A 69663-nucleotide genomic window follows, 5' to 3' on the forward strand; every position below is an offset into this window, starting at 1 on the left:
ACTCTTGCCCTGGCTCTTGCTGCCTTCTCCCCGCACCCACCGTCTGCAACTGTGAGGGGCTTGGAGACGCACGGATCCCCCTGCTCCCCACATTTCCATCTGTCCCCTTTCTTCAACCGCCACCTGGACAAATGCAGGTCCTGTGGCCAAAGCCCGAGGCCTGACTCCAGCCCAGGAGTCCTGAGGGCCTTCAGACACTGAGCTGCAACTCCGGCTCGTGTGGCGGACAGAGCAGCACCGTGGGGACGTGGCCACGGTCGGCCTGGAGACACTCCCCTGCCGATGCCTCTGTCCCCGGGCCTGTGCTCCTTTGTGCCCGCCCAGTCCAGGAGGCCCCCATCACCTCCCAGCCCTGGACAGGGACAGAAATTTTAGCCCAGGACTCTGGGGACACTGGGGCAGCTCCCTTGGGGGGTGAGAGGACAAGGCACCTGTGAACTTGGAGTGTTTGGAACACTGCTCAGGACCTGTGACCTGGTGCTGAGAGACTCGGCTTCCTCAGGCCGGTCCTCAGGACAGTCCGTCCTCAGGACGCCTCCCAGGTAGGAAGGAGATCCTTGAAGGTGGGAGGCACGGGGTTTCTGCAGGTGAGGCTCTGATGGCCGCTCCCTCACTGTCCTGGCTCCTCGTCTGCTGCCTGGTCCCCACCGGGGAGCCCGCTGCCTCTTCCTTCCAGGCTTTTCCATGTGCTGGCCCTCCTCTGAGAAAGGCCCCCACGGGACTCCCGGCTGTCCTGGTCACCGCTGTCCTGGGGCACTGCTCTGGAGATGATGAAAGCAGGCCCTGTGGGACGCGGGGCTCCACGTGACCGGTAACACAGCGTCTGGGGTCCAGGCCTTTCCGTGGCTTCCCGCGCTCAGCTCCCTGAGAATCCGTGTCTGGGCCTCGAACGGCTCAGCAGAGAGACCCCCTCCGGAATGGAGAAGCCCTGCCCCCAGTCCTTTGGTCACCCCCAAATACGGATGACCACCCCACAAGGCTGCTGGGCAGAGAAGGATCTTCCAGGCCAGATTTCCCAGGACTCACTTCCTGTTCCTGGGCGGATCGGCGGCTAATTCCAAGAGGAGAAGGAAGAGGGACGCCGGGAGGTGTTGAGGACTGAGGACACCCACGGGGACGAGACGAGGTGACTGGGGAGCATCGTCCATATGTCTCCACACCTGAGCTGGTAACCAATGACCTCTGTCCTTGTCTTGTCCTTGGCTCGCGTGCCCCACGTATCTGATTTCTGCCATCGATGCCCTCCCCTCACCTAGACCATCCTGGACATCATCTCGTTTCAAGAGTGTCCCCTAGCCCCTGGCCCCTCAGTGTGACCTCCTCTGCTGGAGACTTGCAGAAATGGCTGGGAAAAAACACCCCAGACCTGCTGAGTCAGAATCTGGACTTGAACCGAGCTCCAAAATGGGTCGTGTGCGCTCAGAGTTTGAGAAACCAGGCTCAGAGCAGAGCCAGCTACACGACTTAGGGGCTCAGAGCAAAATAAAACAGCAAGACCCCTCGTTCGAAACGACTTAGACTCTCAAGATAGTGACAGCAGACAGCAAACCGGGAGGGGACCCTTCCGAACACGGGGCTCCGCGGGATTAGTCCTGGTTCTGAGTGTGCGCGCACAAAATATCCTCGTTGGTCCCTTTTCTGGTTTTGAAAAACAACCCGGGGGAAGACTCCCGTTTTTTCCAGCTCACCTACGGGGCTTGCTCCCAAGAGCACGTCATGGCATGTCTGGTGCCCCCTTGGGCCTGAGGCCACTTGGACATCACTGTGAGTAGCAGCCGAGCCAAGCGCGTGCAGAGCCGGGCAGCTGGGAGGGGGTGACAGAAGTGAGGCGGGTGGGGGGACTTTCTCAGCTCTGTCTATGTCTCCTCCCTCCGGCCTTGAGATTTGCTTTGCAAAGCTCTCGTGGAGAACCCCGGGGCCCAAATCTGCATGTCACTTCTCCACTACCACGTCTGTCCTTCGCCCCTGCACCGAGACTTGGCTTGCAGATGTGACGGGAGGTCCCTGCCGACGGCACTGAGGGGCCAACTTTATTGACACTTGGGTCTCTGTTACCAAGTGTGCACGCCGTCGGACTTGTGGCCCAGGGACCCTGTCCTTTGGCCATCCTCTAGAACAGGAACTGTCCTGCCCACGGACAAGGCTCAAGTCCAGCTCAAGGATAAATTTTTTTTTCAGTTTTTGAGCACTATTATAGATTGTTTCTGTCCTATCTATGACATAGCTGTTTTTTAAAACTTTTAGGACAATGGGCGGCTTATAGAACCCGGACACAAGTAGACCTTCCCGCCCACGCAGGTTAAAGGTCGCCATCGGTTCCACAGTAAGGAGGAATCTGAGACACAGGATGGAATCACTGAGTATTTTTTAAGTTTATTTGCCTGTTTTGGGAGAGAGCTGAGGAGAGGGAGGGCTTCGGGCTGTCAGCACAGAGCTTGACGCAGGGCTCGAACCCACAAACCACGGGATCATGACCTGAGCTGAAATCAAGACTGGGCCACCTAACCAACTGAGCCGCCCAGATGCCCATCACTGTATATGATTTACGTGTAGGCTGGGATACATATTCGGTATCCCCTAAATTAGATACCGTTCTCAAAACGTCCTTTGAACCCCCAGTGAAGACTCTACAGAAATAATCTACTTGCAAAAATGAACGTAAGGGAAGAAATAATCTTGCTTTCCTTCTGCTTCCTTTTCTCCATCTCTTCCTTCCATACCTCTTACCCCCCAAGAGACAGCGCAGGGGGATTCCTGCAAAACATTCCAGGACCTAAGAGAAGTGGCAGGTGGTGTTAAACAGGGACACGGGTACTACGGACATGGTATGTCTGCTTACGTGATCTTGTTCGGCCGAGGGGTCCTGCTCCCTGAGTTCCTCTGCCCTCCCTCCGGCAGACCCTGGGGTGGCCGGCGGTTGACCCTGGGAGGTCCCCTCTTCTCAGGGGTCTGCCTAGCTCCAGACTGACCACCGGCCTTCCGATCGGCCCCCCCTTTCCAACAGACAGGAAGCAGACAGATGGGCTTTTTCTTAAGTATCGGGAAGTAGAGGGGTGTCTACGCCGCCCAGAAACACGCTGTGCTAAACACACAATTGACTGTGTGTGTTCGTAGTGTGCGTTTATGTGTGTGTGTTGGTACGTGCTTTTGTGTACGTGTTAGCGTGTGCGTGTCTGTGTTTATCTTCTCATAAAAGTAGTATATACCTGTGTGCGTTATCTGTTTGCTGCATAACAAATTATCCCGAACCTGGTGACTTCAAAGACAGAATTTGTTCTCTCCCACAATGTGAGAGTCAGCAACTGCAGGGTCTCGGCTGGGGGGCTGTGGCTCAGGGTCCCTGGGGAGCCATGGTTGAGGTATTGGCTGGGTCTGCATCGGCTGAAGGCTCGACTGTGGCTGGCGAGCCGCTCTTCACGTGGCCGTGAGCGGAAGGCCTCAGTGCCTTACTTTGTGGACATCTCCGTCGGTCCCCGGTGTCCTCAGGATGGCGCTGCCAGCCTCCCCCAGAGCGAGCCATGCAAGAGAAGGCAAGAGGCAGTCATGACACATTTACTGCTAGTCCCACACGGTCACTTCCACCATATCTATCTTTAGACAGAAGTCCCTATGTCCGGTTCGTGCTCAACGTTTCACCTTTCGGAGGGAAGAGTGTGGAAGAATTTGTGGGTGTATTTTAAGCCACTGCCACGGTCACTGGCAAATATCAAGAAGGGTAAAGAAAGAGAACAGAATCCCTCTGTGACCCCACCATGAACGTATCGGTATGTTTTCCTCCAGGCTTTCGGAAGGTGAATGTCTATGCTACCTCTGTGTTTGATGGCCACACTAGTGGCCTCAGAGACCACTCCCCAGGCTTCTGTGAAGTGTTTTCTAAGCACCAGAGACATTTGGAGCCTCCTACCACTGCTTTTCCTCGGATGGGTCATTAATCTGAAGGCTGGCTTTCCCGTCTCTGGGCCTCCACAGCCCAGAACACCATAGCTGGCCTTGGAGTTAGCATCAGCCATGAGCTCATCAGGCTGGAGATCACCTCCCTGAGGTTCTGGATCTGACCCTCATTGATCTTCCCAGCATCACCAGCGTGGCCGTGGGAAACCAGCCCCAGGACATCGGACTGCAGGCAAGTCTTTCTAGAACTTGGGAATGGGCCAAGCTGAAGTTTGGGAGACTTCTAGGTCTCTGCGGGCAGCAGCAGGACTCCTGGTGTGCCTCGCCTGCCCTTGCACTGAGTGGTTGGGGAGGAGACTGGGGTAGCAGTGCCCAGGGCACGGGGCAGAGCTATCAGGGCACAGGTTAGAGGCTATCACTCCCCAACACTCTCCAGTGTGGTTCCATGCCCATCATCATTAAAGCTTCCAATGGCCAGGACGCCTGGGTGGCTCCGTCAGTTAAGCGTCTGACTCTTGATTTTGGCTCAGGTCATGATCTTGCGGTTGGTGAGTTCAAGCCCTGTGTCGGGCTCTGCGCTGACAGCAAGAGCCTGCTTGAGATTCTCTCTCTCCCTCTTTCTCTCTGCCCCTCCCCCACTTGTGCTCTCCTCCTCAAAATAAAGAAATTAACTTACAAATAAAAGCATCCAGCGTCTGATGTGCTCTGGCCCCACTCGCTCATTGGCCACACCCATCACTGTGCCCCACCCCTCATCCACTCCAGCCACACCTGAATCCTCAGTGGTCCTCGAACCTACCAGAAGGTCCTTGTACCTTCTCTTCCCTCTCTCTGAAACGTTCTCCCTGCCCAGCTTTGACGTGGCACGTTCTCTATTTCCCTCGAAGTTCTGACAAATGCCACCTTCTCCGGGATGCCCGATACCCTGGACCTGGTCCTTGTGTCTGTTGTCTACATTACCTCCTGGGGCACAAACCCCTGAGGGATAGTGCCTGTGTGCGTAATAGTGAATCTCCAGACCCTGGAATGGACCTAATGCCCATGAGTGCCCGTAACTGATGCATGACTAGAAGGTGATCTTTATGGGGTCTCTCTCTGCCGGCGGACATTCTGGGGAGCAGTTACCACTCCCCAAGACCCTGTCAAAATGCACGGGAAGATATGTGTTTCACACAGTGGTCTCTACCCCAAGCCTACTTCACCCCCAGGGACGTCGGCAATGGCAACGTCTGAGACATTTATGGTCATTACAACCTGGGAAAGAAGGTTTGCTACTGGCATCCTGTGGGTGGAGACCAGAAATGGAGCTAGATTTTCTATAATGCACCCGAGGGCCCCTGCCACAAAGAACCATCCATCCCAAATTGTCCATGGTGCTGAGGTGGAGAACACTGGATGGTCTGTTCACTCACAGACATCAGACCGCGTGCTACGCATGGGGATAGCAGGGGGAATAAAGACCAACGAGAAGATGCCTTTTAACTGAAGGACGGTTCGCGTTAAAACTCACTTCCCGAAGTCGACTATAACTTTCCTCGGTGAAGTTTTCCCATGGTTAGGACTTAATTTGGCCTGTTTATATTTGTCGTCTTAATCTGACCCCGGCACTTAATTGCTTATATGATGCTAGCTTGTGCTTATGTGATGCAAATTTCCTACTTGTGGCTATGCGGTATTATCTTCTGTGTGCAGCTTAACATAATTTTATGGGACATTATGAGAGCTAAAGCACATGTCAATTGGAGCAACTATTTTATTTCATTATTTTTTTTTAATTTTTTAATGTTTATTTTTATTTGAGAAAGAGAGAGAGAGCACAAGTGGGGGAGGGCCAGAGAGAGAGGGAGACACAGAATCAGAAGCAGGCTCCAGGCTCCGAGCTGTCAGCACAGAGACCAACGCGGGGCTCAAACTCATGAGCCGTGAGATCATGACCTGAGCCGAAGACGCTTCACTGACTGAGACCCCCCCGGGCGCCCCTATAGCAAACTATTTTTAAAAATATGTCCCTAGATGTCAGCCTTTCCTTGTTTGTTTGTATTGTCTGTGGGCAAAAACATTATTGAAATTTGGTGTGTAAGGCTTATCTGCTCATATCTCTCTCTGTCTGCAGATTCTAAGAAATTTTATTGGATTTCTCTAATTTGAGTGACCCCTTCCAAGAACAGACTCCAGAAAAAGTATTTAATATTAGGAATGAGCACATGTAGAGACATTTATTGGCATCAGATCCTATCACAGCAGGCACAGAGCACCTGTGGCTCGGGGACCTCTGCGGGACTGCATGGGGACACAGATGGCACGTGACGTGTCACAAAGGCACCCCTGGGCTTTTGGGGCAAATACAACACGTACACAAACACTGTCCTAGAAGGCATAATCTCAGAAGCATCACAGGAGAGATTTAGAAAAGGAGAGGTCTCGTCTGGCTACAGGAGGCAGAGTCCTCAGGAAAGAAGAAATACCAGTGGTGGGTTAAAAAAAAAAAGTTTAACATTTATTTATTTTTGAGAGAGAGAGAGAGAGCCAGAAAGAGGGAGACAGAGAATCTAAAGCAGTTTCAGTGCAGGGACTTCCCAACGCTCAAACTCAAGAACCGTGAGATCATGACCTGAGCCGAAATCAAGAGTCAGAGGCTTGACCAACTGAGTCACCAGGTACCCCACCAGTGGTGGGTTTTGAAGAAAAGTAGGAAATCAACAGAGAACATAGTAAAGGCAGATGGGCAGGCCTTCCTGTGGAAGGGATTGGCCAAGCCAACGCCCAGGAGCATGAAAACCAGGTCATGGTCTCAGTTACCAGTTTTCCACCATCACACCTGTCTGGCCGTATTGTTGGATGCCCAGAGATGTACTCTTCCTTTGTGTGCTTTTTTTCTTTTTTTTTTTTTTTTTTTTGTCATCAGATCAAGGCACTCATACATCCAGGGGCAACAGACCATCAACTTGGTGGTGGTCCCCTGTAACGTGGACGTTGCCAGCACAGAGGCAGTGAGTGTGGCTCGGGAGGTGGACCCTGATGGAGACAGGGCCAGAGGTAAGAAGAAAGAACCTAACTTCCAGAAGACGGGAAAGAAGGGGGGAGACTTCTTATATATTTAGAAGGTCCCTTAATGCAGCACCGTTAGAGACAAGAGCTCTTCCCAGGAGAAGCTCCATGGGCTCAGGACGCATTCACACCCTGTGGATGGGTATCTCCGCTCACAGGGTTAGAGGTGTGGCCAGAATTTGGGGGTTCCTCACCCTTCTTCCTCTGCCCCTCATTTGCATTCACAAACCATCCTGGATGGGGTGGGGGCGAGAACTACCTTATCTGCTATCCCACAATGGTCTGGAAAGGAGAAAGTGACTGGCCCTTCAGATCTGCCTTGCTACAGGTAAAGTTCTTGGGACCCATTGGTGCATGGAAAGCACCTTTATAAGGTCTCAGCGAACATTCTACTGGGCCAATGTTGGAATATGAGGGTCTGCAGAATGTATATTCAAGCAGAATTCATAGGCAGCTGGGGTCTCCTAAATTTCTTAAAAGAAAAAAAAATAGTTGCCTTGGAAGGCATTACAGGGAACTTGGTTTAAGAGCACACAGTCTCGTTTGAGGCCTTGTTCTACCGCTTTCTGGCTACATATCCTTGGGTAATATATTGAACCTCTCCTGGCCTCGGTCTCCTCATCCATGAAATGGTACTCACAGTAAGTACCTATGTGCTGGCTTGTTGGAAGGATTCCATGAAGAAATACTGTACACGATGGTACTTAGGTCTGTGCACATAGTATTTTCTCAACAAATGGTTGCTGCTATGTTTTTTAATTTGCAATATTACCATTCAACATCCCTTCTCCACCAACTATCCCACCTACCCGTCGAGTTGACCTGCCTGGAACTTTGCAGGTCATTTCCCTTGACTGAACGCACACTTGTCATATAACCGCCTTTCCCGTTTCTTCCCACATAGATGCCTGGTTTTCCAGTAAGGACAGAAATAAACAGTAGGGGCAAACCCCTCAAGTATAACGTTTCACCACGCGCTGGACCATGCTTGCGCCCTGTTAGCTGTTGACTTCTCCAAGCATCGCAAACGCACTGAGCCAGAGAGAACACTCAGGCTTTGGGTCATCAGTCATCGTAGGTCAACCTTCTTTCTCCCCTCTCAATCCTAAGTCGTGAAGGGTGTTTTACTGATGGCCACAGTAGGTAGTATCATCGGTCTGGGAGGGAGATCTATCTGGATATCAAAATCTTTGTAGAAGCGGGGTGGGGTGGGGCACTTGGGACTTAATGGACGAGTACAGGGTTTTAGGTCTGCAAGATGAAAAAAATTCTGGTGGGATGGTCACACAGCAATGAGAGTACAATTTAAAGTGGCTACGGCGGTAACGTGTATGTGATGCCTGTTTTACCACAATTTTTTAAATAGGAAGCTAAATGGATTATCTATACAGTACTTCCAAAAGGGTGAAAACGAACAAATTTGGTGACTAATAGAGTGGTGGTTTATATAATGCCAAGTTACAAAAAGAGCTGTGAGTCAGTATATTTGCAAACTCTCCACCAGACTGGTTCCCCACCTGTCCATTGCTAACTGCACACTGTCTACACAGCCAGCTCCAGCTCGACTCCTGTCGCCACCACGGCACAGCGATGGCACTTGTTAGGGTCACCAGTGCCCTCCATGCTGACAAACATGTGGTCACTTCTCTGTCCCCATCTTTCTCGACCTCAGCCAACATGGCTGACCATATTCCCTCCTTCCTGAAATCTTTCCTTCCTTTGCTGTAACACACAGCCTGCTGGTTTCCAGCTCACCATTCTCCCTCGGTCTCCTCCTTCACTTGCCACTGGAGGTCACATTCTTAGTCTCCTGGTCTGGTTGCTTCTTCAGTTCTCTGATCCCTAAAGTCGGAAAGCCAAAACTTGGCTCTGAGATCCTCCCTCTGTCAACACTCGCTCTTTAGGCAAGCTTATCAGGTGAGCTCATCTCTATCAGCCGGCAACTCCCAGATCTAAATTTGTGACCCTTCCCTTTCCCTAGACTTGACATTTCTAGTTGGATGTCTGTCAAAGGTCTCCAATCTAGTGCGACCAAAACATAGCTCCTGATACCCCACCCTGCCTCAGTCCTCCTCCCTCCCAAGGCTTCTCCCCCTATTCCCAGCACCACATCTGCCTGCCCAGTTCTAGAACTAAATCTAAAAGTCACACTTGATTCCTCCTTCCCCTGCTTCCATTTCTAATTCACCTAGAGTCCAGATGACTCTGTCCCCAAAACCAAGACCACATCTGTCCACCACGCTCCATCACCACGTAGGCCAGGCCCCCTTCCTCTCTTGCCTGGACTACTCAAGCATCCTCCTGCTGGCCTCCTGGCTCTCACCTTGCCCTAAGTACACCCTCCACTGACCTTTGAACAGGTGAATGAAGTCACGCCCTTCCTCCGCTTCTAGCCTAATGCGTCCGCGCCACGTACACGAACCCTGGGCTCCTTTCCTGGACGAGAAACCCTCCTGTGACCTGGCTCTATCCGCCTCTGTGCGCATGGTTCCCTTCCACTCTGCCTTTCCCACCACCCTTCAGTGTAGCTGTGAGCCAGAGGGCCTGGGATGTTCTTTCTCCTTCCTCACAGGGCTGGGTGTGCAGATCTCAGCCCGAACGCTACCCTCCCAGAGGCCTTCTGCCCACTCAGCCCAGCACCGCACCCCCCACCCCCACCTGCACTCATTTGCCGGCACATGACCGGATGTCACTTCTCTGCGTAACGCTTCTCAATAGCGTTACTATCAAGGTACGTTTCTTTATTTCTCGCAAATCACGAGACTAACGTATCTGGCTTTTACCCGCTGGAAGGTGACGGGGTAGTCACACAACGGGACTCTGCAGTCTGGTTCACTGCCACTTCCTCAACTAAAGTAGCGTGCTTAATAAGCATCTTTCAATTCCATATGAATGTGCAAGGTATGCAGGAAGGAGTTAATTTAAAAAGAGAAAAAAAAAACCCTAAAGCATCTAAAAACAGGTGACCGTTCCCTTCTCTGTGGCGCAATGGTTGGGATATTAGATGATGCTTAGAGCCCACTGCAGGGCTCGAACTCCCACAGGGTGAGATCCTGACCTGAGCTGGGATCCGGAGTCTCTGGCTCATCCAACCGAGCCACCCAGGCACCCCCTAGCGTGAATTCTGATAGCAAGTCTCACTCTTTATTATCTTCCCACTTTTTCTCAGGATAAAGGACAGGGATGTAGGCATTCCTGAATGATTGCTGGCTCCCAGGAGGGGCTTGCCCAGGTTTTCTGCCTCCTCTCCCACTGGAGGGTCCTCTCCTTTCCTTTGGGAAGTGCGGGCGTACATTCAGAGATGTGTCGGCTCTGTTAGTAACAGGAAGGACAACTTCTGCCAATAGGAAGGTAAAACAGAGAGACAGACATTCAGCTGCTTAGAGGCCAGGAAGGTTTCAGGAAATGATAGGCCAGATGGCCAGACTTAACCACAAATTAAAAACAAGGACGAAAATAGCAGAAGATGACGTTCGGTTCCCAACATAAACAAACAAACAAACAAACAAACAGAAACATGCAGTGGCCATTTGATGCCCCAGGAATCGAAAGAAATACTCAGAATTCAAAGCTTTCGATCCAACCCAAGTGGGAGGGCATGTGGGGGCAGCGGGGAGACAGGGAGGCCGGGAGGACAATGTCAACGGAGGCACCCACAGGAGGAGGGCAGCGTGAGTCTGTCACAGGAGACACCCGAGAGGGGCACCGACCTTCTGCACAGCAGGGACTGAGCCCTTGCGGGCAATCCGGTGGGCGTCGGTCAGTAATGATGATGCGCGCTGCCTGGTGTCTGGAACCCAGCAGGCGCCCGGGAACGTTTGTTCGATAAATCCCACAAGGCAATTAATGAATTGCATAGCAAAAGAACAAATAAACACGCAGATGAGAGGGGTGGCGATGGAACGCACCGAGAGGGTGTCAGGCACGGGGCCATCGCAACAGAAGGCTTCGCTTGTCCTGGCCAAAGAAGGATCCCAGAGCCTCGCAGCCTTCAAGTATATTTGAGGAGAAAACGGAACATTCCACTGCCTTTCGCTAACCATCTCACAGGAATCCCGACCAAAGCAGATGTAGCGGGCAAGGCACCGAAAAAGTTGTCGTGAGTGTGGTGCGAAATATCATGTCCCGTCTCGAGAAGGGTTACAGGATAGCGACGTGCGGAGCCGGCAGGAGATCAGATCACGAACAAGCTGACGTTGGCAGAGGCAACGAAGGAAGAAATGTTCTTCCAGACACATCGGTATTTCAGGTGACATTCTTCAGGACGGTCCTAGAACAGAACTCCGTGGGAGCCAGCCCTGCCTTCCGGAACCGGCCAAGGTAAGGTTACCAAGTGATAGACATAAAATTATACAAGTTTTATAGTCCCGCCAGGTCTGGGGTGGGGCCCAAGAATTTATGTTTCTATCAAGTTCCCAGATGAGGCCAATGTTACTGGTGCAGGGACCACACTTTGAAAACCACCACTCAAGGTCTTTGGGAAAGTCAAGTCTTGGATGAGCAAATGCATTGAAGTGGTCGATCATCGTGCGTCCGGGTGTAAATCCTGAGGGCCCAGGTGCTGGGGACTCACTGCTGACGTGAGAAGCATTCAGAGCGGTGTCAGAAAAATGAGCCCCAGCGGTCCTCCCTGAGTTCGCGTAAATAACAAATACTCTGCAGCCAGACTGCCTGGTGTGTGGCCCTGGGCGAGCCACGTAACCTCTCTGGGCCTTTACCATCAATCGTTTTCTGATGAAATACATTCACATTTGTAAAGCCCTTAGAATCGTGCCTGTCACTTAGAAAACAGCATGTACATTTTTTAAAATTTAATTTTATTGGGGTAAGAACACTTAACATGGGGTCTACCCTCTTAACAAAAATTGTTTAATATTTATTTATTTTGGGGAGACAGAGTGCAAGCAGGGAAGGGGCAGAGAGAGACAGAGATACAGAATCTGAGGCAGTCACAGAGCCCGACACGGGGCTCGAACCCACAAAGCGCAGGATCATGACCTGGGCTGAAGTCAGACGCTTAACCGACTGGGCCACCCAGGCGCCCCTTAACAAATTTTTAAGTGCGCAATACAGTCTTGTTAACTACAGGCACGATGTTGTATGGCAACGTCTAGACCTATTCATCTTGCATAACTGAAATGTCACACCTATTGATTAGCAACTGCCTGTTTCCCCTCCCCCAACATCTGGCAACCCTCATTCTACCCCCTGGTTGGGTGAATCTGGCTTGTTTAAATGGCTCGCGGAAGTGGGATCGTCCAGTCTTCGTCCTTCTGTAGCTGGCTTATTTCACTCAGCCCAACGTCCTCAAGGTCCATCTATGCTGTCACATGCTGCAGAATCTCCTTCTTTGTAAAAGCCAAATCCTATTCCTTTGTGTGTATTTTCTTTATCCATTCATCCACCTATGGGCACTTAGGTTGTTTCCACATCTTGTGATGGGGCCAGCATCCTCAAAGGAGTGCTAATATCTCATTGGGATCCTGACTTAAACTACTTTGGATAAATACCCAGAAGTGGGATCGCTGGATCCTATGGTAGCTCCATATTTCAATTTTTTGAGGAACATCTCTATGGCTTTCCACGGTAGCTGCGTTATTTTGCATTGCCACCAACAGTGTACAAGGGTTCTAATTTTCCCACGTCCTTGCTCACACTTGTGTGGTTTGTTTTAAATGTTGATATTTATTTATTTTTGAGAGAGGGTCAGGGGCAGAGGGAGCGCGAGAGAGAATCCCAGGCCGGCTCCACACCGTCAGCACAGACCCCAGCGTAGGGCTCGATCCCACGAACCACAAGATCATGACCCATCGGCCATTTGTATGTCTTCTTTGAAGAAATCTCTATTCAAGTATTGGGCCCAGTTTTGATTGGGTTTTTGGGATTTTATTGTTGTCATCGTTGTTAAATTGTGGGAGCTCTTTAAGTATTTTGGAAACTAGCCCCTTATCAGTTATATGGTTTGCACATATCTTCTCCCATTCTGTAGGTTGCTTTTGCCTTTGTTCGTTGTCTCCAGTGCTGTGGAGAAGCTTTTCCACTTCCACTAAGCTGTAGTCCAGCTTATCTGTTTTTGCTTTGGTGGCCAGTGCTTTTGGTATCATATTCATGAAATAATTTCTAAGACCAATATCGTGAAGATTTCGGCCTATGTTTTCTTGTAGGAGTTTTACCATCTCAGGTCTTACATTCAAGCCTTTGATCAATTTTCAGCTGACTTTTGTGTATAGTGTAAGTTGCATTCTTTTGCATGTAAATCTCCAGTTTTCCATCATCATTTGGTGAAGAGACTGTCCTTTCCCCGTGGTGTATTCTTGGACACCCCCCCCGCCCCCGCCCCGCCATGCCATCAAAAACCAGCTAACTGCATGTGTGTGGGTTTATTTCTGGGCTCACTGTTCTGATCCATTGTTTGGGCCCACTCTGTAATTAGCAACTGTCGCCCTAATGCACTACCTGGCTTTTCTGAAGGCATGTGTCATCCTGGGGAGGTAAGCTTACCGACCCCCTTATAAAGCCCAGAATTGGCAAAATGATCACTCACATAGGTTGTTGGCCTTAGAAATAAAATAGTTATTTCTCCAGCAAAAATGAATTTATTTGGGAATGACAGAGAATTGCAATTTGGGGGGTAAAAAGCCATGGCAAAACCATAGGCAAGTCCCACAAACAAAGCAGAAGAATTTTATTTTATACAGAAGAAGGAGAAAGTTGGGTTGTTTTGAACTCAGTCCATCGGAGAAAAGCACGCATTCAGGGTGCTGACGGCTTTTCCCTGGCTGAGCTGCAGGGGTGGTTGGTCGCTTGTAGGGGATGCTGTGCACGTGTCTTCCTGTTGGGGCCTACAGTTGATGATTCCTGTTGAGGAGTCTTCTGCCGGGTCTGTAAGGGACACTTCTTGGACAGTGGTATGGCGGGAGAGCTCCCCCTTCTGGCTTCCCGACTCCCTTGCAGCAAGGTTTCCCTGAGCATTAACACCAGGGTCCCTCGTGAATGCCCTTGTGCTCCGTCTTGTTTCCGAGCTCTCCTGGGAGGAAGGAAAGGCCACGGTGCCCCGTCTGGCAGGAAGACTTACCCATGGGCCCACGTTGCCTTGTCAGTGTGAGTCAACGGGTTGAGTTTCAACGGGTTGAGCTGCAAGTTACAAAAGTTACAGCCTACCCAAGGCACTCCGTCCTGAGGTGGTTGAGACACCCCACTGAGCTGCCCACACAAGCCAAGAAACAAGCACGTTCTGAAAACCAAATCGCTCGTGGCCAGGGGCTCACAGGGGAGCTTCCGAAACTGGAAGTAACAACTGCCTAATGTCGAAACGAAGAGCCGATCAATCTGGGAATCAAGAAGGGAAGGAAGAAAACTATAAACCATTTAGGAGGGCAAAAGGAATGAACACTGACTCAGCAAATGTATCCTTTTGCAACAGGTTCACACTTTGTCGACCTTGACAGTGAAACAGCCAGTTATTTTCCCAGCCTGTCAGACAAAAGCAACGAATTCTTCTGAGCCAGGAAACATGTACTCCCAAGAACATTGAGTTGGAAGAAAGAAGCCAGTGGTTCTCCAACTGCAATGTGCACAAGAATCACCTGTGGGTGACTGGGCGGCTCAGTCAGTTAAGCACCAGTTGATCTGAGTTCGAGCCCCGCGTCGGGCTCTGTGCTGACAGCTCGGAGCCTGGAGCCTGTTTCGGATTCTGTGTCTCCCTCTCTCTCTGCTCCTCCCCTGCTCATGCTCTGTCTCTGTCACTCAAAAATTAGTAAACACTGAAAAAATTTAAAAAAAAGAATCACCTGGAAAGTTTATTTAAATTCAGATTCCTGGGTCCCAATCCAAGTTTCTGGGTCAATAAATCGGGGGGATGAGGGGGCAATGAGTTTGCCCTTCTAACTTCCCAGGTGATTCAGGGAACATACCTTGAGGAACCCCAACTCTAGTGGGATTCCCCTCAGTTCACAGAAGAGGCCTTCGAAAGACGTATCCCTGTCTAAAAGACACAACCTTGTCGAACTGACAAAAACCTTGGTGTTTTGCAAAAAGACGTTGCATTTTTTTTTTTAATTTTTTTTTTCAACGTTTATTTATTTTTGGGACAGAGAGAGACAGAGCATGAGCGGGGGAGGGGCAGAGAGAGAGGGAGACACAGAATCGGAAACAGGCTCCAGGCTCCGAGCCATCAGCCCAGAGCCTGACGCGGGGCTCGAACTCACGGACCGCGAGATCGTGACCTGGCTGAAGTTGGACGCTTAACCGACTGCGCCACCCAGGCGCCCCAAGACGTTGCATTTTGATAGCCGTTTTTGATAGTACATTTCTCAATATTAAATCGTCTACATTCAAACTTTCATTTTACATTTGTGATATTTTAAGTTAATTTTTAAAAATTCATAACGATTATGATAATGATGATTTGAAGGATCAGGAAACAATCTCATACATTTCCGACTATAGATTCAAACTGCCCCTCCCCCCCCAAAGCACCTGTGAGACCTTATGACTTCCTGGTGTCATCCAACGTCGTCCGCATTTTACGAGGCCTCCGTGCGCTAATCCACAAACTGCCTCTAGACCCCAACACACTCCTCCCGCCTGGCTCGGGGACCTCATTCGCCGAGGCAGAGGCTGGGCCCGCTGGGCACTCAGGCATCCGTGTCCACCTGCACGGGCTGCGGAGGCGGTGAACTGGGTGTGCCCTGGGACCCTCCACCACTGACTCGCTCCGTGACGGTATCTGGCAATTAGCCTCTCTGAGCCTTAGATTCCTCTCTTGTAAAACAGAGAAGCAACCAAGCCACGTGCTTTGTCCTGCAGTTGGGGGGGGGGGGGCGCTTAACTGAGATGTGGAGGGTGCTTGGCCCAAAGACAACCCTCTGTGGTGCCTCTCTGTGTCCTTCCTTCTCCTCCCCTTCATTATCATCGCCATCATTGATTGGTTAGGACTGTACCCCGCCTGCCACCAATATCCAGGTCACGTCCCCTACCAAAGCGCCATTTATCAGTTTATAACACTCAAATTATCACTGACAGAGCATTTTCGTAAAGAAAGCTTACGTTATTTTCAAGTGTATTTGTTCTCTAAATACAAAGCGCGAAGCCAAACCCAAGCCCGGCCGCTTCTTGGCACTTCCCCACTCCAGTGACATAACAAAACTGCACACCGGGTCATTCGAGCTGTATTGCATGCAAAGCCATCCTTGGGCTCTTTAACAGGTGTCCATCTTAAACTTAAACATTTTTTACAAATGTTTATTTTTTTTTAATTTTTTTTTCAACATTTTTTATTTATTTTTGGGACAGAGAGAGACAGAGCATGAACGGGGGAGGGGCAGAGAGAGAGGGAGACACAGAATCGGAAACAGGCTCCAGGCTCCGAGCCATCAGCCCAGAGCCCGACGCGGGGCTCGAACTCCCGGACCGCGAGATCGTGACCTGGCTGAAGTCGGACGCTCAACCGACTGCGCCACCCAGGCGCCCCAAACAAATGTTTATTTTGAGACAGAGAGAAGGTGGAGACGAGGGAGAGAGAGAGAGAGAGAGAGAGGGAGAAAGAGAATCCCAAGCAGGCTCCACACTGTCAGTGCAGAGGCCAACACAGGGCTCGATCTCACGAATCCGCGAGATCATAACCTGAGCCCATGTCAAGCATTGGACACTTAACCAGCTGAGCCACCCAGGCGCCACAACAGGGGCCCGTCTTAGCGAACTTCGCACAAAAATGGAAATTCCGGACCCCCTCGAATGCTGTCACAGGGGATTCGGCCCACGTATCGAAGAAATCTGTCGGCCAATTCCATCAAGCTGCGGAGTGTCCTCGTTCGCCATTGTTTTGTTCAGAAATCACTCCCGTCGTTAGAAAAGCAAATAAGGGAGAGCCACCGGAGGGCGACAGAGAGGCCGCACCTGTGTGGAGGCGGCATCCCCAGCAATGAAGCGGATAAAGTGTTCTTTCTGATTCATGAGGATTCCCGGGGACTCCAGGTGACAGGCACAGAAACTGGCTTCTCTGTCACCCGCTCCCTTTAGACGGCCGCATCCTTCCCGGTGGCCCAGCGCATCCTGAGATGGCCCTCCTCGCGTCCCTGCCTGTGGCGTGCTGGCCGCCCCGTTACGCAGGAGCTCCCCTCCGTTTGTCTTGCCTGAGAGATGGGACGGTTGGGTGGCCGATGGGATCCTCTCGCGGCCCCCAGCCCAACACCACACGCTGCTGCCCCAGGCAGGTCCCAGCTCTTTAATGCGGTTACACTCAGATCGATGACTCTCTCTCATTTTCGGAAAAGTAAGGTGTTTAATCAGGACCTCGGAAAGTTAGGAGAAGAAGTCGTAAGGCAGAACGAGACCTGCTTAGACAACAAAATCAGGGAGGAGTTTAAAAACTGGGTTCTCACACTTACAGCCAGTACCCCAAACGGCAAGTCCTAGGACGAGGCTCCGCCTAAACACGGTGTCATGTTTACTTCTGGCACGTACGAAGCGTGCAGACAGATGAACATGCCCACGCAAGAGACCACGCAAGAGACTCCGACTGCTTCCCAGCCACCAACGTGGAGCCCCGCCCGCACCAGGAGACAATTCCACCGCCTCCAACTTTCTCCGGCTTCTTCGTTTTGAGGCTGGACAGTTCGACTGACTTCTCTTCCCTTCTTGTCTCCACCCCTAGTGCACGACCGACCGAAGAGGTCAGTGGTTTCGTGTGTGCTGCCGAAGCGAGCACACGGGTCAGTGGTTTGATAAGAGTGTCCTTGCTTTGCCTGGGGAAGTTCCAACTTTCATTCTGCTACGGCCCTGATGCCAGGAGGGTGTTCGTGTGTGTGTGTGTGTGTGTGTGTGTGCGCGCGCGCGCACGCGTGCATTGTATCTTTGTTTTAGCACGTAATAAAACCAGCACTCTTCGTGTCTGGATGTGTTCTCGGGAGATCTGCAAGTGCTGTAATAATAGGTTTCTGTTTCCATTGAACGAATCCAGTGCTTTCTACGAGTTACAAACACTCAGCTTCTCTCTCAGGGTGAATACCCTCAACTGAAATGTATTTTCATAGAATAACAATTTGGCTTCCTAAACGTCAGTTTTCCTCGGGGCGTCTGGGTGGCTCGGTCAGTTAGGCATCCAACTCTTGATCTCAGCTCAGGTCTTGATCTCAGGGTCGTGAGTTCAAGCCCCACATCGGGCTCCACGCTGGGCACGCAATCTACTTGAAAATTAAAAAAAAAAAAGTCAGTTTTCTTTAAATTAGCATTATCAGATCATAAATTTTTTCTCATTATGAAAAAAACCTCCGTTCGGGGCACCTGGGTGGCTCAGTCCGTTAAGTGTCCGACTTCAGCTCAGGTCATGATCTCATGGTTTGTGGGTTCGAGCCCCGTGTGTTGACAGCTCAGAGCCTGGAGCCTGCTTTGGATTCTGTTTCCCTCTCTCTCTGTCCCTCCCCTGCTCATGCTCTCTCTCTCTCTCTCTCAAAAATAAATAAACATTAAAAATTTTTTTAAAGAAAGAAAAGAAAAAAATCTCCATTTAGAAACATTGCCTTAGGGTACAGTGGGTAAGCCAGACTTAAATTTAAAAAAGTTCCTATCTTTAAAATGTCTGGGGAATTTATAGAATTCACCACGGTGGTTTGTTTGGTATTGCAGTTAGAAATATCATCCACGGGGGCGCCTGGGTGGCTCAGTCGGTTGAGCGTCCGACTTCGGCTCAGGTCATGATCTCCTGGTTCGTGAGTTCGAGCCCCGCGTCAGGCTCTGTGCTGACAGCTCGGGGCCTGGAGCCTGCTTCAGAGGCTGTGTATGTCTCTCTCTCTGCCCCTTACCTGCTCACACTCTGTATCTCTATCTCTCAAAAATAAATAAATATTAAAAAAACATTTTTTTAAACTTGAGGCCAAGGTTATAGCTGCGGGCTTGCTGGGCCGGCCGCTCCAGGAGCACCTGCCGTTTTGCACCTGCTCAGGACTTAGTTCGTGCTCCCCGGGAGAGATGGAAGGAAGCACCCGGCCGAGTTGTCATTTCTGCATTATCTTCTGCAGCACAGGATGACGTAGGCTTGGTGCTGATCCTCTGAATACATGACTGTGCCTGCTGTCTGACCCGTTCTTTGAATCTTTACTACAAAGACAGAATTGTCCACTAGTCCTATTCCAAAATCTTTATAAGTTGGACTTATACTGCCACAGCCGTGTGGGTTCCCCCTTCAACAACTCTGATCCCCCTCTCAGTAATGGGGTGCCAGGGATGTCCAGCTTCCTTCTGCGCTCTAGATAAAAACCCTCTTCTGCCCAGGCCTGGGTCGGTGGGTCTGAATCTCATTCCACAACTCAGGTGAGCAGGAAAAAGGATTTCTGCCATTTTCCCACAACAACTGACTGTCTTTTACCTCTTTGGCCAGTTGGTAAAAATGATACCTGACTTATGACCGCTCCACCGTTCCTAGGGGCTGTGTCTGAGCCCCCGGGTGCCCCACCAGGGGTGGGGGGACAGGCCTGGTCCTGGATCATCATTTCTCCAGGCTGGAGAGGAGGCCCCACGGCCGTGGAGAGGGCAGGACCTGCAAGGGACAGAGGACACGACGGATGAGGACAGCAGCACGGGCTGCCGAGGGCCTTCTTAAAGTCACCATGTAAAATCCCAGGCCTTCTCTGACTTAAATTGTGTTTAATTCCATCTCAACACAATAGTGCCTCCTACGATGTTTAAACAAGGGTGAGAAAAGAAGGAACATGTTTTTTTTTCTTATCCAACCAGGACAAAGTTGAAGACATGAAAACGAAACAAGCAGAGGCAGCAGAAAATCGAGTCCGACTTCAGTTTGGAATATGGAACAGCTGGTTTTGTCAAGACCAGATTTACCTCGTGGTTCTGAACAGAGTCCGGGAAGAGGTTTTTAACCCAGTGGGCAATCCTGTGCGGGACCTTGAGTAGAAACGGTCTTTCTCAAATGATCGGTCTTTGACTTCGCCCATCACTGAGATCGAGTTGTGCTCGAGTGCGTATTTCTTGGTAAGAGTGTAGGTCAGTGCCACGGGTATTTGCCCAGCAGATGCCGGGCACTCTGATTGACAGTTGTGTCACTGAGAGAAGGTGGGAGGGGCCACTACTGTGTATTAAATCCCTTCTGCAGTGATAAATACTCACATATTATCTCAGTTATAGTTTACCAGTAACCCTGTCAAGGGACTTTTAATTAATTCGGGAATCAGGTTTTTATTTTCTTTATTAAAAATTTTTTTAAGTTTATTTATATTTGAGAGAGAGAGCGAGAATGAGAGAGAGCAGGGGAGGGGCAGAGAGAGAGGGAAAGGGAGAGAGATTCGCAAGCAGGCTCTGAGCAGTCAGCACAGAGCCCCACACAGGGGCTTGAACTCACGAACTGTGAGATCGTGGCCTGAGCTGAAGTCTGAAGCTTAACTGACTGAGCCCCCCCAGGTGCCCCGGAATCAGGTTTTTGATGCGGCAAAGCATGTACTCAAAACCAGTTCCAACCGCAGAGTTCTTTATATTTCATGCTATGCATCTATTACCAAGCCACTATTATTGGAATTCAGCAAAATACAACCAGCACTAACTTGACTCGTTATAATTTGGTTTTCCTTGAGGTTCAGAAGGCACTCAGGTCTGGAGCAGCCTCGAACTCACTGAGTCCACAAGACAGGAAGGAAAAACGCTTTCCCTAGATCCCGTAGCCCGGTCACCTCCAAGGTTTCCAACCCTCCGCCCACGCGGGGTGCATAGAACGGAAGGTGGCTTTTAACCCGCAAAGAAGCCCCACTCTGGAAGCCTTTTCTTCATCAGAATAGAAAGTAGTTATCCAGATGTGGGGCCCAGCTGCCAGGCAAACTGGGCATCCCTGTGAAGAGAGGGAACGAGGCGAGCCTTGAAGCACATCCTGATCAGCTCCCAGGAGGGGCCAGGGGATCAAGGGGCCCAGAGGTCTCTCTGGGAGGTGGAGCAGGTGTGGGGGTGGAGGAGGGGGAGGAGCTCCTGTGAAGGCTGGGATGTCCAGAACGTGCTATGGGTTTGCCAGCTTACAGGGTGGGTTCTTAGTGCCAGAGGGAACGCCTGATCCTAGAGTTCGGGGCAGCACAGAGAGCGCCTTGCCGTGGTTGGATGCTGACCACTGGAGTGGGGTGGACGGGACCACCGGGACCTCTCGAGGCAACCATCCACTCATCCGAGAATCCTGAGGCTTCCCTGCAAGCACAGGCCGAGACCCCTCCGGCTGACCCTTCTTCCTCCCTCTTCCAGGAAACCAGCAAACGTCTGGCCAAGCAGATCCCATTCGTAATTCAATATTTCATGCTGCAGCGAACGGGCACTCCCTTACAGAAAGCCACGATGCAGATACTACAGGAGACAGACCACTATTCCCGGCTGCTTCAGGAACCCAGCGACGCCTCCACCGAGAGGAGATTCCTTAAGGAGAAAACTGACCGGCTCAGGCTCTCTGGAAATCATCCAGTTAAAGGGGGCAGATGCACAAAAGGGCAGCAATGCTTCGGGGTGTTTCCCGCCGTGCATTCACCGTGAGATGGCCCACGAAGTGGCTCCGCATCTGGGGCCACACTCTGTCGCCTTCCGTGTCCACCTTCGCTGGATTGCACGCAGCACCAGAGTTTGGGTCTGACAGGCACACACGCCCGGGGCGGTCCCCTCTGTCGGGAGAGATGGCTCTCCGGGCCTTGGGCCCCACAGCCCCCCAGTTACGGGGTTCTCAAATACTGCTCTCTTTCTTTGTTAATTCATCTTCCCCACCATCAGATTATAAGACCCCAGAGCGGGGAGGTCCGTATCATATTCTTCTTTGGTATTTCCGGGATCTTACACGGCACTCGTTACCTAGTAGCTGCTTAATGAATGACATCTTATTGAACAAATGCATGATGAGGGTGACCGGCTGCTATGGCTTAGCTCCAGACTTTGGTCGTTGGAGACGGTGTCCCTGAGCTGGTCACTCTCAGAGGAATCTGGCTGTGCCACCTGCTCCCCACTGTTGACCACGGTCGTGTTTACCACCCCCAGGAGAAACGAGCCGGCGTGATACTGATTGTCATCTGTCCTGTTTCTCTGGCCGCGATGAGCTCCCATTGCTATGTGAAGCCCTGAAGAGAAGTTTTATAAGGAAAAAAATATTTTTTTTAATGTTTACTTACTTTTGAGAGAGACAGAGGGTGAGCAGGGGAGGGGCAGAGAGAGAGGGAGACACGGACTCCGAAGCAGGCTCCAGGCTCCGAGCTGTCAGCACAGAGCCCGACGCGGGGGCTCGAACCCACGAACCGCGAGATCGTGACCTGAGCCCAAGTCGGACGTTCAACCGTCTGAGCCCCCCAGGCGCGCAGAAAAATACACGTTTTAAAAAAATGTCGAGCTTCCTACCAGTGGTCATCTCTAGATTGGAGGATTACGGCTAATTTTATTTTCTTCGTCACGCTAAGCAATAGTTAATTTCAGGGGGATTTTAGGAACATTAAGTGAAACCATTTCTACGAGCTACCTGTCCCCCAAATCCAGCGACTCTTCCCGCTCATCAAACACCTCTCTTCTGTACTCTCTAGGTCCGTAGAGGCTCTGGGGGTTAGCCCTTGAACGTGGCTTCTGAAGAGGTAGCCCACCACACCTGGCTTCCCAGCAGGTCGGAGCATGGGGCTGAGTGCGGGGCCCACGTTCCCATCGGAATAAGCTCACGGCTACCACAAGCACCTCAAGACCTCCGCAGCTTACCACGACCCGGCCGTGCCCCTCGCTCACATCAGGGATGTCCTAGGCCGACTGGCAGGGTTCTGAGCCACACTGTCCCTGGGCCACCGGCATCCTTCTACGTCATGGCCCCACCGTCGCCGGCTCCTTCGAGTCTCCACCAGACCCTCTGCATCTGACCAGCAGGTGAGGAACGGGAGAGTGTAGAGGATTTCTGGAAGTTTCCAGGAGCCAGGCTCGGGAGCTGTGTGCCTCGCTTCCTCCCACATTCCAGAGGCAGGCCTCAGGCCTAGGGCCTCGCCGGACTGCAAGGCAGACTGGGAAATGTGGTCCAGTTGAGCCGACAGAAGCCAGCGGAGACCGGCTTTGCCTGTTGCCACACCCGCCCCTACATCCGTGGGGAACCTTCGTTGCACAAAACACGGGAGTAAAGGAACAGGCGTGTTCTCTGCTCTTCCTTCTTATCCCGGGGTCACTCACTCACTCACACACACAGGCACACATATGCACACACGTACGTCTCCTCCTGCAATGCGCCTGTGGGCTGGCGTTTTGTTCCTAACAAGTGCGGATATAGAGGAAGACCACCGAAGGGGGAAGGAGCAAAGGTATTTAGCGAGAGCTGATGACAACGAGGAGGAGGAGGTCAGCCACCGTCGGTCGCTCGGGGGGTTTGGGCAAAGCCTCACGGGCAGGGAGAAGGCTCCGTGTGAGCCCTGGGTGGGGGCTGAGGGCAGCGAGCTAGAAGCAGACGTCCCCTGTGGCCGGTTAGGCGTATATATTCGGCTTTCTCTGGTGGGTCCTAAATCAGAAATAGGGACACGATTTGAGAGAAGCTGTCAGTTATTCAGCAAACCCTGGTCACCTGGGGGCGAGTCGCTGTAGAGGTTATCGCTTCACTTTCGAGATCGTGGGCAGGAAACAGTCTGCCTTCCGCAAGTCTGACTTCCAGCAGGCTGGCCCCCAGGGCCGGTTACGGCAGAGAACAGATTGTTGCAAGAGCTCTGTTTTTAAGGATGGTCTGGCCGCCGTGTGAGTGTAGTCCATCTCTCAGACTTTTCCCTTCTCTGGCCCTGGTGCTGCAGGACAGCCCCGGCAGGCGACACGTGCTGTAACCCCAGTCTGGGCTGACGGTGCACGGATCCACAACCTCCTCACAGGGGCGGCAGTGAGGGGGGTGGTGTTCCCTTCCATCAGCGCCGCAGTGATGAGGCCGAAGGGTATTCATGAAAAGGTATCAACCCGGTGGGATAAACAAATCCGGATTCCCCATCTTGTTTCTACCCCTGGTTGGGGGGAGGGCCTCCAATGCCCCTTTGGTCATGCTCAGTGACATGGTGTGTGGGTTATCTATTGTTACCTAACAAATTATCCCAAGTTTTACCACCGAAATTTCCTCTCTCGGTTTCTTCGGGTCAGGAATTCACATGGGCCCTGGCAGGTGCCTCTGGCTGTGCGTGGGGGGGGGGGGGGGGATGGGGGGAGGTCTCACAGAGTTGGTCCAGCTTCTATGGTGGGCTGCATAACGGCCCCCCAAATAGCCAGGCTCTAATCCCTGGTGCCGGCGAAAGCGACGTGGGCCCATACAAAATCTCTGCCCATGAGAGGCTCCATGATGAGGCTCCGTTTCACTTTCTAACCAATGAGCTCTCAAACCAGGCCAGCATCTGTAATTGTTTCACAAGCAGCCGTTCATCATATCCTGTAGAACGACTGGCCTTCGACCACAAAACTGCTGATAGAACTTTAGGAAGAGCAAAGAGTTAACTAATGCAGACCAGGAACAGTTTGTGTTGACAGCACCCCACTTTCTAGACTATGAAACACCGATTCATAGTTCAAACACCTGGTTAGCACGGTGGTTAGCACGGAATTAACAGGTTTTCTCTCTTCTCTGGTTTATCTAAATAGGTGATTCTTCTTCTTTCTCACAAAACCCGCCTTGCTTTCCCTACCCAAGCGGGACACTTTTTCTGGTCACTCTGGGATCGGTGCTCTCGCAGGTGTCATTCTGAGACCCCAGATAAGGCTCTTGTTTTCTCTTAGTGTCACCCTCCTTCCTCTGGTGTCAGGTTCTTTAAATGGAGAAAGGGGTCTTTGTAGGTCTGGGGACACTACAGACTGAGACTGGAAGGTGACCCTGGGTTGTCCCCGTGGGCCCCAGACGCCATCACAGGTGTCCTCAAGAGAGGGAGGCAAAGCAAAGAAGGAGCAGATCGGAAGGGACCACCCTGCCGGCTCTGGAGGTGGAGGAAGGGGCCACGAGCTAAAGAGAGCAAGGAACGCAGCTCTCGAAGCTGGACAAGGCGAGCAGAAGGATTCTGTCCAGAGTCTCTTGAGGGAGCATGACCCCGTCAACACCATGACCTTAGCCCCGTGAAACTGGCCTTGGACTTGTGGCCTCAGAATTGTAAGAGAGTTTCTGTTGTTGTAAGCCACCGTGCTTGTGGCAATTTGTTATAGCAACTGCAGGAAACTGATACGGGCTCCAAGCTCACTCTCCTGTCTGTGGACAGGCCTCAGGCCCTGGGTGGCCTTTGGCCAAAGACATCAGTTCTTTGCCGCGTCGCCTGCTGGGACTTTACCACAACAGGGCAACCCACATGGAAGGTCTATAGGATTATCAGGATCAGGATGGCATTTTGTAAATAGAATTGAATGGCTTTTTTTTTAAGGTTGCCCAAGTGAGTGTGAAGACAGGTAGTGTGGCAACAACTCTTCAGTGCACGCGCCTGTTTCCATCATGGCACCTGGGGCACCTGGCACGCGGCAGATGCTGTTTTGAGGCAATGAGTGATGGCTGGCGGGTGACTGCAGTGACAACAGAAAGAACAGGATGGCTCATGAAAGCGTGGAAAGGGATTTCCATTTCTCACTAGCTGTGTGATTTGGGCCAAGAGCCCACCTCTCTGAGCCCCCATTTCCTAGCTGACTGATTTTTTTCTATAGTCCATGTGTGTAAAGAAATTGGCTCGCTATCTTACGGGGCGGGAGGTCAATATCCGGGGAATGCTCCACAGCCACAAGGTGGCATTTTTAACAGAGGTATTGTGTTGGGGGTCTCTCCACTTCCTACACCATATACGGGCCGCCGAAGCAAGCACCCCACTTTCTAGACTATGAAACACTGAGCCTGGTTGCAGGCAGAGGAGGAAGGAGGCGGCCTGGGGTGGAATTTGAGAATTAGGGGGAATTCTCCAGTGGTTGTGCCAATTCCCATAAGCTCCCCGGGAAAGGTCCTGGGAGGGCAGGTCACAGCGCTGTTTCCTCCTTTATCTGAAAGATAAGCTTTCACAGAGCGCTGATCACCAGGCGAATGCCAGAGAAGACAGCTGGCCGTATCCCAGGAAAAGGCTAGGCCACCAGCCTTCCCTTGGCTGCAGGCTGGGTGGGCCGCACGACACCAAGCCGGGGCCCAGGGCGACCAACCAGCTCAGCTTCGCCAGACTTTTCAGTTTCTATCTCTTCTGGCTCGCAGAGGGCCGCGGAGAAGGCAAAATCGGACCCTGGCCTTAAGGACCAAATAAATAGCAACCTTGCAGGCTCCGGGTTCTCACGCTTTAACTGCAAACGAATCATCTGGAGAACCCTCTTGAAACTCAGATGGATTCAGTGATCTTGAGGTGGCCCTCGACCCTGCAGGTCTGACAAGCTTCCAGGTGAAACCAGTGTTGCTGGGCCCTCCTTTGAGAAGCACCGATCCATGGCAAGGGTCGATGGAGGAGAAAACAAAAACGGGGCCAGGGGCAACGTACCCTGGACTCCGCGCTCCGGGCCGCACAGAAGGGACGCCGCTCGGGAGCGCACTGCTCTGCCCCCGGGCAAGGACGGCGTCAGAGGTGGGCGCAGCGACCTCTGCGGTTCGGGGGCCGCCTCACGTGCGCCGCCCCAACCCCAACCTCCTCTCCGTCACCGTCCCCTCCCCATCTCCCTCCCCCCGCACCGCCAGAACCGTGTCCAGGCTGCGCTGGGCCTTCGAGAGGCACCCCGAGGCATCCCAGCCGCAGAGCCTCCACCGGTCCCACCCCGTCCGCCCTTCCGCCCGTCCGCCCCGCCTCGGGCTCGGTTCCCTCCGCCTGCCTCACCGCCCTCACCGCCTGGGTTTCCGCTCCCTCCTGGTCCCTGCTTTCCTCCCCTGGCATCGCCCCTCCGCCTCCGGCACCGCCCCTCCGCCTCAGACTCCGCCCCTTCGCCTCCGGCACCGCGACTCCAGCTCCGCCCCCCAGGCACCGCGCCCCCGGCTCCGCCCCCCAGGCACCGCCCCTCCGCCTCCGGCACCGCCCCTCCGCCTCCGGCACCGCCCACCCCCGCCTCTCTCTCTCTCTCTCTGTCTCTCTCTTTCTAGTTCCTAGAATCTTAGAGTCTCCCTCTTCACTTCCTTTTCTGGGAACCAAGAAGGGGAAAAGAAACTGAAACCGAACCTGAGTTGACTGGGAAACGGAAGATCAGGGAGGAGATGCTCAGGGTAATTCGCCAGAGGTCGTCTGAGGACCGGGTCTGCAAGATCAGAGCCGGTTCTCAGACTCACCATTCATTCGTTTATTAGTTCATTCTAGAAACATCCGTTGAAATGCTATGTGCCACGAACTCTGCTAGGTCCCAAGGACAACAGCAACACTTCGGGCCCGGAGCTGCCCTGTGGACAACCTGGGGGCAGAAATGGGCGTTCACAGAGGTCAAGGCAGTGTGCTGACACTATGCTAGGTGGGTGGGTGCGGGTGGGAGGGAACAGGGGGGCGCCCGGGGAAGCAAGTCCACCGGGTCTGGGGAAGGATGGCCGGAGGCTGTGACCTGGAAAGCAGCCCAGTGTGCAGGGGTAGGAGGAGGAGCACCCCTGAGCCGCAGGAGTTCTGTGTAGTGAGCAAGGTGTTACAAGAAGCAGTGGGGGTGGGGCTGAGCCAGGTGAGGCCAGGTCTGGCACACCAAGCTGAGCAGTTGGGACTACCCCACCCACCCCACCCCTGCGGTGGGCGACCCCGCAGCACTGAAGCAGGGTGCTGTCCGCTCCCCGCAGGGAGTCGAGGACACGCACTGGATTGGAGGTAGGGGGTGATGGCGTGGAAGCTTGCCCGTCACGGCTTTCCATGAGCACCAGCTCTCCTCCGCAGGCCCGGGGCCAGGCTGGCAGCTGGAGAGAGGGCTGGACAAGGACCAGAGGGATCCGGAGCTCGCTGGGCACCCTGGGCTGCGCTGGCAGCAGGGGGTGGGGTCAGTGTGACTGTTTGCCTACTACTGTGCTTCCTTGTGGATGCTGTGTTTTTGCCAGATTATTTTGGGGCACAGGAGACAATAGTAAGAGGGCAGGGCCAGCTGTGCCATGGTGGGAGCCCCAGGAGCTGAGGGCGACCCAGGCTTGAAAGGAGCTCCCAGGGGCAGCTGCATAGACAGAGAACATCACGGTTGGGACTTGGCAGGGCAGGAGAATGTCTCCGGGAGCCTAGGGGGAAGGACAGGCCACCAGAATTGCCGGCCGCGTTTAGGGATGTCTGAGTAGGGTGCTGATCCTGAAGGCGAATTCTCAAAGGCTCAGGGTTTGACACTTACTTCAGAGAATGCAATCAGTGTTTCTTTGGTAGAGAAGGAATCGTCAGCAATTCAGGGGGAAGGCTGTGAGCTTCTGGAGGACAGGAGCTGGATCTTGTTGATTTTAGGATGGTGGGGGAAGATTCTAGAGCACAGGGAGTGAAACCTTAGACTGTGATCTTAGCTCTCCCACTTCCTGGCTGCTTCCTAGTTAGGGGACCCAACGGTGGCCCAATTCCTTGGTCTCTGTCTTCTCATGTGTCACATGGGAGTGATAACCGTACTCCTCTCGTAGGATGGTTGTGAAGGTGACTTATTCTCACAGGCTGACACGTAGCACATACTTCCACGGTGCACATGAGTTATTATTTTATTATTTCCGAATTTCACCCCTAACAAGCCCCTGGGCTCTTCAGGGAAGTTCATATAAGGAGCCAATTAGAAACAGCGAGGTACCAACATCTCAGACCAGGAGTCACTGGAGTCATGAGAGGGAGGCTCCTGGAGCGTCCGGGCGCCAGTGTAAGTAGCCGCTTGCACCACTGAGAGCGAGCGCGCGAGCGGCTCCTTAAATTTGGCACACCAGACACGCCACGCACCTTCGCCTGGCCCTGGCCCTGGCGTTGGCTGCTTCCACTTGGTTTTCGCTTTCGCCCATGGCGCTTTCTGATTTTATTCCTCAACAAGGGGGGCTGGGGAGAGCCTCCTGTGGTTTGAAAAAGTCACATCCCTCCTCGCAGTGAAGTCTTGTGTCTCTGCTTGGCTGCTCTCGCTTTTCCGTGTACGGATGGCACATTCCCTCCTCCATCCCGCTCACAGCCCATCAGGAAAGGGTGTCACTCTTCCTCCTAGTGAGAAAGGCACTGAGGCCCAGAGGTGATGAGTGGCTGGACAAACGTTCCTCGCTAATTATGGGGACAGTATGCGTCTCCCAGCAGGCCACCCTGGATGGGGCTGCCGGGACCCAGCAATGGACCCTGCAGAACAAGGGGACTTCAGCCAGAGAGTTGTATTGTGGGGCCTCCTCCCCTTCTCGGGGTGAGCCACACTGAATTTGTTTCCATCTAGGCTTGCCCGACCCCAGGACTTGGAGCTGGGGTGGGTTCTGGGTCTTTGGATGGAGTGGGGGCGACCCTTCCTAATCACAGTTTTGGGGAGCTTGTTGTCTGGGACTCTGAGCTGAGCTAAGGAGAATGGAGATAGGTGGCCAGCCCCTTCCAAAAGGATATGTCACTCTCCATCTACAGAGGGCCGCTCTGGAGCCTGCTTGACCTCAGCCTCCACTTTCCACCCATTTCTATCCTGGAGAAATCAGGTGAGCCCAACTCCAGAGAGGGCTCCAGGAGGACAAGGAGGAAGTTGGTGTGGGTCCGGCGAAAATGAATAAAGGGAAACTCACGAAAGCGGACTTGGCTGCCAGCTGGGGAGGTTAGGAGGGGGGGCCATCACTCCGGGTCAGTGACAGGAAGAGTCATCAATCACAGACCCAGCGGAAGACTCCCCAGAGGACAGAGCCGTCAGTTGGGGGAGGGCGCCTAGCGGGGAGACACGTGTGCACCGCATCTCCTACTGGAAAGCCCCGCCCCTGCAGCTCAGCCAAGGAGAAACTGCCATCACCCCAATGCCTGCTTTTTTCCAACAGTCTTGCGTCAAAACAACTCCTCCCCGGGCGCCTGGATGTCTCAGTGGGTTGAGCATCAGCACTCGATCTCAGCTCAGGTCATGATCTCACGGTTCATGATTCAAGCCCCACGTTGGGCTCGGCGCTGACAGCAGCAGAGTCTGCTTCAGATTCTCTCTCTCCCCCTCTCTGCTCCTCCTCTGCGCTCTCCCTTTCTCTGTCTCCAAATAAACTTAAAGTAAAGAAATGAACATTGAAAAAACCCCAAACGTCCCAACTTCCTCCAACTTCTCCGTAAAATGACTTGCGTATGTTTTTGCCACAGCTTGCTTGTCCCAATGTGCAATTCTCTACTGTTCCCAAATAAACCCATCTTTTGGTGGTAAAATAACCTTTATTTTTAAGGTTAATAGCTGTCTGCATGGGGAAGGGGAAGTTGGCCATTGGCAGAGCGCTTGGGAATTCCTGCTGGTTCCGGAATGATCCCTGTGAACCGCTAGCAGGAATTTCAGACGCCCAATTATCAGTGCCAATTATCAGAGCGTTGGGAAGGAAGACCAGGCTTAAGGGAATGGGCGTGTCTAGGTTCAAGGCTGCATTCTGCCCCGGATGGCTCAAGGCCAGTAGGGCAGCGGTTCTCAGACTGCTCTCGGAGCGGTGGGGGGCTTCCTGGGCCCTGCGCTTGAGTTTCTGGGTCAGCAGGTCTGGGCCCCAGAATCTGCATTTCCTCCCAGCTTGCAGAGACACGAGCGCGCGGGCCTGGGATGGGGCTGGGCGCGCGGAGCCCCGGGAGAAGTTGAGGCAGCCGACAGGCACAGGGCGGCGGTGGGGGGAGTGGGGAGAGGCGGTGGGGGGTGACGGGTTCGGTTTCCTTCCTGCACCAGGCGGGTCTAGCTCCCTCGCATCCCCTGAGTTTCGTTTCTCCTCGGAGGCGGGGCGACGAGAGCGAGGGGGCGGAGCGGGCGCTGCATAAAAGCCGGGCGGCGGCGGCGGCGGCGGCGGCGGCGGCGGGCCCTGGCAGCTGCGCGGGGACAGGTGAGGGTCGCGTTCCTGGGTAGCAGCACCTTCTTGCAAGCTGGGGGGCTGGGGTGGGAGGGCTGGGTGCGGAGACAAGCTCTCTGGAGGCATGGGGGAGCAGAAGCTGGTCACAGTGAGGACGGTGATGATGGTGATGGTGACAGTGACGATGATGATGGAAATACTGGCTGGGCTCAGAGGCCGCTTGATGCTGCTTCTGACCAACAGGCTGCTAAGACTCCTGGATGACTTATCAGAAACAGCCCCCCCCCCCGCACCTCGAGGACTTTTCTGCTTGAGGAGGTGGGCCGGTGGAGGGGAGGGGGGCCAAGGGGGTCTCCCAGGGGGCCAGTCTCCCAAGGGGGTCTCCCAGGGGTGTGCACTGAGAAAGTTTCACGTTCAGTGCTGGGCGCCCTCCAAGCCCACCCCGAAGGTGGCCCATGGCTTGTATCAGTTTATATTTCCTGCTATCGACCTTAAAAATAAAAGTGTGTTCTTTGATCAGCAAACGTGGGCTTCTTCAGGAATAGCAGCGATCTGGAATCCGGGACGCGCAAGCCATGGCAAAACCATAGGCAAGTCCAACAAACAAAGGACAGGGACAGTGCTTTCTGGAAGGGGCTTGGGGAGGGTTGTTTTGAACCTAGTCCACTGGAGAAATGCAAGAGGTCATGGCGATGGCAGGTTCTTGGCGGCTGAGTGGCAGGGGTGGCGGTTTCCCGTAGGAGATGACGTACCCACCTGTCCCCGTGGGGGGGGGGGGGCTATAATTGATGATTGTCTCCGGTCGGGGTCTGTTACTGACAATTCTTCCTATGATTGAGGAGAAATGGTACAGCCTCCGCCTTCTGGCCTCCCCACTACTTTAGTTATTTTACTGGTTTTCACATTGCTGGGGAGTGAAAACCAGACAAGTCCACCGTGGGAGCGCGCAGACCAGGGGGGTCTACACTATCCTGCAGAATTCAGGGAGGCTAGGGTGGAGGGTCCCCGCTAGGGGGCGTCCTGAGTAGCCGAGCAGCCGGGTAGGAAGGAGGGAGGGGCCGGCATCTGGGGAAGTGCCCCGCCCAACGTACCCCCCGCCCCCCCCCCGCCCCGCCCCAGGGAATGGGGGGCTGCCCAGGGACCCGCTTCTCCGCTGCTAGCGCAGCGGGGTGGGACTGAGCAGGGGACAGGCTAGTTTTGAGGGAGTTAAGACCGTCCTGGGGGGCTGATGGAGGGAGCCAGGCTCGGAGACACCTGCACTCCACCCCGCGTGACCGCCGGAGCTGTGCATGTGGGGGCTCTTGGAATCATTTGGTCAAATTTAAATCAGGTGGTTGTCAGAAGCAGGATCAAGTGATGCTAACCCCTAGCGGTCAGTCCCAAACGGCTCCTCGAATGTCTAGCCGTGTCATTTTTCCACTTTGGAACAGAGCTGCTGGCCGGGAACCCCTGTCATGTGGACAGGATGCCCCCTGCCCCTCCATTTCCTTCTTGGCTTCCCTCTCCCCACCTCCCGGTACTGGGCTCCCTCCGGGTGGTTTGGTAGAGAGCATTAGGTCTAAAGAGCAGAATGTTCTCCCCTTCCACCATAAAAATTTAAATGTCAGTGGGTTTTTGCAAGGCGGAAGACTCCCAAGAGAAAAAGTGAGTGTAAGTCCTACGGGGATTATTTTAAAAACTGGACTCAATTGTGTTGGGCAGGTGGCAGACTTCCTCGATCAGGGGTTCAGCAGGACGCAACAGGTGGGTGGTTCTTAATAGGGGTTGGGAGACCTCTGTGAGGTCTGGGCTGGAGGAAGCTTTCCCACAAGGATAGCGACCCACGGGACCGCCCTTGGATGGTGCCCCCACCCTCTGCTGCAGAGACTCTCCAGGGATGCCGCTGGTGGATAGGGTCCGGGTCTGGAAGCCACCCTCTGAAATCCAAAGTGCAGGGGCAGCCAGACAGCCTCGTCCAAGAACGGGGTGGGGGGGGGCCTGAGTGTCCACAGACCCGCCCTGGGCAGTTTCTCTATCCCCTGCCCCAACCTTGGCAGTGAGGGAAGAGCCCATCCTGACCACTGGCAGGGGTGGGGGGAGGAAGATGAAAGTGGAGAGGGGTTCCGGGTGATGTGCCTACCTCAGAGGGCAGCCCACAGTCTTGTCTTAAACACACAGCGTGGGTTAGACGTTTTAGGAGCAGACGCGGGCTGAGAGCATGACCCCACCATGGCCACCACTGGCGACTGCATTCAGTTTGGTTTGACGGCCGGGTGCCGAGTGTAACTGATAAGTAAGAAACGGGCTTTAATTCCTGAGATTGTCTTGCCCCTGAACTCCAAACTGATCTTCAAAGATCATCTATGAAAGGTACAGACATTTAAGATGCACAGATAAGATTTTGTGTCCAAGGGATGTCATTATATGAAGCAAACAGAGGAGGGGAATGTATTCACACAATCCTGTGTTGACGGAATTTGAACCCATGGTCATGGGGCTGTAGGCCCTGGGGACCAATGATGCCACCTGACTGGGTACACTAAGGCCAACTGAGGCAGCTGTGGTCTTCAATGTGGGGCCCCAGTCTGGGACTCCCTGAGTGCACAAAGCATCTCCAAAGGCATGGTTGGTCGGGGGGAGGTTAGGAAATACATTTCCAGATTGTCATACTCTTTCTAATTGATTGCCTTCCAAATCACCTTTCTCCCACTTTACGATAAAAGGAATACATTTCTCCCCTTTTTTTCTTTTTAGTTTTTTTTTTTAACATTTATTTATTTTTAAGAAACAGAGAGAGACAGAGCACAAGTGGGGGAGGGGGCAGAGAGAGGGGAGACACAGAATGTGAAGCAGACTCCGGGCTCTGAGCTGTCAGCACAGAGCCTGACATGGGGCTCAAACCCACAGACCGAGAGATCGTGACCTGAGCCAAAGTCGGACACTTAACTGACTGAGCCACCCAAGCGCGCCTCCCTTTTTTTTTTTTTTAATCTGTCCCTTTCAACTGCCCCAATATTAAAGGAAGATCGCGTAGCTCTTGGGGGAGGGTCCTGTAAAAGGAGCACAGAGAACATCAGAAAATATCGTTGATTCAGGCAGTAAATTAACAGTAAGGCTCTGTGCCTTATTGGTCTCTCTTAGAATTAAAATACTCAAGATTTACCAAAAGGGTTCTGAGAACCATGAGCTTGCTTCATCGTGAGGCCTCTGTGCATCGTTCTTAACAATGGGACCTTACCTTGATGAGTCGTCACATACATTCACCTGGGTTTTGGCCTAATTTGTAAGTTTTGTGTGATTTCAAGGAGGTGTGGGAGAAGAGCTCCGTGTTTCTATCCAACTAGTCAACGTTGCATCGTCAAGGGAAAAGGAAGGTGTGTTGGAGGTAAGTAGGCGGTTTACATTTCTCATAATTTGTTTCAAGTCATAGAAAAATTCCCGCTTACTTTTACCCAAGATGATTAGATGTGTAAAATTTACTATTTAGAGGCATGGGGTCCCAGAAATTTTTTTATTTTATTTTACTTTATTAAAAAAATGTTTTTATGCTTATTTATTTTTGACAGAGAGAGAGAGAGAGAGAGAGAGCGCGCGCGCGCGCACGCATGAGCAGGGGAGGGGCAGAGAGAGAGGGAGACACAGAATCCGAAACAGGCTCCAGGCTCTGAGCTGTCAGCACAGAGCCCGACGCGGGGCTCGAACTCACAGACTGCGAGATCATGACCTGAGCCGAAGTCAGACGCTCAACCGACTGAGCCACCCAGGCGCCCCCAGAAATTCTGAAAAGTGAATTTCAGACATATTTGTACGGATCTGGAGGGATACAGACAAGTATGGTGAAGTGGACGATTAGCTTCTTTCAAAATAAAATGATATCATATCCATATGAGAAGGTGGATGTTAGCCAAAGCCATTGTGGTGATCATTTCACAAAATGTGTACCTCAGACCTTCATGCTGTACGCCTCGAACGTACACAGTGATGGATGTCGATCCATCAAACCCATCAAACTGGAAAAAATAGAAAAAAGTGAAGGTCATTAAGATACACTCGTATGGGAGGAAATGGAATAAAAATATGAAGCCAGGAGCAAAACGAACAGAGTAAAAGAACTTAAAGTTTAGGCATTTTTTTTTTCAACTATAAGCTTGGGTATCAAAGTTCCATTATATTGAGATTCCCACAGCAACATTGGGAATGGTTCTATAATAAGTTTCCTTTTACATGTGAATTTTAAAAATTCACGGAAATTTTGTTCTTTGCCACTGTTCCAATTGATGGTGAAAAAATTTTTGCCGTTGAACCTAAAATTGTAATAGGAAACACCTAGTTTTAAAGACTCTTTTGGGGTCTGGGAGCCCATTCCTGAAGACGGCTAAGCTGCCTCCATCCATCATTTGGCTCCTTGTTTCGTTTCAGTCCCTAAAGAGTTAAGGAGCCCACAGTGTGTCCCAGTGTATCTAGTGGTGATTCTGTGACTGAATGAACCTGGCTTCTGAATTGTGTTAATCCCGATGTGCTTGATTTTAAGCTGATCAAGAGCGGAGATGGTTAATTCTAAAGGAAAGATCACTGACTCAGATCCTGTATCCGATCATCTGTTACTAAATGGACTTGCGGATAAGACAGAGAAAAATCAGGAAATGGTAAGTTGCCGCCTGAAAATAGCCGTGTTTGAGGGCTGTCCTTGTAGACGGCGATGCTCCTGACCCGGGATGACTGCTTCTTGATCTCTCCTGCCGCGGTTGCTGATGTGATCCCCTTCTCGTCCCTCTGGGGCCCATCTGGCCACCAAGTGTAGTGTAGATGTTTCGCCATAGCTGACACTGGTTGGTTGGGGTGCAGTTTCAGCCTGGGAAGCCGGGCGGGGTGTTGTCCGGCTCCTGTAGGAACTGGCCTCGCTCTGGGCCCAAGGGCCACCGTGCTATCCCACACCCACCACATGGTTCCATTCCCTCACCGGCAAGCCATGCGGCATCGTTTTTTCCCCAGAATCCAGAACGTATTTTTGATGGGAACCAAACTTGGCCTCTGAAATCAGTCTGATCTGAATTTTATCCCAATGCAAACACTTCCAGCTGTGTGGTCTTGTTTCTAAGATGGCTCTTCCTCCCTGGTGTACAAGTTGGGTTCTCCATCTCTGACATGGGAATGACAACAGTATTTGCCTTCTGTGACTGTTGAGAGAGAGGTCCCTTTACTGCTGTCGTGTGTCTTAAAGTCATGGATCATCAGCCTCTTTCAAGTTGACTCCATTTTCATAATAAATGCTAAACAATATTAAACAATACTAAAAGCCACATTGAAGCACACAGAAAAATAAGAAGGTCCCCAATATAACTGTGTTTCTTGCCTGACTGTAACCGGCAGTGTATGGGGCAGTAAGAACTCATACCGTTCACACCCACCTGCTTGGCTGTAGCTTGGCCTTTTCCAGTCATGCTGAACGGTGCTGTCTTATAATCCAGAAATTCCGTTTCTAGGTACAGACCTTGGTTTCCAACGTGTGGTCCCCAGACCAGTATCCTCAGCAAGGCCTGGGAAGTTTGACCTGTAAATGATTAGCCCACACATCCACCTCCCCCCAGACCTGATGAACTAGGAACTCCAGGGGTAGGGCCCACATCTGTGTTCGAATAGTGCTTCCAGGTGATTCTATTTGTGCTAAACCACTATGCAAACTTGCAGGTGCCCTCTGAGAGCCATGTTCATAATGGCGTTGTTTATGATAACAAAACCCAGAATCAACACAAGTGCCTGTGAGCCGTGGACGAATGTGTCAATAGCGGTATGCTCATGCAGCAGAATTCTGCTTAGAAGTGGGCATCAAAGCATCAAGATCTAAAAAACAGTGGCAAAACAAAGAACTGAGTCATAGAAGAAATGTATGGTATGGCCCCACTTATACAAAGTTCCAATTCAGGCAACAAGAAGCAATGTATTGCTTAGGGAAAGATGGGTAGGTGGTAAATCCACGAAGAAGAACAAGAATGTGGTTCTCACGAGCCTCAGGATGGAGAGACCCTCGGTGGGGAGAAGGGGTAACAGCAGGAAGGTGATGGGGAAGGGTGCGTGGAGTGTCTTATGGACTGGGATTATGTGTTTTCTTAATTCAGGTGGTTGGTACTATTATTCATGTTTTATAAACTCTTGGAAATAGGTGATCTAAAGAAATGAAAACAAAGAAGAACCATGAGGAAGGCTGAGACGGAGGCTGGTGGGTACAAAGGTGTAGCCAGGTTTCTGGTACGACCACCATGGGGCTTTCCCTGTGGAGCTGTGCTCCACACCTTTCTGAAGTTTGTTATAGAAAAAACTGGCAGCAGATGCTTGTTAAAAAAAATGGCCAAGAGGATTTTATTCCAGCCTAATGCCACAAGGGAGAGAGACTGAGGTCAAGGTGGTACGGGAGGACAGGTGGGGATTTACAGCCAGCAGGAAGGGTGAGGGAGAGGAGAAAGAATGACTAAGAACAGGTTATCATCAAGGGGACTGGGAGAAAGAGCTTGATTAGCTTTCAAAGGTGAGGGGATTCTTTGCTAAGAAGGATTCTTTGCTAAGTCTGGGCTCAGCAGCCCAGGAGAAGCCAAGTGGAGAAGAGGGCTCAAGGTGGTCAAAGAGGGCTCGCTAGCATTTGGTCAAGGAGGTCCTTGCAGAAATCTGCCAGCACTCCCTGTATACAAACTCTTGTACTCATGTACTTTGTAAGGCAGTGATTCTCAACCAGAGGCACTTTTGCCCCTTGGAACATGTGGCAATGTCTGGAGACATTTTAATGGTCACAACTCAGAGTGAATAATGAATAGAGGCCAGGGATTCTGCTGAATCTCCTGCAATGCACAGGACAGCCCCCAACAACAAAAGCTGACCTGGCAGAAAATATAAATAGCTTCTCACCACGAGATAAAGGAACTACCTAGTAAAACTTACGTATATTATAAAGCATATTCTCTTAGTCTCTTCTTAATCAGGTTGTTTGTTTTCTTATTGTCAAGGAATTTCTTGGCAGTTCTTTATGTATGCTGGGTACAAATCCTTTGTCAAATATATGTTTTGTGAACATTTTCTCCCAGACTGTGGCTTGTTTTCCTTCTCTTAGTCTTTTTTAGAGACCAGATGTTTTCAATGTTGATGAAGTCCAATTTATCAGTTGGTTCTTTTATGAACTGTGCTTTGGGGGCCATATCTAAGAAAACATTGCCTAACTCATAGCCATAAAGATTTTTCTCCTGTTTTCTTCTAGAAGTTCTGTAGTGTTAGGTTTTGCATTTAGGTCTATGATCTGTTGTGAGTTACTTTTTTAGTGTGGTGTGAAATATAGATACAAGGTTATTTTGGGGGGTATATATATGCCCAGTTGTTCCAGCACCATTTGTTGAAAAGCTTTATCCTTCCACTGCATTGCCCTTGCACTTTTGTCAAAATCAGTTGTCCATACGTAATGTCAGTTTATTTTTGGAACATATATTCTGTTCCTTTGATCTCTTTCTCAATTTTATACCAGTATCACATTGCTTTGCTTACTGCAGCTTTTTAATAAATATTGAAATCAGTAATGTTAGCCCTCCAACTTTGTTCTTCTTTTTCAAAGTCAGTTTGTTCTAAAAATGTTTTAGACCGTTTATATTTATTGTGGTTGTTAATGAAGTTTGAGAAGATCATTTTGCTATTTATTTTCTATTTTCCTTGTCCTTTATTTCCCCTTTCCTCTTTTTCTACCTTCTTTTGAATTAATCAACTACATTTTTGATGATTCTATTTTATTTCCTTTGTTGATTTTCTAACTGTGCCTATTTTAGGGTTTATATTTTACATATTTAACTTGTCAAGTCTAACTTGAAGTGATAGTAAATAACTTAATATTTAAATTTTTTTAAATTTTTTTAAATTTATTTTTGAGACAGAGAGAGACAGAGCATGAGCAGGGGAGGGGCAGAGAGAGAGGGAGACACAGAATCCAAAGTAGGCTCCAGGCTCTAAACTGTCAGGACAGAGCCCAACGCGGGGCTCGAACTCACAGACTGTGAGATCGTGACCTGAGCCAAAGTCGGACGCTTAACTGACTGAGCCACCCAGGCGCCCCTATAACTTAATATTTAAATAAGAACCTTACAAATGTATGCTTCCATTTGTCTCCTCCTAGCATTCATGTTGATTCTGTCATGAATTTTAATTTGACTTATAAGCCCCACAATATATTGTTATTTTTGTTCAGTCATATATCTTTTAAGGATATGTAAGTTACTTTTAAAAAATGTAGTAGTTACCATTTCTGGTGTAGATTCCTTTGTGTGGATTCAGATTTTCATTCAGAATCATTTTCCTTCTGGCAGAAGGACTTCTTTAACATTTCTTGTAGTGCCAATGCTGGTGATGAATTCATTCACTTTTTTATGTCTGAAAAAAACTTCATTTGCCTTCATTTTTAAAAAAGGTATTTTGGCGAGGTATAGAATTCTAGGATGATGGATTTTTTTTTCCCTCCAGTATTTTAAGAAGGCTATTACACTACCTTCTTATTTGTATTGTTTCTGATGAGAAATCTTCTATAAATTTCATCTTTGCTCCTCAATGTGTAACGTGTTCTCTGGCTGCTTGAAACATTTTCTCTCTGTCGCGGGTTTTGAGCTATTTGACTATAATCTGCCTTGATGTAGTTTATGTACCTTATGTTTGGGGTTCATTGAGCTTCTTGGGTCTTTGAGTTAATTCTTTTCAAGTGTGGGGAATTTTTACCTATCATTTCTTTAAATAGTTCTTTGTGTTCCTTTCCCACTCTCTTTTGGGATCTCTTCTCACCTATTGTGATAGGTTGATTGAAGTTGTCTGTCTCTGATGGAACATGACCCGCAGGCCATGACAGAATTCTTTGATTCTGCTTTCTTCAGGGACTCAAGAAGAACCTATGTAGCCAGTACGAGGAGAAAGTGCGCCCCTGCATTGACCTCATCGACTCCCTTCGTGCCCTGGGCGTGGAGCAGGACCTGGCCCTGCCTGCCATCGCTGTCATCGGAGACCAGAGCTCGGGCAAGAGCTCAGTGCTGGAGGCCCTGTCAGGGGTCGCCCTTCCCAGAGGCAGCGGTAAGAACTTGCTCTCTGTTTTAATCAGTTCAGGCAGCCATAACAAAATGCCACAGACTGGGTGGCTGAAACAGAGACTTACTTCTCACAGTTCTGGGGGCTGGAAGTCCAAGACCAAGGTGTTGGCATGGTTGGTTTCTCCCGAGGCCTTTCTCCTTGTGCAGATGACCGTCTCCTTGTGTCCTCAGATGGCCTTTTCTCTGTGCACACACACGTCTGGCGTCTCTTCCCTTTTTTGTATGGATGCCAGTCACCTTGGGCCCCACTCTTCTGACCTCATTTACCCTTAATTACCCCTTTAAGGAGTGGCCCCAGTGGTCACACTGGGGGCTGAGGCTCTAACACATGAATTGGGAGGGGGACGTGAGTCGGTTCATGGCACTCTCTTGTTGCACATTTTTGTGTGGGTTGTGTATAACCTGTGCATTATGGCAGGTCTGAGTATATGTACTTGCACCCCAGCCCAGAACCACGTGCATGTGGGTGTCTTTCCTGAGCCCCTTCTCAAGAGGTGACCTTCCAAATGGGAGGTAAAGATTGGTGCTCTGATTAGTGGTGCTATTTGAGCGCCAAGGTCAAGGGATCGGTGGGGCTCCAGGGGAGAGAGGGCAGACCTGAGATGGGCCTTGAAGTACAGGTCAGATGTAGGAGAGGGTGGGGTCTGGAAGTTTACAGCAGGGGGACGTGGTCAGGGGGCCTGGTGAGGGCAGTATGTGTTCCTGATGGTATGGGTGTATCCTGGGGGATAGCGGAGGACATTTACCAGAGTCTGGGGGTTTCCTACGAGAGTGTGCCACCCGAGCTGATGGCAAAACATGAAGCGAGAAGCCGAAAGTGGTGGCTCTCAAGCATTAGTGAGCAAAAAATTACCTGGAATGCATACTCAAAATGCATATTTCTAAGGCCACCCCAGACCTAATGCATCCGAGTGTCAGACAAGGGGACCAGGCGCTTTTAGCAGCCTGCCCAGATGATTATAGAAAAGTTTGCGCAGCATTGATCTCAGGCCACCGTCTAGGACTCTTGAGAGCAGAGTGCAGGACTGATGTGGACGTGGCCTCCAGGTATTGTCACAAGGTGTCCTCTGGTGCTGAAGCTGAAGAAGCTCATGAATGAGGATGAATGGAGAGGCAAAGTCAGCTACCAGGACTTTGAGATGGAGATTTCAGACCCTTCGGAGGTGGAGGAGGCAATCAATACAGGTAAGTGCCCCACATTTGTTCGCTATCACCTGTTTGGACATCTGGCCACCTGGGTGAGGGAGGAAGGGGTCCATCTGTCACTGTCCCCCTCTTCCCTTTCTGGGCCTGTCCTGTTCTCCTGGGGGCCTCCCTCCGGCCCTCATCTGCATCAGGCCCCGGCTCCCTTGTGTCTTCTCTTCTTTTACCCTCAGTAAGACCAGCGCTTTGGACAGAATCTGACCTCAGCAATTACTTGCTTAGTATGTAAATAAGCATCGGAGAGTAATGTGGACTTTAAAATTTAAACAAGGAGTATCTGTCCCTTATTCAAAGGCTTCCCCACTCCACAGATCTGATGGAAGAAGAATTGGGTGTGGGGCCAGGGAACCCCTTTCTCCGTTAGCCTCATAAAAGGCATCCTGGACCATCCCCGAACCCTCTCTGGAAGCATCTCATAGGCCTTTTCCTCTGCATGTGTTTGCATAATCCCAGCTCGGGTTGACCTACGGTGCGTCTCAGTGAATGCCAGCCACAGAGACAGAGATCACCCTGTCCCCATGAAGCATCCGAAAGGAGAGATAACACGCGGAGGACATAAGGACAAGTAGTGGCAGGGTTGGCTGCGGCTGAGAGTGAGCAAGGCGGATAGATAATCTCTGCCACGTGGACCTTCGCTTCTTCCTAGTGTGTCACAGCCTAGTCTCAGTCATTTGGGGAGCAGAAGTGGCAAAGAATGAACTTGGCTCTTAAGAAGGTAGCAGCCACTTGGGATGGGCACCGGGTGTTCCATGGAAACCAATCTGACAATAAATTGTATTAAAAAAAAAAGATAGAAGCACTAAGTTGCATTTATAGACTGTTTTACAAAAGTTGAAGGATGCTTTTACAGTCAGAACCTCATTGTGTGATTGCTGGGCTTAGATTGGCTCCAGGGGCAGAACACTCAAAACCGCTGTGTGTACCCCTCGCCCTTCCTGTGTAACAACGCTATCTCAAAGCCCAGTGGTTTGGAAGCATTGGTTTCTCGCGATTCGGTGATCCGCTGGGAAGTTCTTTCCCTCCACCTGGCTTGGCTGGGGCCAGCTGTCGAGGATGGCCTCGGTCACATACCCAGGCCCTGGGCTGGAAAGACCAGGCCTTCTCCCCATGCGGTGGCCATCCTCCTCCAGGAGGCCAGGCTTGGCTTTTTGCGTGGTGGCGGACGGGTTCCTGGCAGGAAGGGAGGAGGATCCCCCAGGCGCAAGGTCTCAATCTCTACTGGAGTCCATTCTGTGATGTCCTGTCAGCCACGGGCAAGCCCGAGGTCGAGGGACAGACCCTCCGGTTGGGAGAAGGTCGCCCTGGAGAGGAGCGTGCGTGCAGTGACGGAAGGGAATGCCGATAAATAAATTTAGATCTTGAAATTGTCATCGTTACGGAGGCAGGAGCCAAATGAGGTCCCTTGATAGGATGTCAATGCCAGGGCTCGTTTTGCTCAAAACTAGCACGTTCCCCTCCATCATTTCCCAAATCCTGCCCCAGCGTGCCCCTGTGTTTTTATTTGCTTTCACTTTGCTTTGTTGTTAATCTCCTAGTGACGTCAGGGGAAGGAGTTAGGCGCTATGCCAGGAAGAGCTCAGGTCGGCCCCGCTCTGGCCTGGTGCAGGTGCATCTTTAGAGATGTTTCTCTTGCTCTCTCCACAAACAGTTCTGGCCACTGGCAGGGAGAACCCTGAATTGTCCTTTGAGTTTCCTTTTAGCCCCGGAAAAGCGAATCTGCTCCAGATACGCCTTATCCAAGCACGGCAGGTAGAAGGTGCTTTCGGAGGATTTGCTGTAGGGAGATGCTTGTACTGTATGCTGTATTCGGGTTTTCTCGTTTCCCCCTTCCCTAGCCCAGAATGCCATCGCTGGGGAAGGACTGGGGATCAGTCATGAGCTAATCAACCTGGAGATCAGCTCCCCTCATGTCCCGGATCTGACCCTGATAGACCTCCCTGGCATCACCAGGGTGGCTGTGGGCAATCAGCCGGCCGACATCGGACGCCAGGTACAACCTCGGTCTGGGGGGGACCGGGGCCGTGCCCTGGACAACAGCGAGTTCCGGGCTGAGTTGGGAGGGTGGCTATCAGGAGGTGTGAAGGGGTGGGCTCCGTGGCCTCCACCAAGTCAGATGGAGATGTTCTGGGGAGCGCGAGGCAAGGAGGCAGAACTGGAAATCCATTTTACAGTGTTTCGGTTTTATACGGGGACCCATTTTTGGTTAGAGTTACATTTCGTGGCGTATCTAAGCTGGCGTGTACAGGAAGGGGTTTTGTGTGGGGAGAGAAAGCATTAGCAACAGATATGATGGCATTTTCACGTTGGCAAATGTTACCCAAGAGACTTAAGATCTAGGGCAGCGTCATGCACTTTGTGGCATCTTCTCTTTCCCTGCGGTTGTCCTCTGTGGAATCCTGGGAGATAGTTAATGAGCTAAGGTCTGGCGGTTTTCCCCAGACCCCAGAGCTCCATTTCTGCCACGGGAGACTTGGTTTCTTGTAACTCTGGCTTGAGAAATGCTGCAGGCTTGTTTCTTTCGGGGAGATACCCCTGGGACTTGGAGGTCCCAAAGCAAGGGCAAGGTCGGGACCTGTCCCTGCCCTCATACGCCTTCATTTTCTCACAGACCAAGCAACTCATCAGGAAGTACATCGTTAAGCAGGAGACAATCAACCTGGTGGTGGTCCCTTGCAATGTGGACATCGCCACCACAGAGGCACTGAGCATGGCTCAGGAGGTGGACCCCGATGGAGACAGGACCATAGGTAAGAAGAGGGAAGAACCTAGAAACCATAGGAGGGCTTTACTTGGCCGTGGGCTCAGCAAATGATGCCTCTGGTCTCGGCCGGACCCGTGTTTCCCCAAGCGTGGGCCAAGCCCCATCTGCACCAGAAGTAACTGGAGAATGTTTAGAAATGCTAGTCGGACGCCTGGGCGGCTCAGTCGGTTGAGCATCCGACTTCGGCTCAGGTCACGATCTCGCGGTCCGTGGGTTCGAGCCCCGCATCGGGCTCTGGGCTGACAGCCCAGTGTGCCTCACTGGGGAGGTGGAGAGTCATCACAATAGAGCACGAACTCTTCGACTGGGTAGAAGGGAAATTAAATGGCTGTCACAGGCTGCTGTCTCTCTGGCATGAGGGCCAAGCCCTGGGTGAAGCAAGCCCCCCACACCTGCCTGGAGGGGCATGCCGTCTTCCTGGGGCCTGAGCTGTAGTTCTGTCACTGGCCAGGGGCTCCGCCTCAAACCGTGGACTTGGGGGTTGGGGGTGCCGTCGTGTCCCTACGAGCAAGCCTGAGAGGAAACTGCGAGCGTTCTCTGATGGAAAGTCTCCGGCTTGCAGGCATCTTGACAAAGCCTGACCTGGTGGACAGAGGCACCGAAGACAAGGTGGTCGACGTGGCACAAAACCTCGTCTGTCACCTGAAGAAGGGCTACATGGTCGTCAAGTGCCGGGGCCAGCAGGACATCCAGGACCATCTGAGCCTGGCCGAGGCTCTGGAGAAAGAGAGAGTCTTCTTTGAGGACCACCCACATTTCAGGTACCCGGGCCGTGTTTCCGCAAAGGGCAAACCAAAACGTAGGCCCTCCATTTCTCCTGGGGAACATGGCTGCCGCCCAAAAGCAGACGTTCGCAGTGGGTGTGTGAGTGTGTCTATACCTTGACAATGCCCGTGGGATTTGCCCGGGAGAACAAAAGAGGAACTGACAAAGTACAGCAGAAAATAGACCTCCACGACCAGATAGGGAGGGAACTGGCTACGATAATTGAAAATAAATTAAATAGAAACACAAATACCGGAAGAAAACATAAATACCTCAGAATAGAAAAATAATTAGAAAGCTCAGAAATTGACCCAGGGACATACATTTGCTATATGATAAATGTGGCCTTTCCAATCGCGGGCCACATCAGTTTGATTATCTATCAGTCAGGGGCACTGGGGGAAATTGTAAATTTTATGTTATGTACCTTTTACCACAATTCTTAAAAATTGACAGATGTGGAGACCAGAGCCTAGCTGTGAGTGTACTTTCACAAACAGGCATGCCCTTTATCCTAAAAAGTTCTTTAAACTATAAAGAATCTATAATAACTCGGCGAACGCAGATTTGGATAGAGCGAGGATAGGCCTTCCTTCCTCCAAGCAGCCCATGGTTTAGGTTCTTGTCTTGGGGAAGGGTGTGTCCCATAGTTCAATGTCATCCATACACCTACGTAGGTACGTGTCGGGGTATTTTTGTGAAATCCTATGCCGACATGCATTACGTAGACTTATGTGCATATTACCTACGTGAAGAAGGGTATGTGTGTTATGAAAACATATCCATAGGTGACCAAGCGTATCTTTATAAAGACCAGTTCTGTAGTCAGATGTCATGAGACATATTTAAAAAAATGTTTTTAAATGTTTATTTATTTTTGAGAGAGAGAGAGACACAGTGTGAGCAGGGGAGGGGCAGAGAGAGAGGGGGACACAGAATCCGAAGGAGCTGTCAGCACAGAGCCCGACGCGGGGCTCGAACCCACGAACCGTGAGATCATGACCTGAGCCGAAGTGGGACGCTTGACCGGCTGAGCCACCCAGGCGTTCCAAATGTCATGAGCCATATTTAATGTCTCAGCTGGAAGGGATCCTTCTATACCATTTCTTTTTTTTTTTTTTTAATTTTTTTTCAACGTTTTTATTTATTTTTGGGACAGAGAGAGACAGAGCATGAACAGGGGAGGGGCAGAGAGAGAGGGAGACACAGAATCGGAAACTATACCATTTCTTAAAGAAAGCTTTTTATTTTAGTCCCGGTCAGCTGACATACAGTGTTATATGAGCTTGAGGTGTACAATTCTCTCCAACTCTATGCCATTTTTGAAGTGTCCGAAATAATGAAGACCCTGCCCTCGTTCCGCGCAGGGCAATTCTGCACATCTGTTGGGTACCCGCGGCAGGGCGCTCCATCCGCCTGGGAATAACTGGACTAGCCTTGCCTTTCCCTGCAGCAGAAAGCCGGCTTGCGTTTTCTGGCCACACCAGCATGGTTGTGCATGTCGTGTTCTCTTCTCCGTCCGCAGGGTTCTCCTGGAGGAAGGAAGGGCCACCGTGCCCTGTCTGGCGGACAGACTGACCACTGAACTCATCATGCACATCTGCGTAAGCACATGTAGAGCCGTCTGTTCTCTGACTCGAGTCCCACAAACCCAGAGCCAACCCGCGCGGGCTCGCTCACCGTCCGCGCGCACACACATCTCCCCAGGGATCTCATTAAGGTGCAGGCTCAGGTTCGGCGGGTCTGGAGCACAGCTTGGGATCCTCGAGCAAGCTCCCGGACGGTGTGTGACTGCGGCACCACATGTTGGGCGGGACCTGAGAGACTACATCCGCTTGGCCTAAAATCTCATGCGCCCTGCACGAACCTGTTCCTTTCTCGTTGCCAGCCGCTATGGCAATGGCTTGACGATGGTCATGGTCATAGATTTCATATTTTAAATCTCTCCGTGGTTCTTTTTCAAGTTTGTCTGGACAGAATCCCTTTCTCTTTCACCTGTGCGGTCCCTTAAAAAGGTTTCCTTTGCACATATTTCTGTTGTACGCAGCGCTCGAGGAATCCAGTGTCAGGTGCGCTGGGTCCTGGTAGCCATCACCCACAATGACCTGGGCTAGGGTTTCGACCCTGGGCCTATCCTTTCTGGAACTTGATCTGTGGGTATTCATGGAAGCCCAGGTTCAGAATCGGTTTCTCCAGGGAGGTGCAGCCTCCAGCCTGAATCATTTTAGATTCTCAGCTCGAGGCCTGGGGGACCCCTCAGGGAGTATGAATTTGGGCAGCAGACCTGTTTGAGGGCTGGCTTGCGGTTACAGATTTTCGGCAGAGATTTTATGTCCTTCCGCTCAGCACCGAGTTCAGTCCCCAGGAATGGGGACAGAGGGCACGGTTGTTCCTAGCTCTTTGGGGTCCCAGCTTTGTAGAGTAAGAAGACGTTGGCTCGTTAGAGTCCCTGCCTCGAGCAAGCCCACCGGGATTTATCCGTTGCCCCAGCACCAAGTGAGGCTCTGAAACGTCACCTCAATTTTTCTTTCCTACAAATGCCCTGCGAGGCCAAATCTGGCTATACTCCCGCTCTCCCCGTCCGCCCCTGGGCACCCGTGTCACCTGTCTGTGCCTCTGAGTACCTGCCAGCTCATGGATACACTTCAAGGGATGCTTTCGATGTGCCAGCCAGCATTTTTTGATGTTTGCAGTGGAAGAGGGCGCTAGCATGCGCCATCCACCGTGTCGTCAGAGACAGAAGTCCCTGAAAACTTTAAATCTGTTCACAAAAGTTGTTGAATCTCAAATTGTCCCAACTGCTGCTTTTTCAGAGCCCACAAGACAGGTGGCCCTTTCTAATGTCCCTGCAGATCGTAGAAGGAGCTCTTCCTGGCGTTGCTTGGACAGGATGCAGGAACCGTGCAGAGTAGCCACCTTGGCGTGTCCCTGAGACTGTCCCCCCTCCCCCCAGGAGTGGGAATGTGGGGAGGCCTGGGTGGAGTCAGTGCCCGCTAATGTCCCTCCCTCTCCACCTTCGCTCTAGAGGAAGCCAGGAGGTCAGGTGTACCGTGCAGGTGGCCTGGGGGCTCCAGCTCCTTCCCTGTCCGTATTTATGTCTTTGCATTCTTTTCTGTTTTCCTCAGAAATCGCTGCCCCTGCTAGAGAATCAAATAAAGGAGAATCATGAGAAAATAACAGAGGAATTACAAAAGTATGGCTCAGATGTACCAGAAGACGAACACGAAAAAATGTTTTTTCTGATAGATGTGAGTATTGCCCATAGCATCGAGTCGGAGATTCACACATCATTGTCCAGAAAGGGATTGTGTGCCTCATGCACTTTTCTCTCACTCCCCGAAAGCCGACCCAGGCTCACTGTGCCATTTAACACCAAAGAGGGGCCAGGGCGGAGGGACAATGGGCAGTGACAGATGGTCACATTTGCCGTATGGATTGCTTATCACGCATGCTCACCCGAGACCCCGAGGGCGGTTGGGGGTGTGGGAGGGTCTGGTACCCCTGTCACGTGGTGAGGAGTCACTTGCCCACCCTCAGCCTACACACAGCCTCCAGACCACCCCACTTGTATGTGGAACATCTCCGCTTATACGTACGTTTTCCTTCTTAACAGAAAATCAATGCGTTTAATCATGACATCACCTCTTTAATACAAGGGGAGGAGTCTGTGGGGGAGGGTGAGAGTCGGCTGTTCACCAAAATCAGACATGAATTCCACAAGTGGAGCACCGTGATTGAAAAGAAGTTCCAGAAAGGTGAGTGCCAGGCACCACCGTAGGCCTGGCGAGGTGGGTCAAGGCGGGCGGTACAGATGGCGAGGAGGGCCGGAGGAGGGGTGTGTGGGGACCGCCTTTGCTCCGCCCCACATCACTGAACTCAGGCCAGCCAGCGCCTGCTGCAGACTTCGGAGGACACCTAGAGAGAACACGCAGAGGAATCCGCCCAAGTCCGCCAGGGCTTCGACCAGAATCAGCCCTCCCGCAACAGTAGCGGGTCAACATGGCGCCCGCCACTGCCTCATGCTCTTCGTGGTCAGCTGGCCGTGGCCTTGAAGCCCGTGTGTATCTCAGTGGATTTTGCAGCTGCAGCAGCGACGCAGGGGAAACGAAACACAGCCTGGACACCATCGCTACACCACCAAATTCTCAAGAGTCTGAAAAAGGTAGAGAGTGTGACCTGAAGTTAATTTTTTTAATATTTCAAGATGCTTGAGGTCAATCATATACCGGCCAGTGATAAAGCGGCAGCAGCTGAGGGGAATTTCAAGTGACTTTGCTTCTACTCGGGCAGCTTGGTGGCGGGTTCCATAATGTACCTTGAGCTGACTGGAGGTTCCGACTGGCCGCTGTCCTTGGCTTTGAGTAATGAACGTGAGAGGATACATCGTGCCATTGTTGACATAATTCGATGGCCACGCCTTTCAGTCGTCTGTTCGTTGGCAGAGGGCATGGAGGGCAGGACGAGATAAATGACAGTGTTCCCTGGTGGAAGACTGGGGCGGTCACTTGCCACTTGCCATCTCTGCGCCACTCCCAAGCTGCTGACCGTGCTGCAGGAAGACAACAGTCCTTCGCTTCCAGCAAGCCCCCTCGTGCATGGTTCAGCAAGCTTATTACAGCATGCGGCCCATGAGAAAATAGCTCTCATTTTAAGATGCTAAATTCCTTCCAACAAGTTATCAGTTGCACGTCACTGGGTTCCCACATGCAAGAAAATGCATTTGGACCCCTAACTCACCCCCTGTACAGAGATAAACTCAAAATGATCAGAAACCAACCTGTGAGCACTGAAACTATAAAACTCTTAGGAGAAAACCTGGATTCTAACCTTCGTGGCCTTGGATGAAGAGGCGGTGTTTGCATAGGACACGACATCACAGGCGACAAGAGAAGTAACAGACAAGGGGGACTTCATCAGAATAAACAACGTGTGCGGGTCAAAGGGCGCCACCCCCACGCACAGAACCGGAGAAAATGCAAGTCACGCATCTGACAAGGGTCCAGTGCCCAGAATATACAAAGAACTCTTACAGCTCAACAACAAAAAGCTAAATAATCCAAGTTAAAGTGGACGAAGGATGAGAATAGACATTTCTCTAAAGAGAAGACACACAAATGGCTTCTGGGCTCACGAGTAGGCGCTCAGCGTCATTAGCCGTCAGAGAAATGCAAACCAAAGCCACGGGAGACCCCATCTCACACGCACTAGGGTGGCTGGTATGTTAACGTACCCGTGTATTGGTCTGCTAGGGCCGTCCCAACAGAGCACAACAGACTGTGCGTATTAAACGACAGAAACTTACTTTCTTACAATTCTGGAGGCTGGAAATCCAAGATCAAGGTGCCAGCATGTTTCGATTCTCCGGAGCCCTCTCTCCTTGGCACGTAGACATCACCTTCTCGTGTGTCCTCCATGGTCTTTCCTGCGCGGCTCTGTGTCCTGCTTTCTTCCTATAAGGACACCAGTCAGATTGGAGTTCAGTCCACCCCAATGACCTCATTTCAGTGCGATCGCCTCTTCAGAGGTCCCGTCTCCGGACACAGTCACATTTCCTAGGTGCTAGGGGTTAGGACTTTAACATACCAATTTTGGAGAGATACAATTCAGCCTGTGACAGCAGATGATAGAAAATGTTCAGCCATGGAAAAGCATGAAGGACGAAACATGCTGCAACATGGACGAACCTTGAAGACACTGTGCTGAGTGAAGGAAGCGAGACACAGAAAGCCACATGTGTTTTGGTACCATTGATATGAAATGTCCGGGACAGGCGTGTCCCTAGAAATAGAGAGTAGAGGAGTGGTTTCCGGGGGCTGGGCAGGGGGAGGGAAATGGGGAGGGAGTCCTGATAGGGCGCAGGGTTCCTTGGGGCGATGGAAGTGTTTGAGAATAAGCTACTGGGGACGGTTGCACAATTTTGTTAATGTACTAACAAATCACTGAGCTCTACGCTTGACTAGGTTGAATTTAATGTTTTATTTTTGAGAGAGAGCAGGGGAGGGGCAGAGTCTGAAGCAGGCTCCAGGCTCTGAGCTGTCATTACAGAGCCCGATGCGGGGCTCGAACCCACGAACCGTGAGATCATGACCTGAGCCGAAGTCAGGTGCTTAACCGACTGAGCCACCCAGGTGCCCTGACTAGGTTGAATTAAAAAAAAAATTTTTTTTAAGTATATATATATCTATTTTGAGAGAGAGAGAATGCGTGAGCAAGGGAGGGGCAGAGAGACAGGGAGAGAGAGAATCCTAAGCAGTCTCCATGCTGTCAGCACAGAGCCCAACGTGGGACTCGATCTCATGAACCGTGAGATCCTGACCTGAGCCTAAACCAAGAGTCGGATGCCCAACCAACTGAGCCACCCGGGTGCCCCACAAGGGTGAATTTTATAGCATGTGAATTTTATCTCAGTTTGTACAAAATTCCTACGAGAAAATATCTCCCAACCAAAAGAGGATACCTAGACCCTGATTCCTGGTTAGTTCTTTTTTTTTTTTTAATTTTTAAAAAATGTTTATTTATTTTTGAGAGAGAGAAAGAGAGAGACAGAGTGCATGCGGGGAGGGGCAGAGAGAGGGGGAGACACAGAATCCAAAGCAGGTTCCAGGCTCTCAGCTGTCAGCACAGAGCCCAACGCGGGGTTCAAACTCATGAACCGTGAGATCATGACCTAAGGCAAAGTTGGATGCTTAACTGACGGAGCCATCCAGGCGCCCCTCCTGGTTGGTTCTTAGGGCCTTCCTGAATTTCCACCCCCCAGTGTCCTCCACAGTCCAGTTTGGTTGAGAAGAAAAAGAATTCCAAAAGTATAAAGAAACAACAAAGTGTTTTATATAGCGAACACTGATACCAGATCCCGTGAATGTGGTCTTACGGGCTTGGCTAGTCCGCTATCCCAAGCTGATTACAAACACTTTGTACTCATGCTCTGTGATGTGTCGCTGATTCTGGATGGCATTCGTGGTCATTTTTATTTTTTATACGATACAGTTTTCTTGCCTTCTGCGTTCCCTGCCCTCTGGCATTATACCCTGGCTCCGTACTTGCCATCTTGACACGACTAAGGAAAATGATCTTGAGATCTGTTTTTTTATTGCTATCCCTGAATTGTTTTCCGTCGATAAATCCGATTTGAATTTTTTTTTTTCCATGCGGCTCTGTGTCTTCAGAAAGTCCAGAATGGTATTGTGTTTCGAAAAACCTGTGGGGCGCCTGGGTGGCTCCGTCGGTGAAGCGTCCGACTTCGGCTCAGGTCTCGATCTCGTGGTATGTGGGTTCGAGCCCCGCGTCAGGCTCTGTGCTGAGAGTGCGGGGCCTGCTTGGGATTCTCTCTGCCCCCGACTCATGTTTTTTCTCTATCTCAAAATAAATTAGGAAATGAAAAAGAAAAGCCCGCAGGGTTGTTTTCGTAAAATAATTCAGCACCGTTCTTTTCCAGGGTACAAAGCGATATATAAAGAAATTGAGAAATTTGAAAATCGGTATCGGGGCAGAGAGCTGCCGGGATTTGTCAATTACAAGACGTTTGAGATTATTATCAAACAGCAAATCAGAGAGCTGGAGGAGCCAGCTGTCGACATGCTGCGCACGGTAACCGGTGAGTTCTTGATTTGGCTTTTCGGCGTTTTATTTCCAGGCCCGGGAAAGGCTTGGATCAAAACCAACGCTACCCGTTTATTTTAAAGGATGTACTTCCCCTTTCCAGGTTATTATAAAGGGCGTGAAGGGAAGTATAGAGGATGAGGCCTGGGGGAGGGGGGGTCCTGGGGCACGTGCTTCTGTCTCGTGGAGTCGGGGGCGGGGGGCACCACCCTCTGGGCACGTGGGTGTGTTCACCAGCCTGGGAGCTCTCTGATCCCTGTTGTTTAGGGGATTTTAATAAGGTGGAATCGATGATCACAAAGACATAATCACTTATTAACTCAATCTTCTCCTCCTCAGAGGCAGCGAGGTGGGATGGGGGTGGGGGGGTGGGGGTGGGGCTGAAAGTTCCAGGCTTCTAATCCAGGCTCGATCTTTCTGGTGACCAGCCCTCACCCTGAAGCAGTCCGGGGCCCACCAGGAGTCACCTTCTTAGAACAAGAGATGCTCCTGTCACCCGGGAGTTTCTAAGGGATTTAGGAGCTGGGTGTCAGGAACCAGGGGCACACACAAAATACACCTTTCTCATCGTCCACACCTCTGGTCGGCTCTGCAGCTGAGATGATTATTCCACAGTCTCAAAATACTCTATTTATTTGAATCCTTCTTTTTTCCCCTAACGTGTATTCATTTTGAGGGAGAGACAGAGTGCAAGCGGGGGAGGGGCAGAGAGAGAGGGAGACCCAGAAACCGAAGCAGGCGCCAGGCTCCGAGCCGGCAGCCCAGAGCCCGACGCGGGGCTTGAACTCACAGACCGCGAGGTCATGACGTGAGCCGAAGTCGGACGCTCCACCAACGGAGCCACCCAGGCGCCCCAGCCATCTATGATTTTGAACGAATCTTGTTTTCCTTTCCTCAGATATGGTCCAGCTTGCCTTTGCAAATATTTCGAAAGGAAACTTTGATGAATTTTTCAACCTCTACAGAACAACCAAGGTAACACTGACCACATGCGATTTAACCAAAAAAAAAAAAAAAAAAAAAAAAAAAAAAGTCAGCCTGATGCTAGAAAACAGATTTCTTGGATGAAGACCATCCCAACTTTGTTGCGTACGCAGAGACGCAGAGAATCAGGCTCAGTGGCGAACTTTATTAGTGGCATCACCGGTGATCCAGGGGAAGAAGCAGTAAGTAAGCAGTAAGCGAGGCGGACTCTGGAGATAAATATTTAAAATCACAAAAGAGAGCCAGAGTTCGTGGAGAATGGCCTCGTCTGAGGGAAACGGCCCCAACCCTGCAACTCACTGAGGAAGCCACATATCCACCTGACATTTTCCGAGAGTGAGGAGTCAGGAGGAAGCGAGGCCCCCCCATGTCATGCAGCTGAGACCCGAAGCGTCTGCCCTCAGAAGCAGGGGCTCCCCCGGCGTGGTCAGCTCAGGCCGCTGTAACGGAGCACCGCTGGGCCGCTCACCCGAAATCCCAGATCAGTGTGGCGTATCTGGCATCTGCCGAGGGCCCAATTCCTGGCTTGCGTGATCGCTGCCAGGACCGTCGTATCCTCCCAAGACAGGGAGAGAGAGAGCCAGAGGGAGGGAGGGAGAGAGCACTCTGGTGTCCCTTCTTATAAGGACATTGGCGTCATCTGTAAGGACTTCACTCTCGTGGGCTGGATCTCCCAACCCCCCACCCCAATGCCATCACTTTGGGGATTAAGCTTTCAACTTAACGGATTTGGGGAGACACACACTCTCGGTCCCTGGCACCCAGCACCGCTGGGAACACTGGCTTGGCCTGTCGCAGGCTGGGGTCTTGGGGCCTGCGACTTAAGCTGCCCGGGCCCTCTGACTCCTTATCCACAAAATACGACTAAGAATACCTTGTTTGGAAGGTGTCACGAACACGGAAGAAAATGTCTGGGGTGCACCTGGCCTTATGCATCACAGTCGGTGGCTCCCAGGGGGCTCTGGGGAGGGCAGATACTTTCTGTGCGAGAGATCTATTCCCCGACCTTCTGGAAGCCAGTTTCTGTAAATTGCAGGAACATGAACCCTACGGAATTGAATGGATTTCAATTTGGCCCCCGTTTCACCCCCGTGATCTCTGTGATGGGCATAGATACCCCTGATGAGACGGGACAGCCCCCAAAAGAGAAAGAATGTGAGAAACGAGGCCCGCAAGCAGAGCCCGTGCAGGTCCCCAGGCTCGGGGCAGGGGGGTCGGGGTCTGGGCGCGCTGCCCGCCCCCTCACACCCCGCCGGGCAGGGAGCCCCGTCCTAGCTAAGCCAGCGTGGGGTGCGCAAGGCTGTGGCACGTTCCAGTAGGAGCCGGTTGGCTGCGGGCTTCAGGGAGGACCCCCTTCCTCGACCCGGCGATTTGTTTCTGAGCGAACTTCGTTCCGCTTCTCTTTTGCCCTAGTCCAAAATCGAAGACATTAAGTTTGAGCTGGAAAACGAAGCGGAGAAGTCGATTCGACTTCACTTCCAAATGGAGCAGATTGTCTACTGTCAGGACCAGATCTACCAGCGGGCGCTGCAGAGGGTCAGGGAGAGGGTTTCAGAGGAGGAGAAGAGGAATAAAAAAACAAACAGTCCGATCTCTGAAGAAGTTTCTTCAGGGAGCGTCTCCTTGTGTGAAATCTTTGAGCACCTGCTGGCCTACCGCCAGGTAAGTCTGCAGGCGCCTCGGAAAGGCGGCTTTCGTTCCCTTTCCTTTTCTTGTGGATGCCTCTCTCTAAGTCTCCGGGGCTCTGTGTGGTGACCGTCAGCCAGCCCCGTGTGCCCGGCCTCCGTGAGCCCCCGTGGGAGCATCGAGCCTCGGGCGGAGGAGCCGAGGCTAAGGCTCGGAGTCACTCACGTCTGGTTTTGACGGGCTGTGTGGCCCTGGCCAAGTTGCTTGACCTCTCTGAGCCTGAGCTTTCTTCTCTGTAGAGCGGTATCTCCTCACCGGGTTCTTGTGAATACTCTGGGAGCTGAGCGTGGGTGGAGCCCTTGGCTCGGGGTTGGGACGCGATGGCAGGAGCCACTCGCAGAGACACACGCTTTCGTGGCTACTGTACATTTCCAAGCGTGTGAAAAAGCAGTCTAATTCACGCTGGGGAAGGACGCACAGCTGTGCTAGAGCCGTTGAGACAGGTCAAAACCTGGACAGATAAAGCCAATAGCCATCTTTTGGCTTATCAGATATCTCCGCCAGGTCACTGTTTGGGTGCTTGATGGCAGTGTTTCTTTTTCTTTTTTTTCTTTTTAGATTTAAATCCAAGTTAGTTAACAGAGCGTGTAACAACGATCTCAGGAGTAGAATGTAATGATTCACCACTTACGTGTAACACCCAGTGCTCGTCCCAACAAGTGTCCTCCTTGATGCCCCTTTGCCCATTTAGCCCATCCCCCTACCCAACACCCCTCCAGCAACCTTCTGTTTATTCTCTGTATTTAAGAGCCTCTTAGGGTTTGTCTCCGTCTCTGTCTTTATCTTATTTTTGCTTCCCTTCCCTTATGTTCATCTGTTTTGCATCTTAAGTTCCACAGACGAGCAAAGTCATATGATGTTTTCCTCTGACTTCTTTTGCTTAGCATAACACACTCTAGTTCCATCCACGTAGTTGCAGATGCCAAGATTTCATTCCTTTTGATCTCCGAGTAATACTCCACTGTAAATATACCACATCTTCTTTATCCATTCGTCCATCGATCGATGGACATTTGGGCTCTTTCCAACCTTTGGCTATTGTCGATAGCGCTGCTATAAACATGGGGGTGCATGTGTCCCTTCGAAACGGCACACCTGTATCGCTTGCATAAATGCCTAGTCGTGCAATTGCTGGGTCGTAGGGTAGATCTATTTTTAGTGTTTTGAGGAACCTCCGTACTGTTTCCCAGAGTGGCTGCACCAGTTTGCATTCCCACCAGCGGTGCAAGAGGGTTCCTCTTTCTCCACGTCCTCACCAGCATCTGTCGTAAGGCAGTGTTTCTAGAACCCGACCATGCACACAGATCTCCTGGGATCTGGTTGCAGGTTAGATGTGGATTGCAGGTGTGAGGTGGGGCCAAGGTTTTGCATTTCTAACGGGCTCCGAGGACAGAGACCTTCTTGGAACGGCAAGCCTTTAAACCAAGGCCCAGTAGAAACCCGATTCTCTTTCTGTTGGTTTACTTTTCATATGTCAGCATCAACAAGGTTACATTCACATACCTTGTTTTGCGTTAGCGGATTTTTATACAAGGTTTAAATGTCTAGCGCAACCAGAACCGCTCCCGTAATGCTGCTCTCTTCCTTTTTCTTTTCTGCACTGTGTTGAGATACATATCACATAAAATGTACCGTCTTAACCATCCTCAAGTGCCCAGCTTGGTGGCACAAAGCCCGTCCACACTGTTGGGCAGCCGTCCCCACCTCCGTCTCCGGGATTCTTCACCTTCCCAAACTGAGCCCTGCCCCCCATGAGATGCACCTCTCCAGCCCCTCCCCCGGCCCCGGCGCCCCCATTCTACCTTCTGATCCTGTGGACTTTCTGATTCCCGGGAGCTCGCCTAAGTAGACTCATGCAATCTCTGTCCTTTCACGCCTGGGTGACTTCGCTTAGCGTCAGGTCCTCAAGGTTCACCTTTGCCGTAACGTGCGTCAGCCTGCCCTTCCTCTTAAAAGTAGCATCATACTCCTTTGTATGGAGAGACCGCATTATGCGTGTTCATTCACTTGTCCGTGTGCCTCTGGGCTGCTGGCACCCTTTGGGCCACCCTGGATGACGCCGCTGTGAACACGGCCATGTGTCTGTCTGTGCCCCTGCTTCTTTGTTAGGCAGATTTATCCTGCCTCTTCTTCCGTGGGTTTCGCTAGGAGTTTTAGAATCAGCCTATTCTGTCTGTGATGAAAAAGGAGCTGTGGGCATTCTTGTCGCAATCCTATTCATTTATCAGTCTGCACCGGGAGAGTTGTCATCTTTATGACATGACATTTTTCTTTCTGTGTATTTATTTTGAAAGAGAGAGAGAGAGAGAGAGAGAGAGAGAATTCCAAGCAAGCTCTGTGCTGTCAGCGCAGAGTCAGATGCGGGGCTCAATCCCACAAACTGAGATCGTGACCTGAGCCGAAATCAAGAGCTGGGTGCCCAACCAACTGAGCCACCTAGGCACTCCTCTTTTTTTTTTCTTTAACATTTATTCATTTTGAGAGAGAGAGAGAGAGAGCATGGGAGGGGCAGAGAGAGAGAGGGAGACACAGAATCCGAAGCAGCTCCAGGTTGCGAGCTGTCTGCACAGAGCCCGACGCGGGGCTCGAACTCACGAACGGTGAGATCATGACCTGAGCTGAAGTCGATGCTTAACCGGCTGAGCCACCCAGGTGCCCCAACACACCCCCGCAGCTTTTTAAACTTTTTATCCTTCAGTCCGTTTAATCTTTTCAGCCATCTCACGAGGCCGGGCGCTAATGTTATCAGTGTTTGATGGGCAGTGGTATTGCTGAGGCACCGGACGAATCGGCTTCCCGAGAGATCAGCCTTATGTCAGGAAAGAGCTCTTTAGGAACAGGCAGGGCGCGGGGAGGGTGAAGGGGGGCTTGAAACTAGCACCGGGCTCGCAGAGACCGCAGAGGTGCTCCCTCCGCTCTGTGGCTTTGGGCGGCCCGGCCTCTTTCCTGCTGAATATTTAGCGTTGATTTAAAAAAAAAAATTGCAACATCTTTTCAGCAAAGTTGAATTCGAAAACGGGGTTTTTGTACTCAGTCCACGTACCTTTATTAAGCCCATTCGAGCCGAGCCCAAGGTGCCCGAGTGGCCCCGGCAGGGAGGCGGGGTCAGGCTGCCCTCTGGCCCAGAGGCCGCTGCTGGGCTCGAGACCCAGAGACCCAGGCGGGCACCCGCACCTGCCAGGCCCGGCCCCTCCTGACGCCGGCGTGCTGACGTCAGCCCCTCACCCTCCGTGAACTCTTCTTCCCTGCCAGGAGGCCGCCAACCGTATCTCCAGCCACATCCCCCTGATCATCCAGTACTTCATCCTGCAAGTGTACGGCCAGCGGCTGCAGAAGAATATGCTGCAGCTGCTGCAGGACAAGGAGACCTACAGCTGGCTCCTGAAGGAGCGCAGCGACACCAGCGACAAGAGGAAGTTCCTGAAGGAGCGGCTCGCGCGGCTGGCCCAGGCTCGGCGCCGCCTGGCCAAGTTCCCCGGTTAAGTCCAGCTCCCGGTCCTGCCCGCATCTCCAGGACCCGCCTCAAGCCCCGCCCCCAGCCCCCGGACGCGTGGGGGAGCCCCGCCCTCAGCCCCAGGAGCCTGGGGGGACCCGCCCTCAGCCCCCGACTCGTGGGGGAGCCCCGCCCTCAGCCCCGCCCCAGCCCCGGACGCTTGGGAGGACCCGCTCTCAGCCCCGCCCCCCAACCCCGCCTTCAGCCCCGCCCTCAGCCCCCGGCCGCTTGGGGAGAGTCCTGCCCTCAGCCCCGCCCCAGCCCCGGACGCGTGGGAGGACCCGCTCTCAGCCCCGCCCCCAACCCCGCCTTCAGCCCCGCCCTCAGCCCCCGGCCGCTTGGGGAGAGCCCCGCCCCAGCCCCGGACGCGTGGGAGGACCCGCTCTCAGCCCCGCCCCCAGCCCCTCCCTCAGCCCCCGGACGCGTGGGGGGGGGGAACCCACCCTCAGCCCCGCCCCCAGCCCCGGAGGCGTGAGGAGAGCCCCACCCCCAGCCCCGGATGCGTGGGTGGGGACCCGCCCTCAGCCCCGCCCTCAGCCCCAGACGCGGGTGGGGGGTGGGGGAGCCCCGCCCTCAGCCCCGGACACGTGGGAGGACCCGCTCTCAGCCCCGCCCCCAGCCCCGCCCCCGGCCCCCGGACGCGTGGGGGTAGCCCCGCCCTCAGCCCCGGGCGCGTGGAGGGACCCGCCCTCAGCTCTGCCCTCTCCCCGCTGGCCCATTTCACAGGCGCGAGGGGTTACTAGCCAGTCTTTCCTGGCACCGTCTGTGGTCTGTGCTTGTCCCTCGAGGGCAGAGACCTGGTGAGAAGACTTAGGTCAGGATTAAGAGGAACGAGAGTTAGACTGGGTGGACGCCGCCGCCTCCCTGGTTAGGAGAAACCAGTTTCCACCTCGGGACTGTCCCTCCGGACCCCTCTCCCTCTCCCGCCGGAGATCAGCGCATGGGGAACACCCTAGAAGGCCTAGTTCCTGCTTTGTGCCACTTGCTATCACGCGCCTGATGTTTCTGGAGCATTGGTGCTGTGTGCGTGTGCCTAGAGGCTGCATTTCGCTGATGTGGAATAAACCCGTTTCTGGCGACACCGCTGCGACCCCGTATTTTCAGGGGCCGTCCGAGAATTTGTACACGACAGAGGCTGCCGGGAGCATGAAGGGCGTTCGGCGGGGTCCCCCCAGCACCCGCTGTGGCGCGGCGCCTTACCCCCCTTGTCAGCCCCACACCTGAGGGGTGGCTCACAGCCGCTCAGGCTTGCAGGGCGCAGTTTCACTGGGGCCGAAAGGAAACACCCCAGCAATACGCACAGGCTTTTGAAGAGCGAAGGCCGGCGCGCGGTGCGGGCGCTCCGAGTCCAGCACGAGGCGTGTGCCCCTTGCGCAGAGGGGATGCGGGCGGCCTCTCACGGGGGTGCCGGGAGCCACCGCAGCAATCCCCGGCTGGAGCTGGCGGTCACTTTCACTTTGGCCCCAGAGAGCAGGTGTCTAGGGCTCCCCCAGGCTTGTCCTAGGCCGCCACCAACAAGGCGGAAGTGTACGGTCCCTTCTCCCGTGTGTTCAGGACCCAGGGAGAGAGAGCCCTGGAGTCCACTTTGGGTCACTTCTTTGCTCCGAGGGCAGCCAGCCTCAAAGGGTTCACGTGCCTCCGCAATCTCCCCTCCGCCATCCCTGCCCCACCCATGAGGGACACTGCCAGGATTAGAGCCTGTGTGCGTCTCCAGATTCTGCTGCCCACCCTAGAGCACTAGTAGGAAGGTCCATCCGTCTGTGAAGACTATGCTAGAATATCCGTGATGCCCACTCCCGAACCCTTCACGTTCGGTACATCTGGGGCTCTGCTGAGCCCACAGGACGGCACCGAGTCTGGAGCAGAGCAAGGAGAGGGGCCACATAGAGCGGACTGACATAGAAAGCCTGGGTTTTCCAGAACACAGGGTCTGATGTGCTGTCAGTGCTTAATAAATGCTATGAGAGGGAGCGGGGCACGGGACACGCTGGGCATTTGTTCAAACGGCTTTCTGGATTCGTGACCATCTTCTAAGATGCTTCAGAGCACCTGTTTTGTTTTGTTTTAAGTTTATTTATTTTGAGTGAGAGAGAGCGAGCGAGCGCACACAAGTGGGCTCATAAGCGGGGGAGGCATAGAGAGAGGAGAAGAGAGAGAATCCCAAGCAGGCTGCCCGCTGTCAGCACAGCAGCCCCAAACTCCCGAACTGTGAGCTTGTTCTGGTCTCACGGAGTCGAAGCACGAGTCCCGCACATGACAGAGTGAGCAGAGTGGCAGAGTGTAATGAGAGAAAGCACGAAGCTCTCAAGAGGGAGAGGGGTCCCGACTGGGTAGCCGCCGAGCATTTCTGTCCCTGACTTTTTATGGGGACCTGATCAGGAAGTCCGTGAGGCTCCAGGCGGGGCTGGAATACCTTTCTCCTTTTGTCTCTCTCAAACCCCGCTGCCGCTCTAGCCTTCCACCTGCAGCTGCCCACTGCCTCTCCCTCACCTCCCCCTGCCTAACGTTCACCCTTTCCTCACTCAAGGTCACCACCCGTGCTGAAGTCAAGAGTCAGACGCTTAACCGACTGAGCCCCCCCCGGGCGCCCCCAGAGCACCTGCCGTTATACTGTCCTCGAGGAAAGGCAGACAAAACAATCAGGCACCCAGAGAATTCCCCCAAATGTCAGGTTTTGTTTCAGAGGAAAGGAATCCAGGCGGCGAATGTTGCAGCAGGTCACGGGGAATGAGGCACACAGCGCAGCTTCCGTCAGACCTGTTCTGTTTCTCCAGGGAAGAAAGGTCCAAGCGGTTCTGTAGGATTTCGGTTGGTTATAAGATGCATCTCTGTAGTCCCAGTGACTGACGAACACCATTTATGGGGGTGGTTCGTTAAACATGGGGCAGCTGGTACATCAGTGAATCTTTAAATGTCACTTTATTCTAGCACTTCTCTTAAAACACTGGGAAGGGGAAGCCTCGATCAGAAGGGGAAGAGACTGAAATCGGAATGGGGGCAAGGAAGCCACAGGGGGACAGAGGAAGAGCTGGGAGCAGACCCAGAACCTGGGTTCAAGGCAGGACTGTCCCCCATTGACAACTCAGCCAGACACAAATCGAGGCGGGTGCATGCTTCTACAATTTATTTTAATGCTTGTTTATTTATTTTTTTTTAATTTTTTTTTTCAACGTTTATTTATTTTTGGGACAGAGAGAGACAGAGCATGAACGGGGGAGGGGCAGAGAGAGAGGGAGACACAGAATCGGAAACAGGCTCCAGGCTCCGAGCCATCAGCCCAGAGCCTGACGCGGGGCTCGAACTCCCGGACCGCGAGATCGTGACCTGGCTGAAGTCGGACGCTTAGCCGACTGCGCCACCCAGGCGCCCCAATGCTTGTTTATTTTTGAGAGAGAGAGAGAGTCAGAGCACGAGTCGTGGAGCGGCAGAGAGAGAGGGAGACACAGAATCTGAAGCGGGCTCCAGGCTCCGAGCTGTCAGCACAGAGCCCCACACGGGGCTCGAACTCACAACTGTGAGATCATGAACTGAGCGGAAGTCAGACGCTTAACTGACTGAGCCACCCAGGCGCCCCTGGAGGGCACATGTTTCAGTGCTGGAAACCCACCCACTGACCCAGTGGCAAGGAGAGACACAAATCAGCTCAAATGATTCACTTTTATTAATGCTTGTGTTTTCCCTTTAATGATGAGTGTTTGGGGTTCATGTATATCAAGCAAATTAACTTACATCTTTTATAAAGCCTTTAATCCAAAAATATCAATATTTCCCTAGCTCCAGCGTTCTGGCTAGATCTTTGAGGTGCAATCAGCCTCATCCAAAGGCCACTCACCCGGCGACTCTAGCGTGAAAAATACAACTGAAGATTGTCAACTGCCTTGGCCCATGTGGGCTTTCTAGGTATACGGTTCACTGCTCTTCGCAGATCCTTTATTTCTGAGTCCCCCTACCTGCTAACATTTATTCGTAATTCCAAAACCAGCACTCACGGCGCTACGGCGGCCAGGCGTGCAGGGCGGCAAAAAAAGGGGAGGTGCCTCGCCGAGGACACACAGTGGAGTCCTCCTTCTCGTTTCAGCTCTCGCTGTCAATAAATGTCCTTTTGTGATCCGGTTGGTGCCAGGTTTCCAGCATTTTTGCACTTTTGGCTGGTGATCTCTGGGTTCGACACGGTCCCAGGTGTCGTGGAGAAGCGTGGTCTCCGTGAAGTGCCTCACGGGGAAAACACGCGTGCAGATAAGCAAGTTCGGGAGTGATGGTGCCATCTGCTCGGGTTCAGTGTTGGTGCAGCAGCTATATATCCAATTAGGCGTCTCTGAACAGAAGCACCCACAAAACAACGTCATGAACCCATTGGTTGACAAAGGCCGGAGGCTCGTCGGCACCTGACCTTGTCTCTGTCCCCCAGAAGCAACGATTCCCCATTCACGAATTCAGCGTTCGTGATGGGTTTATGGAACATAATTACCATGAGCGAGGATCCACCGTATTTAAGGGTATTGTCTAGCAAAAATGTGTGCTTTTCCCTGTTTTCAGGACCACTTTTTCCATAATGTTAACACGTCTTAACATAAAATTTTTAAACTTATTTTGAGGGAGGGAGAAAGCACGAGTGGGGGGGCGGGAGGGGCAGGGAGCGAGAAGAAGAGAGAACCCCAAGCAGGCTCAGCACTGCCAGCACAGAGCTCGATCCGGGGCTCGAACGCCCCAATCTTGAGATCGTGACCCGAACTGAAATCAAGAGTTGGCCGCTTAACCGACTGAGCCACCCAGGCGCCCCACGTGTCTTTCCACAATTCTAACACATGATGAAAACAATCGCCTGTCACGGTTCTGTTCTCAGGCAGAGGAAAAAAACTCAGTGTTTCTCTCCTGCCCACCGTCCCAGTCCCATCTCCGTGGGACTGGCGCCCAAGAGAGCTGAGGAGGCAGCTCGGTCACCCAGAAATAACAGGGACTTTGGGGAGACGGCTTCAGGGTACAAGATGCTGGACGCGGGTTTGGACAGGCTGGGGCTGAGGATGTGTGGGATACCGGGCAGAGAGATCTGGAAGACAGTGGGGTCTCAGGGTCTGAGTCAGGGGGAAGCGGGAGCCATGGGTGACAGCCATGCGGGAGTTACCACGGACGGGGACGTGGGGGTTAAGCATTCGACTTCGGCTCAGGTCATGATCTCACGGTTGGTGGGTTCGAGCCCCGCGTCGGGCTCTGTGCTGACCGCTCGGAGCCTGCTTGGGATTCTCTCTCTCTCTCTCTGCCCCTGCGCTGCTCATTCTTTCTCTCAAATAAATAAACTTGGAAAAAAAAAGTTACCACGGGACACCTCCGACGGGACCACATCCACCAGCCCCCCCCACCCCGCCCCGCACCTCAGTCCTCAGCCCCGCCCCCCTCGCCCCTGTCCCCGCCCGCATCCGCCCCCCAGCCGCCCCCCAGCATCACCGCCCTCCGAGGAGGTGCAGACTGGTTCTGCTCACCATCCCCATCTGCAGGGACTCCATAAATCCTTGGAAAACAAATGTATAATTTATTTGTACAGTATTTCACAATTGAATTTTACAGTTTAAAAAAGGTACAAAACGGAGGACAAACAGGCGTCACATAAAAAGAAGCCAGGGACGCAACACGTTCTCGCCACGACAATGCGCATTTTAAGATCCGGCTCGGGGAGCGGGCACCTCGTGGTGTGGCGGGTCACGCGGAACGGAAGCATCCATCCGGGGAGTGGGGCCGCCACCGCCTCCCGCTTCAAGGTTAAGCCCTAGCCCCCAGGGGGGCTAAGCCCTAGGCGGTGGGATCGTTCATTTCCTTCTTGGAAACCAGTGCGCTTGAGAGGAGGCAGCACCCCCCCCCCCCCCCCAAAGCAGGACTCAGCGCACAATTAGGCTCTACACTTGGCAATTCAACCCCAGCCCTTCCCTCCCGGGGAAGCCTGAGGGGCTGGAAGGGGCCGCAGGTTCTCCTCTCTGTGGCCAGCACAAGCCACACCCCCGGCACAGAACACTTTGGAAAGCGCCTCAAGTCCCCGGCGCCGCCCACTTGGCAAGGCCAAGAGTGTCAAAGAGCCAATGTAGCAACTACTTAGAGACATCACAGCCAAGACTCCCGGAGCACTGAGGTAGTAACACGTAGGAACTTTACATGGAAACAGTGTATCTTTAATCACACATCCCTGATTCCCGCCCCCCCCCCTCCCAGGGGGTGACCTCAATTTCCATGTAATCAGCAGGCCCCAAGAGGGTCAGCACAGCACCCCACTCCGTCGCACCCCACTCCGCCGCACCCCACAATCTGAAGGGAAGAGGGTGAGGGAGTGGGGCTGGCTCTCCCCGGGGCGCCCAGCCCCACATACAGTGGCGTCTGCGTTTGCAAGGACTTCCCTTGCCCCGAGGGGTCTGTCTACACTCTCACCCTGTTGAGCGGGAGAGAAGGTTCTTGCTGCCTTTCCATCTTGACCCGTGAAGGGCTGGTCCCTTTATTTTCAGCCACCATCCAGGGCTGCTAAGAAGGCACTAAAAAATGATCGGCGAAAACCCCCGAGGGGGTGGGGGGAGACTGGCCCTCCCTAGCAACGACCCCAGCAGGCTGACCCTGAAAGTCCCACCCGGCTTTCTTCCCTTTCTGTCTCAAGCCGTCCAGCAGCTGAGAAGTCACCAGCCCCAGGCGCATCCAAAAGGTGCATCGGCCCCCCGAGTGGGCTTAGAAGGAAGACCCCACCGGGCGGCCTCTATCCCTCTGCCCTGCGGTGGCCCTGGGCGCCCACACCCCGCTGGGCCTGGTCACGCCTTGCAGACCAGGGGTCCAGGAGCGTGGGCCTGTGGCCTGCACAGAACTATGGAGAGTGCCGAAGACAGACAAATACACTATTTAATAACAACGAAAGGACCTTCGAATCATTTCTAAAAATACAGCACATCACGCACGGGGAGTTAAAAATCAGCCCCTTCATTTTCTTGTGGAACGGTGTCGAGGACAAAGGCCACGCGGATTAGCCGTTTGCCTGTTCAAAAAGGAAACGAGAAAAAAAGAAACGGCTTTATTTTCTCAAGACACAAAAAGGCAGCAAATTCGTTTTGTCTCCTAGACTGACTTATAACCGAAGCAGCAAGCTTAGCGGGGCCAAGAGACGTTTTTTTCCTACAGGGCAACGGTCAAGGACTCGGGCTGCCGAAGGAAGGGGCTCCAGGCGGACAGGGCCGGACGGGGCAGGAGCGAGAACGTGCAGAAATGAGCCGTGTAGCCTCGTCTGGGAGGCGCAAGTCAACCGCAGCCCATGAAGGTGCAAGTGCTTACTCAGTGCCGGCTTCCCTCTGCCGTCTGTCCCGCCACCCGGCCCTGTCCCTCCGTGCCCTGGCCAGCCTGAGCCCCCGGCAGCCACACCACACCCCGCGGACTTCTGGGCTTTGGGGCGAGAGTAGAGAGCAAGGTGGGGAGGGGGACAGGAACTTACCCTCATTTGTCGATAAATCCAGTCCGTAAATACGGTCACATTTCCATACACGCCTGGTCTGTTGGCTTTGGCACAGCCTGAACCCCAGCTCGTGTCCCCAATCAGCCACCAGATGTGACTCTTCATGGTGACCAGGGGGCCTCCACTGTCACCCTGGGGGACACAGCCAAGGGCGGAAGTTTAAGCCACAGCCCGCACACACAACTGGCCGTGCCCGGAGGGATGGGGTCAGGGCGGGGGTCGGAGTGGGGGTCCCCGTGGCAGTTATGACACAGTGTGCGGGTTTTGTGTCCCCCCCCCACCGAGAGGGACAGTAATATAATCCCCAAAAGAGACTCTTCCAGTGGCGACTTTTAGCCTGCACCAGGTAGCAGTTAGTTACTAAGTAAATTGTTGGCCGTATTTTAAAACGGTTGCAAAACTTATTTCTGTTCCGCTCCCAAGCCGACAAAATAAAACCCTTCGGGGCCGGTGGCCGGGCACGCGCGTGCTTTTACACCATCAGTGTCACGGCGGCTGGCCACGGCCACCCCGGAGCTGACCCCCCGCATGCCAGGGACATGGACCCCGTGTCCGTGGGGGCTGCGAGGGCACCCTCCAGTCACCTGGCAGGAGTCGATGGTCCCCTGCAGGTAGCCCGCGCAGATCATGGCCGGCGTGACCAGGTTGTTGTAGACGTACTTGCTGTTGCAACGCCAGGGCTCGATGAGGGGCACCATGACGGCGTTCAGCTCGTCCGAGGTTTTCCCTGAGACGGAAGACAGCATCGGGCGGCCGTGCAGCCAGCGGCTCCCGTGGAACAGTGGCCTCCCTCCTGGGGACGCGCCAGTGCGCACCCGAGACCGGGGGCCACGGCCCCTCCCTCCTCCTCCTCCTCCTCCTCCTCCTCCAGGGAGGCCGGGTCATCCCGACAGCTGACGGCTCGGACTTGGCACGGCTCTTCCCAATCAGGGAGGCCTTCCTGGCCCTGGAGCTACGGAACGCTCTGTGTTCTAGAATCTTCCTCCCTCTCCGCCCAGCGCCTTGGCTCTGGGGCTCCGTCCTCGCCAGACCGCTCCCGGGCCCACAGGGGTCAGGCTGTGTTTCCGTAGCCCCACGGGGCTCCACCGACGGTCCGGTCCCGCTTCCCGGCTCCCCTGCCCACTAAGCCTCTCCACAGCAGGGTGGGCCCTTGTGTCCGTCTACCTCTTCCCTCCCATCTCGCTCCCTCCGCGTGGGGTTCTTCCAGGCGCCACGGGCCTCACGTGACAAAACAGAGCCTCTCACCGCACCCCTCCACCCCAAGTCCTCACCACCCCGTCCTCCCTGGCTCGGAAAGTGGCACCACACCCACCCTGGGGCTCAGATCCCCAACCAAGAAGCTGACCGCCCTGGATCCCCCCCTCTCCCCCTGCTGATGTTCAGTCCACCTGCAAGGTGGGGGGGGGGGTCTGCCCCAGACATGGTCTTCTGCCTCCAGGCCCACCTCCCACAGCTGAGCCGCCAGCGCGTCCCAGACATGATCCCCCTGCACTTGGGGTCAGCCCCCTCCTGCCTGCATCCTTTCTGTGACTCCCCAGAAGCCCGCCACCTCACGCCATTCTCCTTAAAAGCTCCCGACGGCTCCCTAGCTCACGCAGAATACAAGCCAGGGTCCCCCCCACAGCCTACACCGTCACCCCTGACTCGCCATCCCCCCCACCCCGCCACACTGACCCTTCTGTTCCTTCAACAGCCTCATCATTCAGATCTCAAGTGTCGCCTCTTACCAGAAGCCTTCCCTGATCACCCCTTCAGAGCAGCCAGGCCCCCGCCGTGACAACTTTCTGCCCGTTGAAAGCACCCAGTTCAGCTCTTTGTTTGCTGGCTGACCACATCCCGCCCCCCAGACATCCACGAGGAAATGCGACATTCCTGAGGGCAGATGTTCCTGTCTTGTGCGGTGACGCCCTCCCAGCCCATAGGAGGTGCTCCACAAACACGTGTCGATTTTCCCACTCGTCCGGGCTGCTGTGAGCCCAGGGTAAGGCTCAGCTGCGCTAACTTTCTTTACACCAGGTGCCTGGATGCCCGGCTCGGCCACCGTCGCCCCGATCTGCCCCCACATCACCCAGCTCTTGTCCTTTCCGCCTTGTTCTAAAGGGTCTCTCGGGTGTTGCCTTGAACACTTTTCAGAAGGACGTAGACAGTGCGTGAGAGGCCTCTTTGTACCACCAAGCGCTTCTCACGCTCCGTAAAAGTGGAACCGCTAAGCTCCCCTTCTCTGGAAAGTTTTCTCGGAGAGGAAAGTCAATCGTAGCAAAGCCCGCTGAGCGGGTCTGCACCACGACAGTGCAGCTTCCCCCCCCCTCTGGGGTGTCGGGGCAGACGGACGCAGCTCCAGCGGCCTGCGGCTGGCCATCGCGGGTCATGAAAGCCCACCCTCACCGAGCCCACTGTCCCTGAGACTCCGGAGGGCACGGCCGGCTTCCGGGGCAAGCCGTTAGCAACAAGGGGACGCGATCACACAGCCTGTATGTCCCTCGCATTGATGCGGCCTCAACGCTTCGAAAAGCAGTTTCCACACACGTTGCTGCCCTTGCGTCTTAGTAAGGACACAGTGCCAGGTAGGGCAGGCACGGGTTTTTTTTTTTTTCCCATTTAGCAGATGGGGAAACTGAGGCACGGAGCCTGAGCGACGTGGCCGAAGTGATCTAATCGCATGGGAGCGGATCCGGGATCAACCCCCCGGCCCCCCCACTTCCAAGCCCGGTGCTGGGCTCCGTGGGAACCGCGTGGCCAAGAGCCTCACCTTTCTCGTGGGTGGCCCCCCACCCGGAAATCCAACACGGCTGTTCCGGCTCGAGCATCAAGCCTGGGTTGGGCAGGCACACCGGCTTCACTTTGTCTGTTCCAAGAAGAGAAAACAGCGTGAGCCAGTCTGGTCTAACTGAAGGCTGTGCAGCGACCGTCTTCAGCCCGGAACCCCCCCCCCATCTGCACGCCGCGGGGCCCGGTGCCACCACCATCACCCCAGGAGAGTCCCAGACCCCGACCTGTCCCCGCACGCCCATGTTCTGTCCCTGCCGGGCCCCTCCTTCTCACAGGCGATGTGCTCCCTTCTCTGGAAGTTAAGCTGCTTAGAAACAGAACTGTTTGCTAGCTCTGCTTCTAGAAATTCACGCTGAACTCTTCAAGAAACAGAACTAAGAAAGGGGCTGCAAGTAGTGAAGCTTTTTTCAAACTTAAATCTTCAAGGAACGAAAATTTGACAATGGACACTGTCGGCAGGGGACGAAGGGCAGAGAGGACACACGTGAGGCTGGAGAAGCTGGCGGGCACTCCCAGCCTGCGCCTCGGAGGCCGCGCTGGACACGGCCCCCGTGGACCGGTTCTTCTGGGTCCACATTGTGTCCCAACTTGAATGCAAACACCTTGATGGGGGAGGGGGGTGGTGGTGGATGAGGGTCTGGTCTGTCTCTGCCCGTGTGGGCTGGAACATTCTGGAAGACCCCTTGGATGGACTAGAATGGGGGCCCAAGCTAAGGGAAACCATGGCTTGCTTTTCGTTGTTGTAAACCATTAAGTTTCTTGTTTTCAGGATTTATGTGAAAAAGTAAAGTCCTGACAAATTTTAGATCAGCGGTTCTCAGCTAGAGGCGATTTCACCCTCAGGGCAGGTCTCTCGACGTCTGGAGACATCCGTGTCACAGCTGAAGGGCACCAGTGGCATCTGGTGGATGGGGACCAGGCCAGGACGGCTCCAAAGCGCCATCCGACCCCGAAGGCCAGCAGCGCTGTGGTTGGAAAGCCCGTCTGGACTTTGATGCGTGTTGACTAAATCACGACTCTGGACGGTAGAGGAAAAGCGCGCCGCTCACTCCCTCCCCCAGCCCGTCATAGGTGCACGCCCACCCGCAC

The 69663-nt window shown here is 52.8% G+C and overlaps 2 protein-coding genes and 1 pseudogene across 3 annotated transcripts in view; 2 read left to right on the plus strand and 1 right to left on the minus strand.

Annotated features, from left to right (window-relative positions):
• LOC124527321 (interferon-induced GTP-binding protein Mx2-like) overlaps window positions 1-12989 on the plus strand; it is a 15003-nt pseudogene extending 2014 nt beyond the window's left edge.
• Window positions 12990-30755: 17766 nt separating this feature from the next.
• On the plus strand, window positions 30756-58424 carry LOC124526453 (interferon-induced GTP-binding protein Mx1). Of its 2 annotated transcripts, XM_047099465.1 has the most exons (15): window positions 30756-30799; window positions 34051-34130; window positions 35277-35391; window positions 39634-39826; window positions 40891-41028; window positions 42882-43036; window positions 43655-43793; window positions 44370-44568; window positions 46098-46176; window positions 47698-47820; window positions 48186-48327; window positions 52008-52166; window positions 53070-53146; window positions 54569-54817; window positions 58094-58424. In XM_047099465.1, the coding sequence occupies exons 3-15, from the start codon at window positions 35293-35295 to the stop codon at window positions 58322-58324; spliced, it is 1983 nt and encodes a 660-aa protein (XP_046955421.1). In that variant the 5' UTR covers window positions 30756-30799; window positions 34051-34130; window positions 35277-35292; the 3' UTR covers window positions 58325-58424. The 2 variants fall into 2 exon arrangements, with proteins under 2 accessions (XP_046955421.1, XP_046955423.1); XM_047099467.1 differs by lacking the exons at window positions 30756-30799; window positions 34051-34130 and adding an exon at window positions 34481-34576.
• A 7047-nt stretch (window positions 58425-65471) lies between these two features.
• TMPRSS2 (transmembrane serine protease 2) overlaps window positions 65472-69663 on the minus strand; it is a 25087-nt gene continuing 20895 nt past the window's right edge. Inside the window, exons 10-13 of the mRNA XM_047100490.1 lie at window positions 68555-68650; window positions 66390-66532; window positions 65720-65937; window positions 65472-65580 (exon numbers count right to left, since the gene is read on the minus strand). Of these exons, the coding sequence (XP_046956446.1) occupies window positions 65472-65580; window positions 65720-65937; window positions 66390-66532; window positions 68555-68650 (566 nt within the window). The remainder of the gene's footprint in view (window positions 65581-65719; window positions 65938-66389; window positions 66533-68554; window positions 68651-69663) is intronic.

Source organism: Lynx rufus, unplaced genomic scaffold (assembly GCF_022079265.1).
Source record: "Lynx rufus isolate CCGP_SWC_20201006 ecotype Redwood Valley unplaced genomic scaffold, mLynRuf1.p SCAF_5, whole genome shotgun sequence".
Lineage (NCBI taxonomy): Eukaryota > Metazoa > Chordata > Mammalia > Carnivora > Felidae > Lynx > Lynx rufus.

What these genes read in the sequence shown, in the direction of transcription:
- LOC124526453 (XM_047099465.1), top strand. Translation starts at nt 35,293, where the DNA reads ATGGTTAATTCTAAAGGAAAGATCACTGACTCAGATCCTGTATCCGAT. An exon ending in GAGGACCACCCACATTTCAG is followed by an intron (nt 44,569 to 46,097) that starts GTACCCGGGCCG and finishes CTCCGTCCGCAG; the next exon opens with GGTTCTCCTGGAGGAAGGAA. An exon ending in ACCTGCTGGCCTACCGCCAG is followed by an intron (nt 54,818 to 58,093) that starts GTAAGTCTGCAG and finishes CTTCCCTGCCAG; the next exon opens with GAGGCCGCCAACCGTATCTC.